Here is a 57,988-nt window from a genome sequence, read left to right on the forward strand (position 1 = left end):
TAAAATAAAATAAAATAAAAATAAAAACACGGGGACACCCCAAACCTCCCAGGCCCATCCAGGATTAGTAACATGGAAGTCGAGCACCGCCGTGTGGCAGAGATCGGTACTGTCAGACCGGCAGTCCACACACAGTAATGTCATCCTGTTCAAGCTGATGGGCGTTGCTACAGTGTCATGCAGAGGCGGTGAATGCATAAACAAACCGCTGAAAATGTTTTGATCTTCCTTGAATTGGAAAGATCCGTACTGTGGCAGCGATAGCCCATCATGCTTTGCGATTTTAATTAATAAAGACGTTGATTTGAAAAAAAAAAAAAAAGAAAAAGGGTGCATCCACACAACAACAACAACAACAACAAAATACGAAGCAAAAAATATTTGTGAACAAAGATGCTCAAACAAAAATGAGACAAGTTCGTTTTAATGCACATTAACCAACAAATAATAGAACTGTAACTTTCACCAGGAGAACACCAATCATGACAAGAGCTTCAGCTGGTTCTGGGAAAAAAAAAAAACCATGATTCCTTGCGAGTAAAAAAATAAATTAGAGAGACAGGGCGCAGCGGCGCTTTTCCCTCTAGCTTTCCCTCTGTTTTAGTTGACATGTAACTTATTTCATCCTGTATACATAGTCTGAGACAAAGGAATAAATAAATAAATAAACACCAATATCTAACTTTGTATGTCCAAAGCGTCCTTTATATAATCTTGACACAACTTCGTCAGCCGATTGGTCCGATGACAGCGGGACTTCAAACTGAACGCTTCAGTGAATTACATATTTCCTGTTCCTCCTCTCTCGCCCTCACTGTCGGCCTCGACTAACCTTTTGATGTCGTCAGACTTTATTATTTTTCTGTCCAGCCGAAGTCTTATACAATCATCAGCGGTATGCAGGCAAGAGCTCCTTCTTAATTGATCAGCAGGCTACATAATGAGGGGTTGAAAAGGTTTATCTTCCAGCAGTGAACCCAGGTGGACCTCTAAATTACAGCCCTCAATGAAACGTGTGACTTCAGCCCCTGTGTGTTAAATTGTACTCCAGCCATCCGACTTCAAATGATTCCTCTGCTCCGTAGTGTCCCGATCATCTTGTTCTTTCATGGTTCAGCAGAACATTAAATCACAGTTTCACAGTGTCCCTGGCAAATTATACAGAAGAGTGAGTGCACCGACCAAATCTGAGCTGTATCACTTTAAATTGGTAAACTTATTATGACAATATTTAGTTTTTTTGAAATGTAGACACTAACCCAAAAGTCCTCCTTTTAAGCACTTTTCTTATTGTCCAACACTTATCCAAAAATACAACTTCAGATTGCACTGAGAAGTTTACCAATTTTATCGGGTTTTTTCACACGTTAAAAGACGAAGTTTCCATCACAGTTAGACTTGAATTAAGCTTGTGTATTATTCTAGTTATGATGTGGTAAATGTTTTTGGGCCTCTTGCCGATGTTTACCCCAGTGGGGTGACTCACTGCAAGTCGCAAGACCTGACAAACCTGTCTGCTCCAAACAAAAGCCAACAAATGATTTCGAAAGAAGAAGTTGAAAGAAGCAGTGACACACAGGCCGGCATATTTGTGTTAATCCTGTTTGGAATGCTGTAATTTGAAACTTTTGTTGTCACATGCTTAAGTAAGCACAGCATGTCAAGATTTAATGTTCTCCGGGTTAATCTGAGACGAGGGGGAGACAAATCTTTTTACCAAGCTGCATCATACGTTGCACGTAAGAATGACCATTAGTCTGCACAGCTGCAGGTTCAGCTCACAAAGATTTAGTCCTGCAGCCACATCCTGCAAATACGCTTCTCCGTCTTGGTCAGCTAATACGGGATGTAATTTTAGATTGCACCCACTGGTCATAAATCTGTCATTTGCCCTTTGCCCTTTGGTTATGAGGATAGGTGGACCGTTCAATAAAATGAACATGGAGTACACAGGAGAGACTTACTACAAGTACTGTTGTACGTTTTCTATAACTCCCGTTCTGATCCTCCCTCCTTTCCCTCCGGGACACTTATTGGGTCATTTTATATTACAAACTTTGCTGTAACTGTTTGTGACCAGTGGCGGAAAGTAACTAAGTACATTTATTCGAGCACTGTACTTCAATACAGTTTTGGGGTTCTTGTACTTCACTTGATTACTTCCATTTGATGCTACTTCATATTGTACTTTCTACTCCAATACTTTTATCTGACAGCTTTGGTTACCGTTAAGACGAAGATTTGACACAATGACAACATGACAAGCTTTTGAAATAGAGCACACTGTTGAAGATTAAACCAGTGCTTTCAAACCTGTTTGTCCTTTGAGGTCAACGTTAGTCGTGGTCACATTGCAGATAGGAATTGTTAACAGCTAAATAAAACACAGATATTTATTTTCCCCCTCTTAACTTCTCACATGCTTTCAATTTAATAAATGTTCAAATGATCCAATATCTTACCAAAACTTTAACAATAATCATCTGACGACAGCTCAGATTTAATCTGCTGTCCCTGTGTATAAAACTGGAAATAAAGTGGTTTAAAATAGCTCCACCTCCAGGAACATGCTGCTTGAACACTCCTGCTGCAATATTAATAATTTAATGATGTCATGTATAACAATATATCAGTCAGAGGGACCAAACCAGGGCCAATATTTTAATACTTTAACAACATTTAGCTGCTTATGTAAAGTAGGATTTTTCAGGCTGTACTTTTACTAGTAATGGAGTATTTATATTGTGATTTTTATTCAAGTATCTGAATATTTTTTCCACGAGTGTGTGGGGATGGACTGTGTATCTGACATCTAATGAGGGAATGTAATTTCTGCAGCTTCCTTATATTCCCCTCTGATGCTGTGCCGCCAGTGCTTCCATGGTACCCTTATTGCTTGTCGGCTATATTTCCCTCTGGGCTGCTCACCAGGCTGTGTTCATTAAAAAAACCCACAAAAAAAAACAACCTCTGCAGGAACTGTTTGTGACAAATTATGACATGATAAAATGAGGTTTTTATCAAGGCTTTTTGATGGTGCAGTTATCTGATGATATCAATAAAAGCTTTTAAATCTGAGACCAGTGGTTGTCCTTACTGCTGGTTGTCTTCTGGTGTGTGATTTCCCTTGGATGAGTCCAACAAGCCTGGGCTATAAATAGACACACTGAGTGTTCTTGGGAAGACCACTGTGTGCGTGTGCGTGCGTGTGCGTGCGTGCGTGTGTGTTTGTGTGTCTTTAAGAATTCAGCAGTAATTCGAGCCCTACAGGGGAGAGCGAGAGTTGGTTGGTTGACACACCACCACCCCACCACCCCTCCTCCTCCCCTCCTCCTCCCCTCCTCCCCTCCTCCTCCCCTCTATCCCTGTAATCGAGCGTCGAGCTGCCCGGATCTGCACCTCTGCAATTATGCACGTTTCGCGTAGGTCGGGATCCTCGGTAAACACAACAGAACCTGGTACTCCAGCTCCCGCAGCCCCTTCGCACCCCCCACAGGTAGTTGTCAGCGCGTGTGTGGAGCTGGAGGCGGGCTGTCTTGTTTATCAAAAATGACTCGACATGGCAGTGGCTTCGACTCCACACGCACGGTTCGGCGAGCGACCCTGGAAACCGTAAGCAGCTGAGGGGAGCGAGGACGCAAATCATCTTAATGAAAGTCATAAGGTAAAGGACCTTTTCTTTTTCATTGACTCTGTTTCCGTACATGTAAGCTGGTGCACAGACGCACGAGCAGGCCAGCGTTATCCCCCAGGAGCTGGCCAGGCAATGCGGCGAGAACTGGCCTTGTGTGTGCCATTGTATGGAGCCGACCCGATTCGTTGCCAGGAAGAACCATCCGAATTCCTCCGTGACCTTGTTGATTGTTGCGTGTTCGCTTCGGGCAGTCGATTCTGCTCACCATCTCGGAGAAAACGTGCGGTGATGCACATGCCGTGAGGTTATTTTCGTAGGGCTATAGGTTGCTCGTTAAAAGGAGGTCCATCCGTGTTACGCAAGTGCGTTTGCCGGTCGTTACAGGAACATATAAGCTGGCAAAAACGGGTCCAGGAAGAACCCCCGTTTCAGGCCTGTTCAGTGGAAATATCGCTTTTCATTTCCCAGAAAAATATCGAGCAGGCCTGTCTTGAAGGCGGACCCACACATGCTACTCTCTATTCCAGTGGTTGACAATAATACATCAGTGGGGGTCTGAAAAACACTGCTCTTCTGACACTATGGACTTTGTTTTAGGTTTACATTCATGTTGTTTTATGACTACAGTAAGCTGTAAGGGAAAATGTCTTCCTTAAAATAATTGGCTGTTGTGATCAGCTGAATTATTTGACTCTTGATTGGTTTTTAGGTTCATCCACCTTCTCGTTTGTCCATCTTGAATTAAGGGTAATAAAATACAGCCCTTTCACAAGTCCACACATTTACCAGGAAGTGTGCAAGCAGCTTTATGTTCCTTCAGAAGACCTGTTTTGTGATTTTTCCTCTCCTGATATAACCACAAACTTTCATTTGAGCTTTTGCAACTCAGTGAGTCTGTGTGCACGTGTAGCCAGCTGCTGTGTTCACCAGGGTGCTTCAGCTGTTTCCTCCCTGTATCCTTAAGTTGACCTTCGTACCCATTTGCCCTTGGCGGCAAGGTCCTGTGTGGCACATGCAGGACACAAACATGCATCTGTGCATGTAAAACACTTCTCTCTGTGAAAGCATGACAGAAGGTGGCTTTACTCTGATATCTCTGGAGTCAAAATCAAAGTGTCCCTCTAATAACAAAAAAACAAACAAAAAAAAGTCTTTCTACCTTGCAGCATGCTACATTAAAGTACTGGTGATCACTGGCCACTAATGCACAACAGGCAGGCAAAAGGAGCGGACTCTGGAATTGGCCTTTCAGTTCCCCGGTGACTTTTTCTTGGCTTCAATGTTTCATTGAAGCTCACTGTTTGTCCTCAAGCGTTTCTTTGCCGTAACGCAGGAACAGAGGCAGGTATAGAATCACCAAGCAGCAGGGACTGAGATATGTTTTTTTTTTGTGTGTGTGTGTGTGCCTGTGCCGGGAGATACTTTGCTCTGTTGCAGGGGAAATGTAAATATGTATTTAAAGTTAACTGACTTGACTTCCTACAAAATGCAGCCCTCGTGTAAACAACTCCATGCACCTCCCGTAAAACAGTTTCCGCTCGCAGTGGCTTCTGTGGTCTTTTCTCACTGACATACATTTACTGGCTTCGAGCCAGAGTGCACGCAGAGCTGCTATATTTGGATCTGTGTTGTCTTATAGAGAGCACTCACTTTTGATCCGAATATAGATGTGACAAATAGATTTTGGGGTCTAACAGTGGCTTTAGGCAATGTAGCACAGGGAGCTGTTACAAGTTATGTTAGCGCAAGGCCTAGATTCTTAACTGAATTATATATAAATATGAAATGGATTTTATTGAGCCATCCTGTGCTAATTACCCTTTATTTCATGTACCAGCACAGGGCAGACCAGTGTGTGTGTGTGTGTGTGTGTGTTTGGGATGATACCGGTCACACTTAATACCCTAATATAGAAAAAGTAACAGAAGTATTAGCCTGTCGTTAAGCTGTGCTTATCCCCACTGAAATAAAAACACTCTGGTCATTTTCTAATTGGACAGTCACATTTCTGGGGAAAAGCTTCAGGGACAGTATGGAGAGTAGGAATAGTTAGAGCATCCAACACCTATTGACTTGTTCACATGGGCATGTCGGTGTTGTTTTAAGGCAGACTTAAGCTATCTGTTAATGTTGACATTGTGATCATTTCTAGTTGTGTCGTCATATCGGGAAGACACTTTTTTTAATCAGTGTTTTAAAACAGACTGGCAGGCATACAATAAATGAAATGGAAATCATGTTATGCTGATGTAAATATAATAGTCAAATGCAGTAAAGCTGCAACAATCAGTTGATTAATTGATGAGTCGATTGAAAGAAAATATATCACCGACTATTTTGATAATTGATTAATCCTTATGATTTTTTTCAAATTATAAAATACTAATCTTCTCCGTTTCCAGTCTGTTAAATGTGAATATCTTTCTGGTTCTGTTAGTCCTGCATGATAATGAAGGATATCTTTTGGTTGGGGGCTATTGGCTGGGTCAAAACGTTACATTTTATGCTCCACTTTTTGCTATGGAAAGATTTTTTCACTATTTTCTGACATTTTAAAGTCTGGGTGATGACCTGCATGTATTGCAACTAAGTGAACAAATTTCCACACCACCAAGCATATTATACGACAGCAGCCAGCCATCTCTTTCATAACAATACAAGCCCCTATCTGATCTCTCTGCAGTCCCTGCCACTCTAAAGGCTAAACATAAGAACCACGCGGCTTTGGTAAACTCTGCTTCTCACAAAAACTAACTTAAAGCTCATGGCAAGGTTTAAGTCAGCCACTACGTCATTAGTAGTATTAGTAGCCCCAGCAACACCCATGTTATGCTGATTCCAAAACCAGTGCATCCAGACAAATTGAGATTCCTTCAGGATTTGCAAGCTGTTGACAATAGTGTAGTACCTACAGCTCCAATTGTGCCAGATACTCACTCCATTTGTGCATTGTTGGTTTCTAACTCCACGCACTACAGTCATTGATCTGTGCTCAGCCATTCCTTTGCAAACATAAATTCATTATCTTTTTGCATTTACATTTAAAGGTAAACAAAACTGTTGAACAGGCCTGGCTCAAGTATTTGTGAGAGTCCAAGTGTATATGCTCTGGTGGCAAAAGGACAACTGGAAGATTAGCGGTTTCCAGGTAGAAGCCTCCTCCTATAGTATGCTCATGAATTGTTGATAGGTTCTTCTTTGAAAAAAGCCTGGATTTATACTGTAATGGACTCTGTTTTACAGGCAGCCACACTTCTGCTCCGCCGACAGCGCAATGGAAAGAACCACTGTGTAAAGCTTTTTAAGATCTGAAGCGTGCACTCCATGCGGCATCGGCCATGGGGCTGCTAGACTATCGTCTGCTTTTTCATCTGCATGTGCATGAGAAGGACGGCTATGTTACAGGCATCCCAGTCCAGAATCTTGGGTCTTCTTACAGCCTTGTTGCGTATTATTGGTCTCGGGTGTCGCCAGAAGTCAGGTTGTCCGAGAACAGGGGTCGCAGTTGGCATCATTTAAAAATCTTCTCCCATAGTCGTAGGTCATGACTGTGTGGTGCCTGTTACCCATGCAGTGTTGCAAATCTTCGAATACCTTATGCTACTCGGCATAGGACACCAACACAACGGTCAAGCTATGAAGTGATGATTCCTTCCAGTTCATGCACATTTTTGAAGTGCTGTGTTCACTCCTCTTCCTTTAAATGATGCTAAGCATACTGATTGCGGGATTACTATTGATATGAGCACAACACAGTTTGGACTTGCTGCAGACATCAATACATAATCCTGATAAAGTTCTCTACACTGTTAATTTGCCTTGTAGACCATCTGATACTAAACATCCTCTGGGCTACACTGAAGGGAATGACAGGAAGTCATCGAGGCCTCAGCATTATCTCACTGTTATCTCAAGCTGCAGGATTATTGGCCCTCACAAGAGCTTATAATCAACTATGAGCAAAGATGGAGCAGTCTACACTGATTCCAGATATGCCTTCAGTGTTGATCAGGATTTTGATCAGTTGTAAAAATTGACTGATCTGACATCTTTGGGAAAACCAACTCAACATCATATGTTGGTTGAAAATCTGTTGGAGGCCATTTTGCTACCGTCCCAAACCACAGATGTTGAATGTGATGCTCATACTATTGGCTGCGGGTGGGAATTCCTGTTATAATGTCATGGCAAAACTGTGCATGAGTTGGGCAGAGAAACTTGTGGTTGCATGAAGGTTGTGCACTAAATCTGGATCTGCCTTGTGACTCTACCCTAATGTTTTGGCCTGTTTGTCCTCATTCCCTGTGAGGCAATGCCTGGAAGCCAGAATATGGGAGTACATGCTCACATATAGTTTCTGATTCTTAACCATACAGAACTGGACATTCTGTGCAAGCCGTCACCAAGTGATTGATGAAGAAAAGAACTCAAGGAAAGGACTACGGTATTCATAAAACAATAGAAAAGAACAATTCAGAAATAACTCATGGACAGGTTTTTTGGGATCACATCCTGTTTGTTATGCTAATTTGTGATGAAAGCCACTGAGCTGGTCAACTCTACAAGAAGAATTCTCAGAGGACCAGCTAACGTGTTGAACAGAAATATGTATTGACATACTTGATTGAGGAGAATCAAAATAACATAGAACTGAACCTTGGCATTCAACTCTGAGCTCCTTCCTCCTTGGCCACAACTAGTAATGTCCCAGAGGTGTTTAGGAGAGGCATCACTCCCATCTTTGAGACTTGGTTAGTCTTGGAACACCTGGCAGCCTCTTTCTATTAGCATAGCCACCCTTGCTTATCAAAGTATTTGCCCCTGCACCCGTTGGCTCCAGTCTTTGTTACAAGTTTGCCAACAGCGACCCGCTGTCCAGCATGTCACAGTGACTACATAAATATCCCTTTCCCGCACAGAGCTTTAGAAACCTAACGATGAGGCAAAATTCCTTCCCACTGACCTCGTAATTTTGAATGGGCTTGTGTCTGTCCTTAAATCTTATCTATGAAATTGTACATATGTTATATGTATAAATAGAATTTACATTGTGCAACATTTAATAGACAAGTGAAACTGTTGTGTAAAAATGTGAAAGTGTTGTGTCCCAAGTTGTGGTTCTTTATTCTGTAGCAGGACTGCAAAGAACATGACTGAATCTACTGGAAACAGCTTTTGGGACCTACATCGAATCGAGCCTTTGCCCCTAGACATGTCCTGCTTTCTCTGTGTGTTGAGGTGATTATCCATAATGTGTGTGAGCGACAGTGACTCGGTGACATTCACAGCCTTTGACAGTGACCGAGGCCAGATTCAGAAGACGAATATTCAGCTCCAACTGTAGCTTTGGGGACATTTTGATAGAGCTGTAAGCAGGACACGTGTGGAAACCAACAGGCTGCATCCGTTTTCTGTTCACAACAGACACACTTCGTTCCCTTCCATTACACTAGGCCATCTGTTGCAAGTGTATGCCACACAATGTAAGTGTGTTATCATGACACGGCTGTGATCATAATAGTAATTTCAATCGTTTATTCATTACATTAGTTTTATTATGCTCTGAAACAAACATGTATCACTCGGTAACGGCGGAGGTACAAACTGTCAGTTTGAAGATAGACTCTGGCCTGCAAAACACTGCAAGAACTTAAGTGTCACTCAGCGTGCAGCTACATTACATGTACTGTAGTTGTAAAGGAGGACACGCTATAATGATTATTCTGATGACAGGCCACTGCTGTGTGTGTGTTTGGGTGGATGGTAAATAGAGCAAAGTCCAGGGTGGGTTAAAAGGACATACTTAGGCTGTAGTTTACCAAGTCTGTATCACGGCTTACTCGAAAGCATACAGTAAATTAATGTGCCTTTTCACACGCTTGTAGTTGTTGTCGAGCTTTTAAGTGGAAGAAGGGTTGTGGTGTGTGTGTGGTCTCAAGAGCTGTGTGTTGAAACCACAATGATCGGTATCAGCACCCACAGCACAACTTAAATACTTCTGTCTTCTGTCTGAGCTGACACACGTCTTCTAAGCTTGTCGTTACAAAATTCATGTTTTCAGCCTGTTAGCTAGTTTTTATTTCAGGTTCTGAGGGCATGAAGAAGGAAAGGAGCAATTTAGATGACTGTTATTATTGTCAAAATGTCATGATGGTTGTTCATTGTCCACACTTCTCTGTTTGAGGTCAGCTCTCCTGCTCTCCTGTTTGAGATGAGTAAGAAAATGACGGGGCCTCTTCTGGCAGGTGTGATTTTTCTGACACATTGCCACCACCTACTGATCTTTTTAGTAACTTTTTTTTTTTTTTTTTTTCCCATCATGAAACACAATAACTTTCCAAGTGTTTCTAACCCTTGCCCTCGTTCTCTCTCTCCTCCCACAGTGGGGTTGGGTGGCCATGGACCCATTCAGCCAGCTTATCTTCACCATCTCGGTGACCAGCTTCCTCACCTTCCAGTGGCTCTTCCACAAAGTCAGCCCCTGGATGTCCATGCGCATCAGCCCGGGCTTCCTTGGCCTCAGTGACAAGCAGCAGGTGGAATGGAACTCAAGGTGACCCAACATGATCATGACAAGTGTGAATATTTCTATCCTTTGTACAGAATAGAGTGTGACACTGCTCTCAGCTCAGGTGCTGGACAGAGGGTTTTTTATTTTATTTTATTTTATTTTTTATTTTGACCTTAAATCCACATATTTCCTGTGACACAAGTGTCTGAGCCACATATGGATGCATCGTGTGGTTTGCAATGCCACTTATTCAAGGTGCCAAGAGCTGTGGAGAAAACACACTGGAATGGCGTTTCTGGTTTTAACCCTTCCTCAGCTGTGTATCTTTGCCAATTTAACCTCATTATTTTGACATTTAGCATGTGATTGACAGTAAAGTAGTTTTTTACAGATTGTAAAGCATACAAATATTGGACTCTTTCATGCAAAATGGTTCCCCTATCTTTTTGTGCTTTCATAGAAAAATATGTTTGCAACCTGCTTTTCATGCCTAACATGCATATTGTGTATGCTATTCACCAAATTTATTGTTGACATTGGATTTGTTGTGACAGACTTTCTGCACAGATCAAATTTGGTGTGTCCAGACACCACCAAACCTTCTGCATGTGTTGCTGTGGTAACAACGTTTGCCTAGCTACGCTGGTGATGACGCAGCTGCTGGAAGCCATCAGACAATTTATCTCGGCATCTGTCCGCGGACTCCTGTTCTCGTTGTCCTCCACAGTGCCAAAATCTCCACTCTCCGATAGCTCTGCTCGTGATGGCACAGATTCTGCTCACTCTGTCACTCTGAAAACGACGTCGTCGTCATCGTGTGCCGCTTTATGAATGATGCAAGAAATCCGATCTGAGCCACCAGAGCATCTGGTCTGAACAAGGCCGTAGACCCTACCGCAGTTATCATGTGAAGCTCATCTATGATCTCACTACTAATATGTATCTTGTGCCCCATGAAAGACTTTTATCTAGCAGTGTTGTAACATCCCCCAGAGTCAAGCAATAACATGTGCTTACTATGTAAACTGATCAACTGTATGTTTTTGTCTTGAGTGAGACAGACAGGCTGCTGCGATCTTGACGCACTGTGACAACGACGGTGAAAGCTGTAGCTTGAAGGCCACTGAATGTCCAACAGGGATCCGGCATGCATTAATCTCATTTTCATTTTCTCTCATGCTCAGTTTATTACTCATGAAAGCACTTGTGAAATTGAAATGGTCACATGGTTTATGAGTAAATGAAAATGAAAATGAATGATTACTGGAGATTGATCCAGGCCATGGGGATCCCTGTTGAGCTGCCTGACTTTACGGATTCTGTTACAGTCAGAGTTGCTGTCATTCTGTCTGACTGTCTGATTGCTGAGAACTGCTGGGCGGTCTCACTGTTTGAATGACTGACTGGGACTGTGTGCGCTGCTCTGCCTGACCCTCCAGCAGTATTTAATCTCTTAGTCTAATTGGTCTGAATCTGTGTGCAGCCCTGACAAGCAATCAGTTGATCCACCATGAGTACTAAAAATTCAGCTTTTTGAACCTCTAAGCAGCTTGAAGGACCTTTTCATGAATAAAGATAAATATATGCCACTCCTTGGGACAATCTTTGACATGTGTGAGCACCTGCCTGTTTTTAAGAAGAGTAGCTCATCATGGCTGGGTGTATTTTGGTTTTCATTTCAGGACGGTGTCCACATTTCACGCACTGTTGGTGGGATTATTCTGTCTCTACATCTTGTTCTTTGATGATGCCGTCAATGAAGACCCAGTCTGGTGAGAGTTTAGCTCTGAATCTTGTGTTTTTTTAACCTTTACCCTCCAAACTTTGGTCAATTTTATACAGAATATCAGATGTTTTCCTCCTATAATACTTGGATAGTTACAGTCAAGCAAAAAAACTTAAAACTGTAAAACTGAAACAATTTGTGATTGGGTTATGCTTAGGGCTGCAACTAATGATTGTTTTCATTATTAATTAATCTGTTGGAATATTTTTCAATTAATCAATTAGCCGTTTGGTCTTTAAAATGTCTGAAACCTATGAAAAATGCCAAGTAGGTGTTTCCCAAAGTCCAGGGCACAGTCTAAAATGTCAATTATCGAACTACTAATCTAATCTAATGAACTAAATTAGCTATTGTTGCAGCCTTAACTATGTTTTAATTACTTTTATTATTTTATTTCAAACACTGATATAGATCTAGCTTTCTGAACAAGAACAATGCTCTTCATCTCAGTTTCCTCTGCAAAGATCAGCTTGTGAGGATGTAGACTTTTTGCCTTGAACGTGTAGCTTCAGTTTTAGTCTCCTAGTCCTTGTCCCCTTTTATATTGCGTATGAAACCAATTGTTCTTGTTTCTAAACACGTTTTTTTTTTTTTTTTTTTTAATTTATGTTTTCCGGGAGTTAGTCTTAACTTGCTGGTGAGCTCGAGCTGCTAAAACCTGCGGGCCACAGTTGTCTTATCAATTGGCTAGAAATAAGAAACCTGCTTGCATTTAATTATGTGTGAAAAAACACACGCACTCTTTCATTGTTACCAAGAATTCTGAATGGTAAAGTTTCCACTTTTATCAATCACGTGCTAAAATGGTAAGTTTCACAGGTGTAGGAGGAACAAGGGTGAATTGGTTCAATTTCTGATTGAATTTAGTGAAATGTTTGCTGTCAGAACTGCGTTTGATGAAAAGTCTGATGGAAAGGTTTTTGCCACCATCAAAATATTTTCCTACACCTCAATGTTGACACAAAGATTTACACACACCACATCAAACCAACTGTGTTCTTTCAACAGGGGAGATCCTACACTGGTGAAGATTAACGTTGCCATCACAACAGGCTACCTCATATCTGGTAAGAGAAACATACAGTTTCCCCAGGTAATGTTTGTCAGACTAAAAGAACGTGCATGTAATTACATGTGATAAACTTGATGTTTAGTAATTCTTTGTATGTTGGAATGGGCCAGACACCAATGTACAGAGTACTGCTGCTGGTCTCCTGACTGGTCCTGGCATCCTTCCATTGGTTGCTTGTTCAGGATAGGGTTCATTATAAGGTTTTACTGTTTGTGTATAAATGCTTAACTGGAACCGCCCAGTCTTATCTGATTGACCTTTAAACCCCCCGCACCTTTCCTTGATTGTTCCGGTCACTGAATCAGCGCTATTCGGATCTCGAAAGCACATTTATTTTCTCTGGCATTTCTAGATAAAACCCAATTTAATTTTGATTACATTTTTTGCTCGTTATGCCGTGCGCATGTATTTTTGTTCTGTTATTTTGCCCCCATATTGCTTTTAATTTCTACTTCATTTGTTTTAATGACAACTTTTGATGGAGGCCGCTTTTGTTGTATTTAAATGTGCTATATAAAAATAATGACTTGGATCACTCACTTTAGTTTCAACACCTGTATGTTTATTATCTGTTGTATGCACTTTCACGGCTGTGTTAACACCAGTGACATGTTCTTTCTCTCTTTCCCCTTTTACTTCTGTTTTTCAGATCTGCTGCTAATATTTTACTATTGGAAGGCGATAGGCGACAAGTTTTTTGTAGTTCACCATCTGGCAGCGTTGTATGCTTACTACTATGTACTGGTGAGTGCCCTATTGTCCAATAGCAGAACGTGCAGGCAAGATGGGAAGGAGACAACCAAGGGTGAACAGCTGTGTCCTGTTAAGCTGGGTGTTTTTAACTAATTCAGCCACCATTCAGTCAGTGTGCGCGACTGTCGCCGTGCGGCCATGAATCTCCCGCAGCTTAGTTAAATACGCAAAAGGCACGGGTCAGCGTGGCTAGTACGAGTGCAAGTGACGAAGCCCAAGCTGTGCAAACACATCGGAAACTTTATTGGACTCACCTTTTTGTCTTTATTGCTTTCAGAAGAAATTTAAAAAAAAAAGCCTCCCAGAAAGTAAAGTGCTCTTGCTGGTTGGTGATTTACAGTACCAAATGCTACATCTGCATCAATGAGACAGTGTGTTCCACCTTCCTGCTAAGATTTGGCATTATTAAAGTGTGTAAGTATTTGAATGTTTGTTGCTTCTCCTGCAGTCGTTAGCTTGCGAGAACGTGGCAGATTTTTTACATTTTATGTTGTGAGGATTTCAGGAAAAACACTGATAATCTTGACGGGTGTTAATGTGGTTTGACGTTTCATTCTGGTTCATCAATTGTTAGAGCTGCATTGTAAAACACTTGTAGTATTTGGTGTGAAGGCTGCATTTAAGTTTTTGTGAATCATTTTATCAGCTGCGGGTATTGAAACGAGGCTCATAATAATTGCACAATTCACCTGAAAAAAGAATTAGTGACTTCATTTTTTTTTTTTTTTTGCTGCATTGCCAGCCTACAGTTGGCTCTTATCCTGATGTGGCGATAGTTCAGTCGATTTAGCATTTATGGGCTGCGCTGTTCACTCTTGGTTCAATCTGAAACCCTCTAGGTCGCTAGGATCTGTTGCATAATTTAAGGACATGAATGACAATGGTATTTTTTGCATGGAATGCTCAGTGATGGTACTGGCTGATGAACCCTCCCCTCGCCTCCCCTCTCACCTTGCCCTTACAGTGTCTGTGCTTTCTGTTTGTTTTACCGCCCCCCTTCCCCATTGTTAATGTTATGCGACTCTGACCTAAGCTGAACTTGTCTCAGTTTAGCAGAGCTGAATGCTGAGCTTAACCACTGTGTGCATGCTGGTAGCTTGGACACGTTCTACACAGACAGGGTTCCTTTCTTGTTACTGTGCATGCCAACAAATGGTATTTAACTTTCTCAATTACTCCCCTGCCTATCTGCAGTACTTTCCACTTGTGTGTTTATTGTTCCAGAGCCTAGTTCTGCCTCCTCTTTCTCTATCTTACACTCCTCCAACCTCAAGATGGCAAAGTCCATCACAAGATAGTTCAAATACCATGTTGAATGTATTCTGTCAGGTCTACTCTGAGTTTGAACCGACTAAAGAAATGCTGTTGTTAATGCTCTTAAAGTCAGTCTTTTGCATTATAATTTATTATAATTACATTTTTAGTTTAAGCACACTTACAGTGAATTCAGTTTGTTTTCCCCACAATAAATGCTCTGTATTTTCCACATAGGTAAAGATGCAAGAACTACATACAGTGTGAATTGATTTGCCTCCAAGTCCACATACTTAATCTATTTTTGGATACAAATACTGTATATCATTTACATGTCTAGGTAATGTACTTTTGTTTTTACTTTACCAATGCCAAATTATTATACAATCTTGGTTACAGCACAATAGATGTTTGATTTCAGCCACATATTTAGTTTAAAAATCAAAATCTTACAACTATTTCAGTCACGGTCTGGATTTATAGATTTGTTTTTCTTTGTTAATGTTACACAAATAATTTTGTCCTTCTTTATTGTAAAATGATCATTTTAATAATAAAGTGATTAAAAAGAAAATTCTGATTTCTGAACAGACTGTAAATCCAGCCTTTCATTTGTAGAAACAGAGCAAGCACCTGTATCTAAAATAGATGAGATGAAGCAGGCCATACTGTTACTGGACACTCGTGACTGTTTTCTCAGACTACATCTGAAGTTCATGTGGGATAGCAGAAGGAATGCTCCACATTAGTCAACTAAGATGGAAAATAAAAAATAATTGTGAGCCACATTATCATAGCTGTATTCCGTTTGCTGTCAAAGTCCCCAAAAGATTGGCCCCACCCCCTGATGTCATTCATTTCATTTTATTTAGTTTTGTACCCAGTCAGATTTGTCATATGTTGTCAGTCTTCTTAGTTAATGTGTTGAGTGTGTTCATGTCAAATACTCAGTAAATTCTGCCAAGAATTGAGAAGTCTAAGGCCTAATGAAATGTACTTAGAGAATACAAATCGGCTTAATGTCATGACCTTGTTGGTACGTTTCTTAATTATTTAGTCATAAATGTCTTGGTCAAGAAAGTGTTTGATGATTTTTTTTTTTTTTTTTTAATCAATTTTTTGAATAGCAGCATCATCTTTTGTGTGTGTTTTAACAGTCACGTATAGCTTAATCCAAAACATGGAGACGTTATAACTGCTGTGTAAATCTTAGATGCATGCTTTCTTCTGTGTTGCAAGTGTTGCTTCTTATTTGCTTCCAACTGTCGTGGCATCTTCTTCTAATATATCTGTGTGTCTCTGTGTCCTTTGCTGACTTTAACATAAATAGCCCCTCTTAAAGCCCTACATGCAAAAACTACCAAGATCAAGTTGGGTTGTGTCATCCCCGTTCATGCAAAAACTACTACAAGGATGGTGTGTCGTTCAGAAAACCAAGAGCAGGTCGTGATCTAGATGGGGACTTCTAAATTCCTGTCTTGTCTGCTGTTATTGCTGTTGTGTTGTACTGAGCAGATATGATGCCCAGTCACAGTATGGACTTACCAGTTCCTAGAGGTACTAGCGTTCTCTTGCTAGGTGGAGGGTTCACATCATATGGTACATAAACTGCAATGCAGATGGTACCCTGTTTGTATCATGTAGTAAGTATGTCTCAATGACCAGCTTCTGTTTCAGCCTTGACGGTAAGTCTTCTCTCACGTGCTGCAAAAGTGAAGCTGTGAGCCCAGTAACCTTGAATTATGTCTTCTTTGTGGGTTTTGTAGTGAAAAACTAATACCGCGATTTTATTTTAGATTTTGACTGATGTTCTGAATTTGTCAGCAGTCAAGAACACAAAGTTCAACTTTAGAACTGTTGAGAGAATTAAGATTCAAATTGCAACTCTGTCTCACGAATGCACTTTTTCAATCAGAACTCATAATTCAAATTTATGTGGTTAATGTCGCAGTTTTCTTATTTTTGCGAGGTGGGACTGATCAACGGTGTTTAAGATTGGGTGTCCTGAAAGCATCATCTTCCTTTTATTTAGCAGCAGCTGAAACCAGCTCAGGATGATCACATACATCAGACAAAGTGGAATTCGGGACCTGTTCTTTTAAACAGTGACATTTAGCAGTTGAACATATTGCTTTTTTTTTTTTTTTTTTTTTTTTTTTACTCTGCATGGCTTTTGGTTGCGCCTTAATCTAGTGACTGGCTGGATGTTTGTATAGTTGTACGTGAATCGTGTGCTGTGTTGATATGTGCCCAATATCTTTTCAATGTTGAGATGTTACTCGGATGAATTCCCTCGTATGTTTGAGTAATGTTTTTCTGTTTTGTGAGTGAAAAGACAAAATATTTAGAGACTGCTCCTGTTGCGTGCATAGAGCCATGAAGTGCATGGAGTATAGAAACTATACTCTTCATGAGTAAGTACTCCCAAGTTTCTTCTTCGCTTCAAAATCAGCACTTATATTACATGTGCTTCTGTGAGCAGTGGTCCGAGTGTGTCTGCGATTTCCCCGTGGACATGACCAGAGTGTGCACATCAAATTTGATGTCCAAAAAAAAAAATTGAAATTGGCAACAGAGACCCTTGAAATGCTTCAGGAAACCTACAGCAATGAAGTAGTGAGCCTGGAGAGGGGTTTTGAGTATCATTCGCATTCTCAAAGGGTAGAACGTCACTGTCCAAAACCAAAAATTGTGCATCAGACCAGGCACGCAACCATTTTTTTTTTTTAAATTTTTTTTTTTTGAGTTGTGCACCGTGAATTTGTTCCCCAGGGTCAGACTGTTGACACCGAGTTCTACTGTATCATACTGAGGCGTCTGTGGAAATGACCTGAACTATGGTGCGATTGCACTTGGATTCTCCAACATGACAATGCGCCCGCTCCCCACCACCACTACTACTCCCTGCTACTTCTTTCTTTTCCCCAATATTTTGTCACAAACTTTAATGTCTGATGTGCCAGACCAGTGCTCACAAAAGCATGTGAAACTCGGGTGCTGATTTTGATCAAGCGACGAAACCTTCAGTACTCAAGAAAGCTATAGCTTCTCTGTGCATCGTGCAAGTTATGATGCTGCGCACTGTTCGCGCACCACAGGAGCAGCCACGGAACCTTCGGATCCACCCTCTTTTTTTTTTTTTTTTTTTTTTTTTTTTTTTTTTAAGGGGTATCTGATCAAGATTTTCTAATTAACTATGATATTTAATAATGTTGTTTTAGGCAAAACCCTGTATTGCCTCATTAAAAGCAATGCCAATGTTGCCTGTTTAATCTGTTTGTCCATTGCTTTCCCGTGGAGGTACTGGCCAGATTGACGTTTAGATTTGTGATTCCCAGAGGACAATTCATTCATTTGTAATTTTTTTTTTACCTTACAAATGATCTCACAATTCCAAAGTTGGATTTCCATGATATTTGCTGTCGATATTCAGTCTCCAGAGGATAAATCCTGAAGATTTTGTTGACCAGTGTCACCTGTGAAGGATGAATTATTTTCCATTTGAATCTTTTATTTTGTACATCACCAGTTTTTTATGCATCCTCCATAGTAAAGGAGATTCTGGTCACAATAAATGAAGAGAATGATGAACGCAGGGGAATTAGAGACGACGGTCTAATTTTGGCCTGAAAAACTGAAGGTATAATCTTGTGCCCTGAAGGAGGAGATCTTTTGTTAGATCTGTCAGATAGGTCTAAATTTGGTTAAGGGCTTCAAATGATTTTAGGCCTGAGTTCCTCCTACCCTGAAATGATTTCTTACCTTTTTGAACTACATAATTAAATATGAATTATAGAGGTTACGATTTGATCAAATATTTGCTTTCATGGGAGACCTAACTGTTGCTTTTCCTCTCTGATGCTGATAAGAAATGGTGTTTGTGTGGAGCAGGTGGTTCATGCCTGCTGATCCAAATGACTCGATGTGTGTTTTTTTGTCCCTTTCATGTTTCCTTGTCTTCCTGTTTTTTACCTCATTTTTCCAGGGCCAAGGAATGTTGCCTTATTTTGCTAACTTCCGTCTGCTTGCTGAGTTTTCTACACCATGTGTGAACCAGCGGTATGTACTGGCTTACTAATGACAATTAAGTGTTGAGTCTTAACTTTGACGTGAGTGGGTTTACATCAGTATAGTACATATATTTGTTACTGTGGGAAATAAATTTAGCCTATTCTACAGCTCAGTCAAATTAAGATCAGGTGATTGACTCAATCCCAGTCAAGGATATGCCACCTCTTCACCCTATGAATTTCTTAAATTGCTTTGGCCGCATGATTAGGATTATCCTCCTGCTTAATGATGAAATATCCTCTTTTTTAGAATTCTCCAGTTTCATACACTGAAATGCCCAAGACACAGTTGGTAGACAAATGTTCTCCCCCACAGTAACAGTTTCATATTGATTTAAATCTACTCATATTAAAGCTGAGATACTTTAAGGTATTATCTGTAATTTCAAATTGAAAGTGCTGAAGCAGGGCCCAAAGAACAGGAGGAGTGCAAGTGCTAAAATACAACCCCGTTTCCAAAAAAGTTGGGATGATGTGTAACATTTAAATAAAAACAACGTGATCATTTGCAAATCATTTAAACCCATGTTTAACTGAAAATAGACCAAAGACAAGTCATGTTGAAACTGATAAATATTGTGTTTTTGAAAGTATTTGCTTATTTTAAATTTAATTCCAGCAACATGTTTCAAAAAACATCCATGGTAGAGTTTTAACCTGCATTTGTTGATGCAGCGATCAACTGTGTTCACAGACAATGGTTTTCGGAAGTGTTTCTGAACCCATGCAGGGATTTCCACTGTAGAATCATCTGTTTTATAATGCGGTGCTGCCTGAGGGCCCGAAGATCACGGCCATCCAATATTGGGTTTCTGCCTTGTCCTTTGCGTAGAGAGATTTCTCCAGATGATGAAATCCCCAAATTCGTTGCAATTTTACATTAAGGAACATTATTTATAAATTACTGCTCTTTTTGCCCAAACAGTCTGCTGAGGAACTCTGCCCCTCTGGGATGCTCTTTTTATACCCATCATGTTACTGATCTGTTACTTAACCTTATTCGCTGTGAGATGTTCCACTAGGGTTTGTTGACCCTGTGCCACATTTTTTGAAATGCATTACTGGCATCAAAAAAAAAAAAAAGTATATATTTTTCATAAAACAATGAAGTTTCTCTGTTTCGACATTTGATATGTTGTCTTTTTGGAAATGGGGTTGTACTTAAGGTCTGGACTGCACGTCAGAGGTTGTTTTAATTACTAGACATTTTTATAACCTGAAGGTGAATTGCAAACTGCATTTTCTCTCCCTGTTCACCTGGTGCGTTGAGATTATTTGGCATTTTTTCCAAATAAATTTTCAATCATTTATTTTGAAGTCATTCCTAACTTCCCTAAATGTCTTTCTTACTTATAGTAAAGTGTCAGGTTATTTGTGATTGCCTTCAACATTTCCCTGTGTACATCTTTATTCTGCTAGACACTATTTTCTTTGTTTCAGCTGGTTCTTTGAGGTACTAGGTTATCCCAAGTCCTCCCGGCCCAACATGGCGAATGGCGTTGCCATGGCAGTAGTCTTTTTCATGGTCCGCATCGCAGTCATGCCCGTCTACTACAGTCGCATGTGTGCAGTCTATGGGACTGAGGCCTTCTACTTGGTGGCCTGGGGTGGCCGTGTAGCCTGGATCTGCTCCAGTATATGCTTGGACATCATGAACATTATGTGGATGCACAAGATTGCCCGTGGCTGCTACAAGGTGCTGCGCTCGGCAAGCCAGAGCAAAGCTGGCACACCTCAGGAGAACGGGAAGACTGATTAAGGGAACCAGAGTGTCTGTGGTGAGGAAATACCACAACAGAGACAAAATGACAACTCTCAGTGCAATGTCAAGTTGCAGTTTGGACCTTTACATGTCTGGCTGCTTCAGCAGCAGCGTACGCAGGACTTGACATTACAGGACCGAATGTAGAGGGAAATAGAGAAATCTTTTTTTCTTTTTCGGAAAGTACGCACAGTCACTGAGATGTACTGATGGACCATTTAACTGGCCATCCCTAAGCCATGAAATGACCTCTCAGCAATATTCTGTGCATGGCCAATTATTTTTCCTCTTGAACAATTTACCACTAAAAAGAGGTCATCCTGGGACAAACGGACTGTTAGCCCAAACACAAATTGTCAAAAAGTTTACTGTTCTTTACATACTTAGTGCTCAGAAAAATACTTTTGTTTGTTTTTGTATTAATACTGCTGCCTGAGTTGCAGAATCAAAATGAGGAAATATGAGTTCATGTTGATGATGAAGATGTGAGGGAACCTCCAAAACAGTTAGCGACTCCACAGTGATAGTCAGTGCCATAAAATCATTGTCAGATGCCTGTTGAGGGAGACTTGATTGAGAAACAATTGGATTAGATTAAGTACAATCAAAGAGAAGAAGTATGAATTGTATCACTCACACACTGCCATTCAATTAAGAGGTTAATTTTAAAAGCCAGCCTTTTAGGAAGTTTTATTGGAATATCATAAATCATGGTTGCATCTGCATGGTTATTTTGAACAATGTAGGACTGAACAGGCATCAGTACTCTGTATGTAGTTTATTTCTTTTGTCTCGGTCAAGGCAAATGGGTTTTTAACGGTACAAATAATGAGAGAACTCTTAATAAACAAACAGCAGACTGATGTAAAGAGTACCTTAGAAATGCTAAAAGGGAAACTGAATGTCAATGGCTGTGTTTGTACACGGACATTAAGCAATTCTAGGACGTAAATTTTAAATACTGCGGCTTGATCTGATTTTTCTTTAATCCACATGATTTGTGATATATACCTAATATATCACAAATTGGGGGTAAAAGGTATCACGGTTAAACAAAAGTATGTTGTTGACACTTTTTGTTGCCATTATATTTATTTCACACTGAGGGGAAATGTTTAAAAGAGAAGAGTATATAGTTTTAAATCTTTATCAAGGGGTTTGATGGGAGATGTTGGCAGGATTCTGACACACTTCTAGTTTGCATTTCTATAAAATTCACACTTCCTGTTTATGATACCTTTTTAGGCACAAACTTTTAATTTTATTACTTGATGTTTGCCAACAAGCTGCATGCCACAATGTGGATTTTCCACAAAGACATTAGGAACTTTTAGCGAGCAAATTCAATTCAGCGCGTGAGCTGAGCAGGTTTTTCTTGCAGGTTTTAGGTTAATGTAAAATCAACGACGATAATCAGTATTTCAGATGGTAAGTTCTGTATATGTCAAAACAATTTTTAAATTGTTTTTCAGGATTGTGATACAAATAGCTTTTGCCTCAAGTTACACATCATTTTCATATTTTTTCATGGAATGAAACAAGGATTGTGTTTTCTTTTTAGTGGACATTAATACACAGGAAAGTTGTGAAAAAACACGTTTTAATAGTTTTCTTAGATTCATTCTTTTAAGAAAACAGTTTCATGTGACTCATCCTACTACACAAACACAGGAATCTAGTTCAAAGTTTTGTCATTTGTGAAACAAAAAAAGTTCAAATTCACTGATAATTTACGATACATACTTGAATATTCATTGTAGATGTATCTTTACATGAGCTGTACATCAAACGCTTTCTGTCAACTGTTTGGTGACACAAACAGGGATTGTTAGTTTTTTAAGTATGCCTTGCTATTCTCAGCATTTGATTTTGTTGCCTTTTTAAAATACATGTCTGATTGCACAGTGAATATTTTGTTACACCCAACTCCTCAAAACACTGAAAAGGTGTGTTGTTTTTCAGTGATTTCACTTGTGTGTTTTTCATGTCTGACGCCTGCCTAATGTGATTGTTTTGCCTTCGTAATATAGTTTCAGATGTAAAACAGAGGCTTGTTGAAGCTGGTTGCTTCAGTGCTTTTGCTTTTTGTTTTGTTATGCTTTTACTTTATGTAAAAGTTGAAGACTTTCTGTATTTGTTCCCGTGCTACAGCCATTACTGTTACTGCTCCATGGTGAAAACATACATCAGCTGATGCTGGTTTTTTTTTTTATTATTGTTTTTTTTTCTCAAAAACTTGATTTTCATAAGTGTGACAAATTGCAACCATGATCCACTGGTTCAGATTGATTCTATTACCATCATCTCTGCATGCTGTGACCAGTCACAATATGACAGGGGTCAGTTTAGTTTGGCATGTTGCCACGGTGTGAAAGACTCGACAGGATGGGGTGTCTGCCAATATGTCACTGGAATTAAATGGAAATCATGTTTTGGGAGAGCAGCAGGTCTGGTAGAATCAGAGGAGTTTGCAAGCTCATGCATGGTCAATATGGTCTTCTTCATGCACCCTCTATAACTGCATGTGGTATTGCATGGGGATTGCACTGTTAACAAAATAGCATCTACATTTGCTAGACACGTTTTTTTTTTCTAAGTACATGTATATAATGTTTACTTAAACGTTATTCTTGTACTGTGCCACATAATGTAATCCACAGATGATGATAATAATGTGATGACAACATCGTAAAGCAGATATTTTGTATAATATCCAGCACAGAAGTAATCAGTAAGGGAATACTTGAATACTAATCAGCACAGTTTATAACAATCTGGGCAGTGCAAATAAAAATGTATCTTATGAGCATCTTGCATTATATGTGTACCATTGTCTTTAATTTATTAATCCAAGAGAAACTGGCACAAAACAAAGCGGTTGCCACGGTTACGGAGAGCCTTGTGTTGCTGTCAGCTTGTTAAACTGGTCTTGGTGTTTCCCAATGTTGTTTGGGGGGGATCTGTGAGTAGGTGGAGTGTCTAGTGACATTCTATGAATGTACTGGAGATGAGAGAATATTTGTCACTTACATTTTCATTTATTCTTGACAATAAATACCAAATTAACTGCTGTGAAGTGTCTCGTTCAGTAAATAACATTTGTGGCACCTAAATGAACCCATAATATCTTTAATATGGGTCACATCATGCAGCAAAGAACATGATCAAAACCATTAGCACAGGCTGGACCTTTATTGTCTGCTGTAATTTTACTCACATTGTGCTGTTAAAAAAAATGTATGTAAATATTTTCTAAGTAACAATTGCATTGCATGGTTGGATTCAAGTTTTTAAAGACATATTTGAAGGAATCTAAATGTTGACAAATAATGCCAAGCATTTTAAAGCGCATATTGTTACGCCCCCCCCCCTCCCTTTCTGTTTGCTGTGGCTCAAGTGGCCTCTTCCTGTCTGAGCTTGCAGTCAGGGAGGGCTGTTAAGGTAAAGTGGTGGCACCCGTGTAGGCCTCCACCACTGCTACAAATACCAGCCTTGTTTCATTGCGTCTCTCGCCTAGGCTCCACATCTCCTGGTTTGGTTTGGTCGACTTCACCTTTCACCTTTAACGCTGGCATACACATTTGTCACCCATCCATGCGTTATCTTCACATCTCTCTTTTTTTTTTTTTTAATATAATTTAACTTTGTTAATTTTAAATAAAACTCGCCATTGGCATTTCAACCCGTCTCGTCTCCCCTCCTCTTTGTTGAGCCAGTTTGTGATAAGTGGGGGCTCATCCGCTCGTCCGGTAAATTAAGAGTAAATGAATGTGATCTTAATGTGGCCTTTTGTGGTGACTTGGCCCGGATTAAATTGGTGTATTTCTAACCTCTGCCAGTCAGTGGCTAGTGTCTTGGTTTGCCTTGCAGGAGTGTAGGTTAATGAGTTGTTTTGGATGACGACATCAGTAGAACACATGATTTGTTGTTTGTTCACCCACTTTTTGAGAAGGGGAAATGTCAAGTTATGTTCCTCTTTTGTGTAGTTTTTAGGAGAGTTTGCTAACTGGTTCCCTTTGTGTTAGTTGTGTATTTGTCTGGTTTTTTTTGTGTTGTCTGTTCGAACAGGAGTGCTTTTCCCCTGTTAGGTATGGCAGCGGGTTCCTCTATGGGGCTCGTGGTGTTTCAATTAGGTGGCAACGAAGGTGGGTAGAGTCATTGGCTCGGGAGCACCTCCGTTGCTGTGAGAGGGTCATCAGCTTTCTAGTTGCTTTCTTCACACTGCTGGTTTGGCATGCGTAAATACCCCCATCACTAACTGCACGAAGACTAGGGGTGGTTCTCCTGTTCACTTTTACCCCAGGTTTGGTGTTTCCCAAGTGTTCTATTGAAGGTTTGTGGAGAAGTGTTTCCCTGCTTGGTTGTGAGGATGGCTTTACTTTTAGCGAGATGTGTTCAGAGTTGATGACCACGAGGCCTCGGGGCAGTAATCCTCCATGGTAACTGGTTATAATCCACTGCCTGCTTCCCAGATTTGACGACTTTGATCGAGATACTTTCCTTCCTTTTTAAGTATACTGCAGATCCAGAGACTGGTCAGATTCAGACAGTATAATGCTGTTGGAGTGAGTTTGTTGTTCACTTTCAAATAATGTGGTGTGTCTGAGTTGGAAGTTTGGTCTAGTAACTTGGGTATAAGCGTCAGTACTCCTGCTCTGGGCTTCTGTGTGAGCTTGGTTTCCTCTTTGTCAGGTCATGGGATGTTTTGGTTGGCTAGAGAGCCATTTGTTTAGAGGAACCTTTGGGTTAGCCACTTTGGTTTGATGCTCAGGTTTAATTCTAGATTTGTTTGGTGGCTGGAATTTGGTCCAAGCAGAGTGTGGTCATTGGGTTTACCAGCCACGTGTGGTGTTGAATACTTGTGATGAGCTTGGGTGCTCATTCTGGATCGACAGTTTGATAGGTAATAGGAAAATTGGAGGTTGAACTTGATTCTGTTGACCATACTCCCTGTCGTGTTTCTTCAAAGATCTCCCCTCCTAGTTGTCACAAGTGTTGAGCTGGAGACAGCAGTGATAACACCATGTTATAACATTGTTTTTGTTTTATTGTTTTTCTTAGTTTATTTAGTTTAACATCATAAAAAAAAAAAAATCCCATTAAAGTTTTTGTCCCCAACAGACTTTGGGCTGCAAGGCATAGTGTTCGTGTGTAATTTTGGTGCTGTGCTGAGTAAAGCATGAAAAAGTAATGCAATATTAATCTAATTTTAATTTAGTCAGTGAATGTATTTGTAGGTTTGTAGGTGACAAAAGTTGTCTCAGTTACTTGTCAAGTACAACATTTTGTCAGGAATAGGACCAACAACTGTTCTGTCTCCCTTCCTGTTCACCTTATACACCACTGACTTCCAGTACAACTCAGAGTCCTGCCATCTGCAGAAGTTCTCTGATGACTCTGCAGTGGTCGGGTGTATAAGGGATGGACGGGAGGACGAGTACAGGGCAGTAGTGGAGGACTTTGTGGTGTTGGTGGGAAGAAATCACCTGCTCCTGAACGCGGCCAAGACCAGAGAGATGGTGGTCGACTTCAGGAGGAAGACGACGGCTCCACAACCGCTGAGAGTTCTGGGAGAGGAGGTGGACATGGTGGAGGAGTACAAGTACCTCGGTGTCTCCATGACAACAGACTGAACTGGAAGACCAACATCAACGCTGTCTACAAGAAGGGGATGAGTCGACTCTTTTTCTTGAGGAAACTTCGATCCTTCAATGTGTGCAGCAAGATGTTGGAGATGTTCTACCAGTCTGTTGTGGCCAGTGCATTGTACTTCGCTGGGGTCTGCTGGGGGAGAGAGGTAGAGGGGAAGGGGAGAGGGAGAGAGAAGGGGAGGGGGGGAGCAGCATTGGAGCCGGTGACACCAACAGACTTAACAAACTGGTGAAGAAGGCCGGCTCCATCATCGGCTACAATCTGGATAGTCTGGAAAAGGTGGTGGAGAGGAGGACGCTGAACAAACTATTATCCATATTGGATAATCCTGTCCACCCTCTCCACCACCTGCTGCAGGGACAGCGGAGCACTTTCTCCAAAAGACTCCTCCAGCTCCGCTGTCACAAGGACAGATACAGGAGATCATTCCTGCCCACTGCAATAAGACTGTACAATAACTCACCTCTGGCAAAATCCATCACACAACAATAACACTGTTGACTGTGTTTCTTGGTTGTTTGTATATAATATATATAGATATATACTGTACTGTATATACTGTGCATTTTATATTTTATATTTTTTTTACTGCTATTTTATTGCTTTTCTATTGTTCTATTGTTATCGTATTGCTTCTGTATGCTGCTGTAGTGAAAAAAATTTCCCCTCGGGGATTAATAAAGTAACTACCTAACCTACCTAACCTAACCTTGATGCTCTCAACTATCAGATAATGTATTGCATTAACCAGTAGAGGACAGTGTTGGACTGTCTTTCTATTCCCTCTAACCTCAGTTGGTGTGTAATCATTGCCTCCTGCAGTGTTTTGTTATACAAGCATCACATTTGATCAAATTTGTCTTTTTCCATTCCTGCACACTATCAATGTTTCAAGAGGGCACGCATTTAAGGTCTTTGGCTTAAAGCTCACGGGTGAAACTAAACTAGAGAGAGAGAAATTGATGAAGTAAGTCCTGGTTCAAGAAGTAAATATTTTCATGTGAAGAACTGAGAAAGAGATGTTGATTATTTATTTATTATTATTTTTGGGGACATTGCCAATTTTTTTTTTTTTTTACTAACAAACTGTCTGCCAATGACTGACTACTGACATGACTGAGGTGCAGATTTCTAAGCTTCAAGGAGGCCAGGAGTTTTTGTTCCATCCAGATTTCTGATATAGCAGTCTCACTGGGAACTTTTTGATTTTGGATTAGGCTAAAATCAGCAACAATTCAAGCATGCAATCAATCCATCTGCACTTCTCAAACTGCTCTGTTACCTTTGTTTACTGGGAACCACTATTTTATATGTCCATCTCCTACTGGACTTACCTGGATAAAAAAAGAAGCATAAATACTCAGAGATGGAATCTTCCTTCCTAAACCTTGTACTTTTACAAGGTAAAATCAGTTGTTATGGAGGAAGACAATGTCCACAAAATCAAGGCACGGTAATAAACAAAAGATAAAAATGTCTGTGTTATAATGATTTCAGCAAGCTTTGAAGACATGTGTAATTTTATGTAGGTTGACAAAACCAAAGTCATATTTTCCCCTTCATAATGTACTTAAAAAGTACCAACCTGTTTTTTTTTTCTTTTTCTTGTGATTAACAGGCATCTAACTTTAGGAATCACTGTAACATAATTTATGACAAACAGCGTAAGAGTGTCCAAGCTGTTGCAATCATTAAAGTACAATACATTTTGCACCAATTTATTCTATTTAACTGTATGCAGTGTCTGGTTAGTTTAGAAAAACTTTTTAGTGAGAGTGTATTTATTCCAGGAAAAAAGACATGACTTTGCCCGCCAGCCTCCACAAAGTGATCAAAGTTCAGGGTCACAATCCTATAAAGCTAAGTGAACTGCCAGAATCAGCAGCTAAGAAATTAGATGACTCCATTTAGGAATGGGAGATCAAGCAGGTGATATCAATGCTCAAAAATAATAAAAGCCCAGGAGCAGATGGCTATATTAATGAATTTTATAAAAACCTTTAAAGATATGTTATCACCACTGTTGCTAAAAGCATACCACCATGCATTAGAATCTAAAACTATGGCACCGTCTTGGACTGAGGCAACTATAGTGGTAATTCATAAAGAAGGTAAAGACCCCACAGAGTGCCAGTCCTATAGACCAATATCACTGCTGAACGGGGATATGCCCATTCTAAAAGCAATCTTAGCTAGAAGAGTCAATCATATAATCACTGAAATCATCCATCCTGATCAGACGGGATTCATCACTGGAAAATACTATGGCGATAACTTACGACGCTTATTAAACATAATATCCCATCAAAAAGAAGAGAAATCAGGAGCAATCATTATGTCCCTAGATGTTTAAAAAGCATTTGACCGGGTATCATGGCAATATTTACTCTAAACACTAAAACGGTTCAAATCTGGCACCAACTTTTTAAATTGGATACAAACATTCTATTCATCACCACAAGCAAATTGTTAAAGTTAATGGATATAGATCACAAAGAGTCACATTGGAGTGCGGCTGCAGACACTGCTGCTCTTTATCACCCCTGCTGTTCGCAGTTAGTATAGAACCCTTGGACCGGCTCATCAGAAATTATAACAAAATCAAAGGAACTGTAATACATCACTGTCAGGGCATATCCTCATTCAACCTCTGCTTTCTGGCTGAGAAACATGTTTCTCCTCAAGGTTCCCTTGTCTACATGTGGACAAGTCCACACATGATGCACGCGCACGCACACAAAATGTTTACCTTGGATTGAGTGGAAATTTCAACTCGGAAATTGATCGAGTAGGGTAAGATAAGTAGGTCATGGTTCACGTTGCCACACATCCTTCCAAGAAAAAAGAAAGGACAAAAATCATATGCATGTGATAATGAAGTATATAAAACACCCAGAGCGGCCCAACATCGGCTTTCCAGTGATAATGCCATAAAGCCATAATAAATTCTTGGTAACTAAAGCAGATAAGAGAAGTTATTTAAGATCTAATATCACACCATACTTACACATTTCCATCTTCCTGCAGGGACTATTTGATCTCATATTTGATGAAAGAAATCCAATTTTTACTTCACTGCGCTACACTCAGAAAAACGATCAAACCCTACATGTGACTGGCAATTAAAAAAAACAAAAAACATTGGTAGGTTAAATGAGGTCACAGAAGTCAAAGGTGCATTGAGGTAAACATTTAAACAGCAATTGGCCAACAACTTTCAGGGGATCAAGTTTTCACTATAGTCGATCATATTGAACGAACTTTGTAAAAGGTCTCAACTGTTTTATTTTTGTTAGATTTTTCGTATCTAAAAAAAACAAAAACGAATAAACAAAACCGCATGTAGGTATTCAGAGGAGTATCTACCTGTTGCCACCTGCATATTTTTTTTTATGCAGGTGGCATTCTGCTAATCTGGGCGGCCAGATTTCTCTGAATTCCCCACAGAGGACTGTCCTGCACAAACAGATAAGATAATGAGTCTTTTGGCAACCCACCCCCAAGTAAGGCGACAGCTTTAAAAGGAGTGGTTGCCATGTGGTACAGCACAACAGTATTTACTCCGACACCTCTGCGCGTTGTTCTCTGCACTGTCAGCAAACATGTCCGTGGACTTCTGTAAGAACGCGAAGGAGAGACCGGAGCCTGTTAAGGCAGAAGTTAAAGGTAGGTCGACTATTAAGCAATTCAATTGCCAACAAATGCACTGACTATAATGGCATCTCTTGAAGGTTTTGTGGTTTCTTTGCAAACAGGGACAATTCCCAGCTGGCTGCGAGGCACACTGCTGCGCAATGGTCCCGGGATCTTCTCTGTAGGGGACACCTCCTACGACCACTGGTTTGATGGGATGGCTTTCATGAACAGCTTCCACTTTAAAGATGGTTGGGTTTTTTTCTACCTTTTTTTTGTCTTTACAGTTGTTGATCTGTGACTTTAAGCAACCAAAACCCATAAAATGTGAAGTACACATAAAAATACGTCTTCTTTTTCTCTCAGGTGAAATGACCCACAGAAGCAGATTCCTTAGAAGTGACACCTATAAAGCTAACATGGATGCAAACAGAATAGTTGTGTCTGAAATGGGGACAATGGCCTATCCAGACCCAAGCAAGAACTTCATTTTCAAGTAAGCATACTTTTAATTATTTTCAAATCTGTATGTATTTAGGTATGTACGCATGTATGTATTTGTTCATAAAATAATAATAGTAGTAGTATTTTCATTTCTTCATTAGCATCTGCAATACTTTTGGCACCCAATGCTTTAACAGTTCCATAGTTTCCAATGTCCCCATTGCTGTAATAGTGCAAACATACAAATTTTCTACAACATCTGCAAAACACAAATGCAGGGTTACGGTTTTGTAACAGTGATGGTAATGATTGAAATGCACGTGACAAAAACTTTTGGAATCTGTAATGCGATCATAATCAGTGTTTTGTGTTGGAGCACCACCCCTTCCATTTTGCCTTCCTGCTGCTGATTTGTTGTTGCGATGCAATGCAGGACTCTCATTAAGTCTCTTTCTTACTGTAAAGTATTAACTCCTTATTAGGAAGAAAAAATAAGAGGACGATTTTTTATTTATTTTGCATTTCTAGAATAAATTGGAAACAGTAAAGTAAAAATGTGAAGAATACAATTGAATGTTGACAAAAAGTCAAAATACCATTTCAAGAGTAAAGTTAGAATTTGGAGGAAAATGTCAAGAATAAAGTCAATATGTCAAAAATAAAGTTGAAATGATGAGAATGAAGTCAAAATACCATTTCAAGAATAAAGTTGAAATGTTGATAACAAAGTCGGAATGTGGAGAATAAAGTTGAAATCCCATTTTGAGATTGGTATTTCATTTTGTTCCCATTATGTGTCCTGCATACGCAATAACACTTTGTAATACAGTCTGAAGTCATTTCTGAAACAAAATCCTCTTACTTTTCAGGGCGATTACCTTTCTCAACCACACAGTGCCCGACTTCACTGACAATGGCGCCAGCAATTTCATCAAGTATGGAAATGACTATTATGCCACATCCGAAACCAACTACATCCGCAAGATTGATCCTGTGACTCTGGAAACTCAGGACAAGGTATCACCTTGGGATCTGGTTGATTGTTAACACACAGCTAAGTAAAGAGTGAGTTCAGAGCTCATGCACTTCTGAACTGTTTCACACAGGTGGACTACCTGAAGTACCTACCTGTAAACTTGGCTTCCTCCCATCCGCACTACGACAGGGAAGGCAATGCTTACAACATTGGAACTTCAGTGGCAGAGAAGGGCAAGACTAAATACATACTGTTCAAAGTCCCCGCTGTTGCAGAGAAAGGTATAAACACCTCATAACTTTGTCCTCACACCGCAGTGCTCACTTGTCCAATCAGCTTTGAACAACTTGCAGAATGTTAAGTTACAACACAAAATTAGGAAAATGGAAGTTGGGACAAGAAGAACCAGACGGAGAACAATTGTTGGTTTTACATGTTAATCTAAGCTTGTCTGTGATCATGAAATGATAAACAGTTTTTCCACTGACTTATAATTACACAGTCACTCATTTGTCATATGCATCACTATGGTATCATACCTTGAAACTCAACAGTAGCACAGCAACATGCTAAACATATACATGTTTGCACCTATATTTAATATCATTTCTATTGTTTGTTTGTGTCTTGGGACTTTTTATTTTCGACTTTCAGACAAAGGCAGGAATGTCCCTGCACTGAAGAATGTTGAGGTGATCTGCTCGGTTCCCTGCCGCTCCCTCCTCACGCCCAGCTACTACCACAGCTTTGGCATGACAGACAACTACATCATCTTCATCGAGCAGCCCTTCAAGCTGGACATCCTCAAGATGGCCACTGCCTACATGAGGGGCGTCAACTGGGCAAGCTGCCTCAAGCTATGCCCTGAAGAAAATGTAAGGAGTCAATGCAGTTTTGTTTATAGACTGTATAAAACCTTGGTGGAATGGGATCGACTTGATATCGAAATCTTTAACATGATCGTCTTTATAAAATTTTCTTCATCAGACTCTGATCCACCTGATAGACAGACGGACCGGCAAAGAGGCTGAGACAAAGTACTACACTGAAGCAATGGTCGTCTACCATCACGTGAACGCTTTTGAGGAAGACGGTCACGTGGTGTTCGATGTCATCGCCTACAATGATAACAGCCTTTATGACATGTTCTACCTGAGCAAGCTGAGGGGAAAAGCCGGACACCCTGACAACAGCTACTCCAAACCAAGTTACAGAAGATTTGCACTTCCCGTTCAATCAGACAAGGTGGGGCTATTGAAAAAAAAAAAAGTCAAATGAATTTCACCCTGTAATTTTAAAAAGACTCCTTGCAAAACTTAAGTTTGACTTTTCAACTGGGTTTTGCAGGGCGTTGCAGTGGGGGAGAACCTGGTGAAACTCAAGTTTACAACCGCCAGTGCTGTGAAGGAGAAGGAGGGCAAGCTCACGTGCCAAGCAGAGGTTCTCTGTGAAGGTAAAACCAATACCACTCAAAGAAACACTTAAAGCAAATGAAGCATTTATTGTTCAACTAGTATGTCGTGCATTATGTATTTAAGACTAGTTGATTTGCTCATACAAGTACAAAAACTGTGATTTTACCTCCGTCAGGTTTTGAACTACCCAGAATCAATTACACCGTCAACGGCAAGAGGCACCAGTTTGTCTACGGGAACTGCGTGGAGGAATCTGCACTGGCAAAAAAGGTTACATTTTCTATTGTTTTTAATTTGATTATTGCTGAACAAAACTGGTGGGAACGTCCGTAATTCAGATTTCTTATAGTCCGTAATGCATTTTTTTCGACAAGAGAGACCTGAAATTTGCACTTTAAATGTATTGCTTGTGGGACATGGATTCTTCCTGGCAGCATTGTTTTACAGGAGTGGAAAGCAAATGGCAGCACTGAGAATTATCAGCTGGCACAACAGGAAGTAGAACAAAACTGTGATGAAATGTAAATTACCAATTGCCCCGACATAAGACCAAGTCCCTACATTACTCCATTGGGCACACTTGTACAAGCCACGTCAAGGTACCAGGAACAATGGAAAGAAGGCTTCAAAGTAGAGTTGAGGGGCATGATTTCTGCACAGAGGAAGGTACAAAAGGAAATATCTTGGTTTAGACAATTAGATATTTATACTAATTTCCTTTGACGTAGAATTCCAAAAGCATAAAGAGACTTGTCCTTGGTTTTAATGGTGTTTAAATATGGGTTTTACAGACTATAAAACATTAAGAAAGGCAGGAAGAAGAAAAGGAATAACTTTAAGCAATGGTATGATGAAAATTTGTGACCATGCCAACAAATACATTTTTCTTCACTGAAATATGTAAGGTAATTAATTTCCTTCATACCCAAAAGGAAAAAACATTGTACATGAAAATATGAAGGCCACCTCATTCAAAATCAGTGCTGCACTTATCTTGATATAATTTGACCATGTTAACCGCAGTAAAAACTTTTTTTGAGAACATTTGCATGCATTAATTGTACCACTGTCAAGTGTATAACTATAATTACACAGGATTTATTGCAGGGCGTTTGTATATGACTGAGATATGGATTATACAAATGTTCCTATTTTGCAGGATTTCAACACCATAAACATTGTCTGAGTCAATGAGACACAGGTCCAGATCACATCATGTCTAGGGCTTCCTTTGAGAAAAGAAAGACCCTTGTACAGTTGTTCAATTCATTTTTTCAAATGATAATTAACTGAATAAAGTTTTCAGCAGATCTCAGTAAAGCTAACACCTTTAGCTTGTTCTGAGCCAGAAAAAAACTTGTTTTACAAGAAAAATATTGACTTTCATACATCCTAACATACACCATAATGTGCCCCCTTTTCAGATGGCTTTTTCTTGCACTTCCCCTTTTTGTTGTAACATTCAGGAACACAAATAATGTTGAAATATGCTCAAATATGCTGAAAAGGCACATCTGCAGTCATATGAAAGAAGAAAAGATATTTTTGCATATCTTTTCACTCGTGATCATGAGTTTTTTGCAGTATAAGCAGACGAAGCTTTTTGTTTCAGTCAGTAAGAGCAACATTGCCACAGTAACACAACAACATGATTTTACAGGGCGACTTGCTATTCTCTAACACTCGGTCATCTTGGCGGCATGCTGATGTATCTCCTGGAAAAAGTGATACATTTTCTAAGGATCACTGAGTCTCTGACGTCAACCAATCTAATACCAAGAGTTGCAGGTTACTTCTCGTACATAGATGGTACTAAGTCTATTTTACAATCTTATAGCTCTTTTCTCAGAACAAAGTACTGCACGGGCACTGATAAGCTATTCATGCAAGGTTGTGTGTACACTGTGTACATAACACTACAGTGTTTACTGCTTATTAGATGCTTAACTCCAGTTTTTAATGCTTCGCTGCCAGCTAAATGAACTAAAAAGTGTGTGTTTAATTATTTGTCCTGATCTGTTCATTCACTTTAGATTGCAAAGTTTGACACGGAAACCAAGGAAATGATTTATTGGAGCGATGACAACTGCTGGCCATCAGAGGCAGTGTTCATCCCCAGGCCCAATGGAGAGTCAGAGGATGATGGTGAGCTTACATAACATATCACTGTGTGTGTGTGTGTGTGTGTGTGTGTGTGTGTGTGTGTGTGTGTGTGTGTGTGTGTGTGTGTGTGTGTGTGTGTGTGTGTGTGTGTGTGGTACCATATATCACAGAGAGTGCAAGTGGATAGGAATATGGGTTTAAAATGCTAAGATATATATGATAAGTGAAATTTAGGTGAAGCTAAATTCAAAACTAAAAAGATGCAATAACCTATTTCTCTGCTCTTGCAGGCGTGGTCCTAACATCAATCATCCACTCCGACCCAAGCCAGTCTAGTTTCATTCTGATTCTTGATGGCAAAACATTCAAGGAAGTGGCTCGAGCATACGTGAATGTTGAGCTCAACAAGGATATGCACGGATTATTTATCCCACAAGAGAACTAATCATTAAAACATTAAAAGACACAACAAAAGCGTGGTGATGAGGTTGTCAAGGACTATCTAATCTCTTCTATTCTATTTTTTCTTGTTATGTTAAAATGCTGATTTATTGATTTTGTGTGGATTAAAATGTCACTTAAGAACATGTATGTATACTATACTGTATTGCTGTTAACTAGTTTATTATCACTTATTCTACTTGTGCTTATCCTTTTCAATTAAAAACTAAAAATGTAAAACTCTGAGGTGTACTCTAAATCCAACCAACACTCCAAATTCAGGAGGAGTCACAGTGAGCAGTGAGTTGTGTTTTTACATACACAACGCACACTTAGATTCATCCACCTGTTATCAAAGCCCCTGAACAAGTAGATCCTCGAGTGTGTGGTGTCGCCTGGCTCTTAGGATCGTAATCCAATACAAATTAACGAAGGAGCAAAGTCCATTCAGTTGCCTGCAGGGCTTCCTTGTGTGAGTACGGTTGTTGTGTTTCAAGTTAAAGAAAACTTTGAGCTTCATCTGTACATTCCTATTACTCACATAACTAACAATAGTTACTGTTTGATTACAGAGACCTAATTTAACACTTTCTGTTCCATCACAGATACTTTATCAGGTAATCTGTTGCATCAACTACAGCATAAATACAGTATCAACCAAACTGTATAGGTTTAGTAATACTCATTAAGATTCATAATCACAATTTGACAGTCAACACGTTTTCTTCAGTCCTGTTTGTCCATGCTCTTTCCTGCCACACACACCTCACCTGCTCCCTTTTGCTCAATTAGCCCCAGCTGCATTAACTTGCCCACCTCGCCAGCCAGTATTTTAACGCCTTCCTTCAAATCACTCATTGCAGAATTTATTACCAGCATGTCAGAAAGCCAGCAAGCCAAAGTCATATCTACCTTGTGTGATTCCTTGTGATTTGGACTTTTCTTTTCCCTTGTGGTGATCCCTATTGCCTCGATGCTGTTTTCAAGCTTGTAAGTAAAGTATTTTTGTTTCCCTCCTTTTATGTCATCATTGTGTTGTGCTTTTGGGCCCTTCCCCTTGCTCTATAATGTGTTAATCACAATCACAATTCTTTGCAATACAATACCAATACCAATCCCATCACATGGGCCAACAATCAAAGTATCTGTTCCATCACACAGACATAAAACCTACAGTACAGGGCATCACAATGACTTATACATTATGTACTGTGTCACAGTGCTTTATCTTATATTCTTTACAAAAGAGAACTGATCAGCTGTTTGGCTTTTCTGCTGCTGAATAATATATATTCATCTGACCACCAGAGGGAGATAATGACTTTCCTTATTCCGTTTCCATATTCTGTGGGCGGTGCAACATTAATGGTTTTGTCTTGACGCCGTTCATCCAGTCATTTTCATCAGTTTGAAATTTAATTGCACATTAAAACTAACAAAATTGACAAAATGAGTTATGAGGGTATTATAGCCTCAGTTAACACGGTGACAAAACTTATGAATGAACTGGCAAAATGACAGAAAATGACAATGTGGAAAATACAACAGGTGCTTGGGTGCTCTCGTTCAACTATGTTAACAGTGTCTGTCATTAAATCACACCTGACTGAATGCACAAATTATTCTTGACCTGTAAATACACTGTATTTAAACTGAATTTCAGATTTTGTATATTTTCTTTTTTTCAAAACAAGATAAATGAAACAAATAGAATGATGAAAATAATTAGATAAGTTTTATACAGCATGAATTCAATAAAGACATGAGTGCATATCCACATATTTAATTGCTATAACAAAACAAGGCAATATACAAGTGTAGTATTAAAAGGGGTGATTCTTTCACTAAGAAAAGGATGACTGGAAAGAAAAAAAATACTTGCAAAGTTCACAGGCAGCCTGTACAATCCCAACAACACTCATTCTAATAGACATCTACAGGGTTATGATACACACATACAGCACACACCTCCAATAAATAATAATAAACCATCAATACACACTAGTGTAACCGAGTACTATCAGTTTTAGTGCAAGTTTTCTAATCTCAAGTAGCAAATCATTTTTTGTGTCAATAGCCACTGTAAACCAAAGACATTTTAAACACACACATTTGGATATGATGTTTTGATCTACTGTAGGGTAACAAGGAAACAGTATAATACGGTAATGTGTGTGTAGACACCTGGTAGTTACAAAAAACAAATCTATCTATCTCCATTGCCAACAAAAACTAGACCGACAACTTCCCCATGGACCAATAACAGAATATGAGAGGGTTGATTCAAAAGGATTGATTATACTTTGAAATGAAGCAAAACCTAGTTATGATGTATAGTGAGGGTAAAACCTCACTTTAAAAAAAATGTATCCCAAAAGTATTAGTGACTGTTTCAATACAATAGCTGCAAGAATAAAAGTCAATCTCAAAATTGATATTTGATGTGATGCAAAAAGTTAATTCTGTGATGGTAAAATCATAAGTAAGTTGCATTTCAAAATACTGAATATCATAAAATAATATATGTCATTTACTATATTTTAAACATACAGAGCTCAAAGAAAAGACAGTTTACTTATCAGATTGCAGATTGCCTTGGCAATACAACAGATTGAAAATGTTGCGTTTGCAGAGGGAAACTTGCATTATCTAGTAGACTTACACACAGGGTGCAACTGTGAGGCCTGGCAGTGGGCATAAAAACAACGGGTTAATATTTACTTGACCTCAAAGTTATGAGCAAAAAAAAAGCATAGCAAGATACAAGGAAATCAGCCCCTGAAACAGAACACAGCTACTCTTTTGATGAGCTTTTCGCCTTAATGTTGTTCCTAACTTTAACATATGTATGCCCTGTGATTAAACCTGATTTGGACTGGGCCTTTTTTGAGCAATTAAATGCATGACTGCCTGTAACTTTTTTTTTTACCCACATTTCTTTAATCAGTAGTGGCTGAGACATTACACAAAATACAGAACCACACTTCCTTGGTGTATTTAGTGTGACACTGAAAATACTGGAGTACAGTTGTGAGATGATTTACATCAAGCCCCCTGCTGTATAAGAACCAAACTAGATCCATGGCCCAAAGTAAACAAATATGCAGAAAAATATTGACAGAGATGGGAAAGGGAGCACTGATAGAGAAAGTACGTATGGACAGGCGTTGATACAAAAAGAGCAGAGGAAGAGTAGGTGTCCAGTCACTGTCCTCGGCTCCCTGGAAATGTTTCAGCCCCATCAGTGGTGATTGATTCAAGCCGTAAGGGGGGGAGGGAAGACGACATTTTAATTCTGTGGCAACACTTAAGCCTGCCCCAAAAACCTTGAATGGCCTCTTTACCTTTCTCTTCTTTCTACTCATGACCACCGGCATTCAAAACATGGCTTGTTTTGGTTGTTGACGTCCAGTCTCATATCGGCAGCCATGAAGGAAGGGCAGCGAGGAAAGGAGGCTTTTTAAGGAAGTTGGAACACACCCAACTGCAAGGGGGAAGACTGCACTGCAGTTGCCATAGTGATGACGTCCTAATAGCGGGATGGTGGCAGTAGAGGACTTTGCTGTGTATATTCATAGTCATTAGGTGCGACTGGCCACTCAGAGGCTCAGCATTCAGGGACAACAGACAAAAAGAAGTGTCTGTTTGAGTCCATAAATGTCCGATGCCCCTCGCCATCAGCTGCCCTTAGCTTGAGTCTCCTCCTCTTTAGCAGGAGAGTCTTGGCTTTTCTCATTGTCATCTTCCTCATCACCTGACAGACAGTGAGAAAGAGGAACAGAGAGAGACAGACAGCCAGTGTCATGCATAAGTTACTACTTGTTAAGTCAGTGGAGTCAGTCGAATAAGCAAGTAAGTCAGCATTAAAACGGCAAGACCAGAAGTCACCAAAGAATTGTCTCATCGCGTGCACAGTGGACCAAACAGGGACACAAAGTAAACTGAGGATTTCTACTGACATGTCCAAAACACTCAGACCCATGCATGGAACTTTTGGAAGATAAACAGAATTAAGCTACATACTATATTTTATATTCAAAACAAATTCCTTCCAGACACATTTTAAGACTAAAACAAAAATTACTGTTTGGAATAATAACTTCAGTCTTAAAATTAAATCTCTTCCCTCCCCATCTTTGAAAAACCCTGAATCTCTAACTGACCACAAGTACAGAAAACACCATATGCATATTATCTTACCACAGACAAAATGCACCAGACTAAGTTCTCCAAGAGTCAGCAATTAAGTTGTAGGATGAGTTATTCATAGCGTCCTGTGCAGCTGATGCAAATGATAAAGCTGGTCAGTCAAATCAAGCTATACACAGCGCAATGGACACATTTAAGATTATATTAATATGCAAATATTTTTCATTTCAAATCTTTAACTACAAAAGACATGTCTTTTATTTGTCTGAGAAGGTCATTCACAGAGGATGTACACTGGAGGCTCAATGTTTGCACTTTCAACTTTTTTTTTTATTATTATTTTTTTTTAATACAAATCCCTATATAAAGAAATTAAAAGTGTGGGCTTTGGTGTCCCCTGGATGTAGAATCCAAAAAACACAATGCACTGGGCACTGTCAGTACACACCCCATACTCTGATGAACCCAGGAATTTCAAGCCATAATATATCAATTTCTCTTCTTAATCCCACTGAATTATTCCAAGTAGTTGATGCAAGTCCCTATTTATTGGTTGATTGTAGCTACTGTGAAAATTCGTGCCACATGTACCATTTACCCCATGATGTTTCTCACCTGACTTGTTGAGTGCCAGACTCTGTGACAGGTCAGTGGGTCCCTGCACCCCAGGGTCTGCTGGGATTTCATAGATGGCATTCCTGCGGCCGGATCGGCGAGAAGCGATGAAGTCCTCATATGTCGCCTCCACATCCGTCATCGCTGACACACCTCACCATAGCATGACTTGGCACACGCAGCAAAGGCAGCAGTAGCACACACCTAGCGCAAGCACCAGTGGACACAGACAATAAGATAAATGAAAATGCACAAAATTACTACTTAAATTTTGAGAATTTCAGAGGCTCATCCTGAGTAGCTTTGCCTCATGGACGCATCAACAGTTTACGTTGTCAAGAAGAAAGTGATACAGTGGGCTACCCATGCACTCATTCAATACAAACCTTCCTCCTCTTATCTTATGACATAATCCCTGTTTAATCTATTGTAATCTTGGTCAAGGGTACAGGCGACACAGTGACAAAGAGGAGACAAATTCTGAGGAAGGAACACTGAGGAGTGGAGTGGAAACAGTAATGAGGGTGCTGCTGAACCGATGCAGTACAACAACCAAACATGCACACTCAAAGAGGTAATTATGGCACAAAGGAGGAAAGAACTGGCATCCCACTTGGAGTAAACATGGAGCACGATGGGAGCCGTGTTGCCATGGAGATTTAGGTTAAACCCCTCTGTTGACATTCTTGTGCCCTGTATCAGTCTGCCTGGGTGAGGCTGCCCTTCAGGACTGAGCACGTTCAGGCTTTGTTGTCCCATTTCCACCCCATTGAAATCATTCAGAGGTTGTTTACGGTACCAATTTTGAATATCTATTTGCTTCTGAGATTTAAAATTCCAGAAAGTAAATCAGGCTTTTCTGATGCATTATTGGTTTTGATTTTACTCCAACTTTAACTCTAAATTCATGGTCTTTAACTAATAGAAAATTTATAAAAATGACCTCAGCTCACGCATCCATTTGTGGCTATTTCCAGAACTGTACCAGCTGTGATTGACCATGGCTATTTTTAGATGCCTCCTCTGTCATCATCTGAGCACACTCCCACTCAGCTGTCATTCTCAAAATGGTGTCAAGATGGGCAGGACCCAACTCAATATTTTCCATGTAGAGTTTTTGGACTGAACACCAGAGACATACAATTCTCCAACATGAAAAGAGAGAATTAGTGCACTGAGTAGTGCTCAAACATTCAAACACTGATGCTGAGTCAGTGATGATGAGCTACTGCTGGTTTTAAGAGCTGCATAACAAAAACTATATATAACCCGAGTTGTCCTTAACTGGACAGCACTGTTGATAAAATAGTTATAATAATAAAACACATAATATTGAAATGGTATTTAAATGTTATGTCCATTAATGTCTTAAATTTGCGCAATAATAATGGAGACCTAACCAACATAAGTGAATTCATTTGTTCCTGCAGGTGGATGGAGATATTTCAAACTGAAGAGGTGTTTTTATTTGTGGTTAAATGTGACAGAAAATCCCTGGCATGTTTCTTATGCTCATAGTCCATAAAATATTAACTGACAGTTTACATAATTTAGCCACTGTTTCACCCCTGAAGTAGAACATCAGTAGTTCAGTTCAGCTGTGTTTGTCTGTTTGTGTGTGTGTGTGTGTGTGTGTGTGTGTGTGTGTGTGTGTGTGTGTGTGTGTGTGTGTGTGTGTGTGTGTGTGTGTGTGTGTGTGTGTGTCTCCTGCTCTTGCATGCTGTTGATGTCCTTGTGGCTTTACTCCCAAGTGGGAACTACAGAGCTCAGCTGGCCTGAACACCAATATATCTAGCACAGACTCCAAACAAATGATCACTGAAATCACTGAATAATACAACAGCCCTTCTCTGTCACACACTAAAACACAAAGCAATTGGCTGTTGCTGCTTTGCAACCATTCCATTTGTTGTGCTGCCAAACAGACAATTAGCAGTGATTGTGGCACTGATGAAGGGAGTACAGGAATGGAGTCCCAGAAAAGAAACTCATGCCAGAGTTATTAGAGGTGGCCTGAGCTTAAGTGGGGCCATGTCCAACACTCTCTTTTTCTCTCATGCACACATAAACAACATGACACCATACTCTTGCAGTGCCACGTAGAAAAGTAAACATTTTAAAAAAAATCATTTACCGCTATGTCAGTACTCGTTCAAGAGGAGCTTACCAAGTGTTGCAGAGGGCTATTTCTATGGCCCATTTGCGGGATTAAGTTATGTTCTGTCACAATTCCACTGAAAAGCTTCATGTGAGTATCGTCTCAGTATAAATGATGCCTCCAAAAATGTAAGAGCCAAGTGGAGGCACTACAGTGCACCATAGTCGCGCGCACTGGGGTCCTATAAAATAAAGCGCTTGCTTCGCAAAGACCTCCAACCTTTACCTGTACGCGTGCCTTTAACAGTGCAGAAGGACAGACAAGCTCAAAGGGATTTCAATACTATATCCACAGCCATATATCTTTCTCCGATGACAAAGACCTCCACAGAGCTAAGTCAGTGCCAGTAAACGCAGCCTGCATGACATTAACGTTACACATGCAATTACGATGAATGCACACTGTGAGCCTGCAGTTATTTATTATACTCATCAGTTCGGTACCTGTTTGGACTAAAAGGCTTCCGAGTAGTCGCAGGGGTCAATCACATCAGCTTGAATCTTGCCACCTCGGTATTCCCTATTGCGCTCATGAAAGAAGATTTTCCCAACGTCAAGCCAATATCAGAATAAAACTACTTCCGGGATCAAATTTCAAAATAATGCCCTTGTTTGTGGGGTGATAAGAGTGTCACCGTCAGGGCTTTTGCATGTAACTTTGTGTAACACCGGCCAAGTTACCTGCCCTTCGAATTTCGTTGGTTGTTTGTGTGCTTGTTTGTTTAAGATGTAATGATATAAAACAGATTACTGTGCTCACACCTACACTCATTCAATATATTTATCAGCAAGAATTATTTAGCAATATGTAATGCCAAATGTATGGTAAATTTTCATATAGAGTAGGCTATAAGTAGAGAGCAATTGATTGCATATTTTCATGACATCTCAAGAAGTGTAAAAGAAGTTTGGATTTTCCTTTAAGTTGAAACGCAAAGGTCAGATTAAAAAAACAAAACACTGCTTGTATAGGCCTAACCTAGGGTGGTTAGAGAGAGTGTGTGAGAGTAAGTCTACTTATTTTATTTGAGAACCTGAATTATCCCACCGTGGGAACCTGCCTCCTATCTGGGGACAAAAAGTAAGTCCCCACACCGTAAACTATAACATTTTAGGGTAAAGGCTTCAAGGTTTATCGTTACGTTTACAGCTTGTGGTTGGGGTAATGCTTCGGGTCAGACAAGTGAGGGTTAGTCGTCCCAAAAAATAAAAGTCAATGTGTGCATGAGTGTGTGAGAGAGGGAGAGGTGGTGGGGGAACTCCACAGAGAGAGCCAGTGTGAGAACAGTGATCTTGTTGTTCGGAAAGCAAATACAGCCATTCAAAAACGTGTTGGTCTCATAGCATCTGCCTATGAATTACTCCATTCAGTTGACACATGTTCACAATATGGGAAACTGGGAGCTGCCGAGTGTTTGCTCTGGACAAGTGTTTGAACTAACAAGGGCAGCAAGGGAGCCTAAGAGCACACTAGTTTCATTGTTTAGGAGTTATAATGAGAGTCATCTCTAAATGAGATCTGTCAGACAAGGCTAAAATGCAAAGTAAACCCGCCTATTTTGGATTGTACAACTTTGTGTTTAAAAAAACCAAACAGTGCACAGACATATTTTCAGACCTAATTATAATATTTGTAGACTACTATCATACCTTAATGTCTTGTCCCCCTAAAAGAATTCAGCTTTTTACATAATTCTTCTGTCAAAACTAAAATTGATTGATATAATTGATGTAGTAACGTCAGGGCCACTGCAACACCTGAATTTATCACATTATAATGAAAATTAGGTTTGTGGGGAAAACATTTGTATCCCCACTGACTGATATCCAAACCGTTACAAAAATGATGAGCTATTTTAATGTCCTAGGGAATAATACAGAGAATATGAGAACAAAGGTTACCTCCCACGCCCCACCTGCTGTCCAGAGTACATACTACATGCCCTCAAAACATGCAGTAACCACCAATGAAATACTCGGATGTTACAAAGCCAGTTGCTATTGGTAGCCAAAGATCAGTCATTTATTTTCAACCACAGCCAACGAAAACCAGTCGTCGCGTGTGTCTGAATAATCGTATAATGTCCAATGCATTGATCAAATGAAAAGAAGAGCCATTACATATATAGCAAAAAAAAAATAAAATAAATAATAATAATAATATATATATATATATATATATATATATATATCATAGGAAGCGTAACTAAAGAGGTAAACAAATTAAGATATAATTCATGGAAGAATTCACGTGACACAATCCACTCGTATCATAGACAGAAAGTAGAGAAGCTATGCACGCGTGCCATTACCATAAAAAAATAATAATAATAAAAAATAATAAAAAAACAACAACGTACAAAGATCCTAAATCTGACTTCATTCGTTATTTCATGTCATTTCCCAGCAGGTCGAACCACAAATCACAAGTTTGAGCGAAGCCGGAAGTGAGCGGGGGTGAATCCTCTCGTTCTCCTGGATGCGTGTGTCCGTGTAACAACAGCAGAAGCATCAGACGAGGGAACACCTCATGATGGAAGAATTTGAAGGTAAGCGAAATTGCCTTCCAGGTATTTGTTTTAGCTGTTCAAACGTCAAGTCCCCCCCCTCAGTCTCTCCGTTATTATCCCTCAAAGTTTACGTTTCTGCAGGTTTTGTTCGCGACCTCTTTTTGTGTGTGTGTGTGTGTGTGTGTGTGTGTGTGTGTGTGTGTGTGTGTGTGTTTTGTTTGTTTGGGCTGCAGCCTGAGTAATGCTCGTAGGGCCAAAGATGAAGCTAGCTGCTGACTCTCTGAACGGGTGTCATCCCCAGCTACAGGAGCTAGCCTCTTTTCTTTTTTTTCTTTCTTTTTTTTTTAAGCATACCGCTAACTATTGAACCTCCAAATGAATGAAACAAACCGACCTATCGAAAGGAACACGAGTGAATTGATAAGCACCTACTGCTCCACTGACGAATACTACAAACGACGGTTTTACATCTGTCTTGTTAGTCTGATCTTAGCTGCCTCCAGCCATTTTATAGCATTTTGAAATAATTGACAGACTCCGTGTGGTGTTCACTGACAATAAAGGCAACAGGAAGACATTGTGTTTGTATCATTGTGACGACAACAATTCCCCCAAAAATATCTAAATGAGCGCGAAACTAAATATTTACAATGTATCAAATACGAAGAGGGTGATGAGACAGGTACCCATTGGCCATTTTATCTCGTGGTTGAAAGGTCACATCTGATCCATTTCTCTTCTCCCACTTTGCATTTCACTGCAATCAGAATCCAATCTGTTATTCTTGCAGATAGTGAAGCGTCTGCTGCTGAGGATCTGGCTCAGTGCAACTCCTGCAAAAGATGGTTCTTCCCCAAAGTCCTGGTAAAAATAAACACTCTTTGTCATGTAATCAACAGAAGAAAAGTATGGCATTGTAGGATCAGACACATTTTGAAGATGATGTTGTGAGTTTTGTTCAGGTAAACTTTTAGAATTAATGTAATTTATCTACAAATAAGGATTTGTGTGTGTGTGTGTGTGTGTGTGTGTGTGTGTGTGTGTGTGTGTGTTTTGATGAAGGTCGCCTGGATGACCACATTTCCCACAGCTGTTAAAGCTGACAGGCTATCAGCTGTTTGAATAGTAATGTGTCTTTATGATTGACCCATTGCTGCGTAAAATGTTTTTATTTTGTGATTGTCCATATCGTAGCGATGCACATAGATGAAGACTATTATGATGCATATCTAATTACGGCCGCCGTATTTGTCGTTATCATTACTTTGTTTACATGTTTACATGACTAAAATATAATATAGACTGTACAACATCAAAGCTGCAATAATTTCAGTATGTTATTGGAGCATGTTGTGTCCTGGTAATGCAAACTGTGCTCTTGTGGAAGCACTCAGTTTCATTAGTGGATATCAGCTGCATTAACCCATGATGTATTAGTGTTATTATGTGTGTAGGAATATATGCTTGTATCCACAGCAGGAAGACTTGAGGAGGTTTGAACAATTGGAAAAAGCAGTAGGCAGTAGGTTACTGATGTCATTATTGTTACACAAACAACTTTGTGCTTTATTGTGAAGAAATGTTTGCTTTTTTACATGTTCAGTCATAGAAATTATGCTGCCTCTTTCTAAAACCACCTTTTTGAAATATGATTGAAGTGCGTGATTAAAAAAAGAAAAGAAATAAATCCCAGATGATGCCAGATGTTTTCAGAACACAGAGAAACAGGGGGGGGGGGGGGGGGGGGGGGGGGGGGGGGGGGGGGGGGGGGGGGGGGGGGGGGGGGGGGGTATTTTGTGCATATTTTTTCTCTCCCTACAGGATAAGCATGCCAAAATCTGCAAAAAATCAACTACTAAGAAGAGAAAGGTTTTTGACTCTAGCAGACAAAGAGCTGAAGGAACAGACATCTCCCCACTCAAACCCATCAAACCAAAGGTAAGCGTTGGCCTGAGTAAAGAGATGGAACACAAAATTCCCAGCAGAGGTCAGTGTGATTATCAGTAGGAAGAAACCATTTAAAAAAGTTTATGTCCTCACCATAGTGGCATCATGTCTACATGGTGCCGAGACAGGACAAACGACAACAATGCACATGTCAGTCTGTTGGAAATTTTTGCTTCTTTTCCAAAACATTGTTGTCATTAAATTGAATTAAATAAAAATGACAAATCTGGTGCTAATCTTTTCAATATTTCAACCCACCATAAATATTTCTATCACAAGAAGTAGAGAAAAACAATGTTTTGGATAAAATATTTGATATCGCAAGTTGGCTGTAAAGTTTTCTACCACACAGCTCAAACTGCTGCCATATTCATAGCCTTGGATCATGTGATCATACCAATCAGCAGATCCCAGAGGACAATCAGCTGTTAGAATCTGCCCAACATTATGATCTGTACTGTGGTGAACAACTCCTAGTCTGATGATTCTGTTATATCTGAGTCTTGGCTGCTCCATTCAGTGTTTTGTGTTGACAGTTTATTTTCAAATGTAAACCACTTTCAATTGTATTTCAGTCACAAAGTTCAGCTGCAACTGAGAAAGTAAGTTGATTTGTTTTGTGTTCATTTGCCCTTCCTTTCCACATACATGATTTTTAGCAGCACAGATAATCTGTCAAAGTCCAGGAGACTTTCATTGTTTCTGCCTTTTTTCAATACTGACTTTCTCACTTTGCAACATTGGTTTTGAATAGTCTGGAGGCGTTTCAGCTCTTTTTGTTGGTATTAATGGGTCCATCCTTTATTTATACCTGCTTTATCCTAAACAGGGTCATGGGGGGAGGAGGGGGGGGGTTGGGTTGGGAGACCCTACCCTGCGGGCAATTTGTAGAATCACCAGTTGACAAGGTGCATGTTTTTTGGCTGGTGGGAGGAAGCCGGAGTACCCGGAGAGAACGCAGGCACAGGGAGAACATTCAAACTCCACACAGTAAGGGCCAGGCCCGGATTCGAACCCAGAACTTTTTCCCTGTGAGGCGACAATGCTAACCATTGCACCCTGTGTTACACAAACACTGAACACTGGTATTAATTTAAAAAGAAAAAAATCAGTGGTGTCTTTTTTTTCCTACCTCTAGTCTTCAACTGGCCAAATGTATCAGATTACATTTTCTCTTTCTTTTACCATGACCGTGTTAATGTTATCTTTTCTGGCTGGACTCGTGCACTCTCTGCACCCTTCCTCTTGGATTACTCTTTGGCTACTCACCTTAACTACCTACCTACCTACCTACCTACCTACCTACCTAAAACTACAGAGCTCTGTTGTCCTGGCTTCAACTAACTGCTCCACACTCGCTCTGTCCTCCCACTGGGATAACAATATTTTCAGCTCTTTGATATGAACAGGACAAACCTACAGTCATTACATCATTCTCTCTGTATCTGATCGTTGCCAGTTTGGAAGGCTTTGAAGAATGAGAAATGTACTGTTAAAGGTGCAGGCAATAAAGGATTTTTTCTTTTCTTTCTCAAAGTCATCTATGTTTGTCCGACAAGTACGCTTAATGAACTTGAAGGCTGTAACCATATAGTAGGAAGCAGGAAGTCAGCGGGGCTATCATGTTGCCACAGGAGCAGCTCAGATGATGCTCGGTGAACTACTTCCGTCAGTAATCATCAGCTTTGAACAAGACCCGGATTGTCATCATGGACGTTATTTTTGTTGTTGTTTTTAGTAAGTGGGAAACATGAGTGCTGCATTCAGTAAAATCATGGCGTCAACTAAAGGACACCCTGAGAACGCAGACTTCTGGGACTTTTTTTGCAGACAATTTACATTTTGATGTAAAAACATTGTTAGTTGCATGATATGTGTGTGTTTCATTTCCAGTCCCACAAATTAGTTTAAGGAAGTGGGAAGTGCTGCATAAACACTGCTTGATGTATTAGGGTTGAGCAAGTACATGTGTATCCCAGAGGATTACTGGGACCTGTGAATATGGATTGTGATGTGGAGTTATAGTAGTTTTATAATGGTTTCTGTTTTTTCATTATTGAAATATACTACCATCTACTGGAGTTTAAGATGTATGGCATGTTGTACGCCAAATGTCCTACATTGTGGTGAAAAATAGTGAGAAAAATAATCTGGATCAATCACGTGATTCGGATCCGCTCTAAAATGTACTGGCTTCTTCCTTCTATAAGGACTGCTGCACCCTTTCACCAAGTTTCATGAAAATCAGGCTGGTTGGTTTTCTGACAGACAAACTAAACTAAAAACATAACCACTGTCGTCGAGGGAATTACAGTAATTTTCAGGATCCGATAAGAGACTGCAATTCTCAAGTTGCAACCGGCCTCTTGACTTTACGGAGGCATAGTAAGATTTCTTAGTTGGAACTATAAACTGTATCTATAAAAACAAAGTGGTGTAATGGAGCAGCTCTTCTGTGGTGTTGTTGTCCTGCTAGGCAGAACCCCCGAAGAAGCAGTCCAACTGGCGCAAGAAACATGACGACTTCATCGCCACCATCCGAGCTGCTAAAGCCGTCACTCAGGTCCTGAAGGATGGGGGACCGTTACCCCCTCCTCCTCCTCCTACTTATGACCCAGGTAGCGTCATAGTGAGTTAAATTAAGCAAGAAACAAATGAGTGACAGTAAAAATGATTACCGTGTTCATGATTCATTTCTAGACTTCTAGTCGCGATCATTCTTTTTGGACGAGGTAAAGTAGGTGAAGCTAAGAAACATAACTGACTCGGTTGTAAATATTGGCTGAAACTGGAAAGAAAAGTTCAAGTCACGTCTTTGTCATACGACTGTATCTGTCTCCATCTACATGATTTATGTTACCATCGCTGATTTACAAACGATACAGGGATATTTTCCCACGGCCTCTTTTGTCCTTAGATTACATCCAGTGCCCTTGCTGTCAGCGGCGGTTCAACGAGAGTGCAGCTGACAGACACATCAAGTTCTGCCAGGAGCAGCATGCCCGCATGCCCAACAAGAGCAAGTTAGGGGATGTCAAGAAACCTGCTGGACGCCCGCAGGGCGTGCAGACGGCAATGGTGACTGTATGTGCACCTGAACAAACTGTTTGTCTTTTTGCTGTAAAATAACATGCTTGTCCAGTTATTTGGTGTATAATGTTTTGAACCACAAAACATGCACTGCCAGATATAGTTGGATGGAGGAAGTATTTCTGACCAAAGTAGGTTTACGGGAACTATAATGACTGAATTGAATGTTTATCTGTGAATAGCTTTGCCTCTGCTCTTGCAAGGCAATTCTCAGTTCTGTGTTATTGACAATTATTTGCAAGTCAGAAGTGTTGTTCATAAATCTCTAACATTTCCTTGTCTTTTATTGCCACGGTGATACTCCTACTCTGCAGCAGACATAGCATTACCAGTCACTTAGCAACAACTATGGCACATGATTGGGGGAGTTAATTTGGTAGCCAATAAAAATAGCAGAGTGTAAACCATTTTGGTTGAAAGCTTTGATTTCCCCTTATAACAAGAAAACCCTGGCCATTGATCATGATGTCGCCCAGGTTACCCAGTGAGAAACATTTTCATATTTGTTGCAAAATTTTTGCTCCTCCGTTTTTTAAAAGAACAAAATATTTTTGTAGCTTTGAGATTTTCTTCTCGAGGCCAGATTAAAACATGCCGGTAGAGCCGAGCTATCACACAGTCACAGCGCACAGCAAACAGTGACACACATATACAACCGCTAACCATTCTGCAGGTATGGTTTTATCTCCACTATGGTCTCCCCTTGGTCAACAAGATTACAACATACTGTGGTGATACGCGACCTTTGTGTTCACTGTGTCTCTGAGCAGAATGAGGATGTTTGTGCTTCACACCTCTGTAGCTGATGTTTTGTATCATGTTTTTGACTCCTTCAGCAGAAGCCTCCTGCTTCCGGAAAGAAGACCAGCTCTCCTGCTGTGTCAACCATCCCTTCAGCCTTCTCTCGTTTACCTCAGAGATCAGGCGTCGGACAGCCCACCGGTAAGACAGCACTGCTGCACCCCTCAATCATCACACAGTGTTACTGGATGTTCACACCTGACAGCTGTGTGTATTTCTGACCAATTTTCAAATAAAATGACAAGCCCAACTTTCATTGCATGAAGTAAAGTGTTACACATGACCTCATTGTTCTCTCTCACCCTCCCTTTCACTCGAGGAATCCCATCTACGAAGGCGTCTCCTGCTGGTTCAGTGAAGAGTAATCCCTCCGGCCTCACAAGCCCACCGTCAGGGTCAGTGCACATATACAGATGTGTTTTCAGTAGTGTAAGCTAGCCCAGGCACGTAAAAGGAAATTGACGTTTGTTGTTGATGTCTAAAGGGTATCTTAACTTTCACTGTGAATACAGTCATGTCTATTCAAGCATTTTTGCTTTTTGGAAGTCATTGTGCATGTTTCTTTTTATGTCTCTCACTGGGGTCAGAATATAAAAACACGAGCTGAAAAGAAAGTGAGGCTGCCTGTAAATAGGTTGAATCTCATTTCCCTTTTTCCCTTTTATGTCCTCACCATAGTGGCATCATGTCTACATAGTGCTGAGACAGGACAGTTTAATCACAGTCACTCAAAACAGAAGATGATTGAAACTTCCTAACTTCACTTTGCTATGTGTGTACATGCTTGAAGAAAGATGGAATTTCCTTAAATTAAATTTCATAGTTATGCTGACCTTGTCTCAAATTAAATAATGTCCTGTATATTCATTTATTTTGTGCTTTTTGCTAAGAACATTTTATTAACACTGTCCTGATGGCCTTATAAAAGTGATTGTAGCAGGTCAGTACCATTTCAAATGCATGTTTGGAACTTGAGATCTGTCTTCACAAACCCAGCCATCGAAGTAGTTTGACTCCTGCTTGTCTCTGCTCTCTGTTTGCTCTGATCCCTCTGTCAGTGTCGGAAGTAAGACCAGAGCGGGGTGCTCGGGCTACAGCTCTGCGAGGAACACTCAGTCTGGAATAGGACTCAACAAGAACAAAGTTGACACCTACATATCAAGGTGAATTAACTCGGTGATCGAGCAAGTCAACTTGAATAACTTGCTAACCTCTTCCGACCTCTTGTGGTTTTATGGTGCGTTGCCCACAGCTCAGAGACTTCATAAAATGTATCGGATTAGATTTTGATTTAGTTTTTCAGGTTTCCCCAGTTAGAGCTGATACGTCTGTGCATATTCCAGCAAAACTAAACAAAGGAAAGTTTACAGCTTGCATAATCAAATGAATAATGATAGCCATACATCTCCATGTTCTGTTAACTGAGGGGATAGCAATAATTGGAGGGCCCATATTATCACATTAAAGTGAAATGTGTGATTGTACAGTTTACTATTAAACTGACATGCGTACTGCTGTACTAGTGCTAAAACTACTACTGTGTTTGCCCACAAGACTAAAACATTTACTTCATGCATTCTACGGGATTTGAAGTTCTATTCTGTTTGTATGTTTTTTCACTGCTCACCTTACAAAGACTCAAATGATAATCAAAAATGTTTTAGGGTTATCTTAAATTCCCTAAAATATCTAAACCGCCTTGCACTCAAATATTACTGATGACAAATTCGTGTGAACTTCCTGCTTTTGTCATCTTTTTCTCAGGAATGATGTCGATGGCGGGAATGAAGTTGGCAACAGTGGAATAAAGAGCAAGTTCTGTTACGCCTGTGGTACCAAGTATCCTGTTGAATCTGCCAAATTCTGCTGCGAGTGTGGGGTCAGGAGGATGTGTATCTGATGGAGGTCAGAGGAAAAACTAAACAGAGGAACGTAGGGATGCACCGGTACTCAAGTTAGTATCAGAAAGTTTCACCAAAGCTAATAACAACAATAATTTAAAAGAAATTCGTGTCCGTCTTTATTTTCGCACATGGGTCTAGTTTCCCGACAGCAAAGTGGTTTTAAATACCCAACAAATGTATGGGCTGTGTGCAGTCCTGCTGAGTATTACATGCATTCTGAACTGTACAGTACAAAGCCTGTGTTTTAATTGCACAAATTGAATAACCATAACCTCCAGTAAACGATGCCTTTATTTTCTAGGATTCAATTTGACCAGAGGCTGATGGATCTCAGTGGTGGAATGACCTGCTTTACAGTTATGTTGAACTGTGAAGGTTCATGATGTTACTGCTTGATATCGGTCATACAGGAACAACCCATGCAACTTTTTTTTAATTATCCTCCCTCCTACTGCTGGATTTGCTCACAACAATTGCACTGCTTTTTTTTTTTTTTTTTTTTTGATAGTAGATTACTGCCGTGAAACTAGCCACCATAGAGGGATGACAAATTTGTAAACGGATAAGAAAAATAAATGTTTCCAGTTGAGATAAAGCGAGGCAGACTGAACACTAATTCAGTATTGAAAGTCTTTTGGTGCATCTCCAGAAGAGAGTAGAGGAGAGATGAGTCAGAGTAGGTACAGGCTAATTAGTGGGTTGTAAAATGTGAAAAAGGAGGGAAAGGATGAATGTTGGGGGACTCGTTAGAGGCGAGTTATTGCCCTTATATCTCAGTCCCTGGTCAACATTTACCTAAAATGTATTCCTTAATCCCATCTGTCGACGGTTCCTTTTAAAAATAATATGTTCCTAATGAAGTGCAATATGATTGACTACTAAAGAAAGCAAATGTGGTTTTCAAAAGAAAATTATTTGGATTTTTTTTTGATCTCATCACATTGTTTTGACAGGCACCAGTCCAAAAATAAACCAGCAGTTAGAAGGAGAGTGCCCCACTCAAGGTCACTTTTCAGGCAAAAATTCTTCGACTATTATCTTTATAAACAAATGTAGCATTAGGTCAGAACCTTTTAGTTCCCTCTCGTTTTCTACAGCAAAGTGAGTTATTTATTTTCTTATTCCCTTTCATTTTTACTGAATGACTGCATATTTTCTTTAATGCTCTACAGAATTAAAATGTTTTTATTTGGATTTGTAGGAAACCTAAATGCAATTGAATGTGTTGCAGTTGCTATTTTTCCTCTACAATGTTTCCATTGAGTCAGTATTCAGGATCAAAAGTACAGCAACACTCCTGTCCTGGCTGATCCCTCTGCTATGACCCCGTAGGTTTTAATTTACAGGTGGGAGACCTGTCCTTCAGGTGCATTGGTCAGTTAAGTGACAAGAAATGTTTAAATAGACTGGATGGGTGTGTTTCCCTGTACTGATTACAACAGTTGTTAGACTGGATACGGTTGTGCACTTAATGCCATGTATATCCACCATCAATAAACTTCTATGAAGACAGCTGTGATCCAGTTGCATCTGTCAAAGAGAGCGGAAATGGAGGAAGTCCAGTGCTGTTATATTGTAGTTCATTGAGAGTAAAAACACATGCCTTAAATTAGTTTTTGATATAAATATATTTGGAATACATATGCCATGCCATACAAAATATTAGTTGTTTTTTTAGGTAAAAAAATATATATACGTGTGTGTGTGTGTACATATATATAAATACATATATATATATATCTATATATATATAGATATATATGTGTATGTGTACACCTACATACATACATACACATTTTATAGACAGAAATGAGCTACATGATAACGTAATGTATGGCACCTGACAGGAAGAGAAAAAAAACCCTGCTACACCGAAAGTAGTAGCTGGAACTACAAAGAAAGTCTGCGTTCTTTGTTTTTCCCTTACAGAAAAAAAAAAAAAAGTTTCCCATGTTTTCTACATGGGATCACATGTATGACAGGTTTACCACATGTTGCAACATGTGATAACATGGGGAAAATCTTTACTACATGTTCCAAAGCCACACATTCCCCAAAGGTAAAAGTCACACGTGTATGTGGTGACGTGATCACATGAGTTTTTGCGCTTGTGAAATTCATAATTTTTTCTGGAACGGTTTGCATTTCTTATGCCACACCCAACAAATGTCACATTTCCAAATGAGTCAAAACAACAAATCCTGCAGTTAAGTGCCCTGATCCTTTATGCTACAATGCAGTTTTTGATGTGTTTCCATCAGCTAAACTCAGCCATCTGTGACAGAATGTGCATTTGATAGATCAATCACACTCAATGATTAATCAATGCAATGTCATCCAGGCGAGTACCAATGACTTGACATGCAGCCTAAAACAACTACCCGGACAGGAACAAATACACAAAAAAAACAGGGGAGCTTAAGATAACCGAGATAACTGATGGACCAGGGCTATTCCTTCTAATCCAAAGTGAAAGCAAAACAAAATTTGAGCACGTTAATATTTCCTGTTAATGCTTCAGCAGCTATCGCTAAGTGCGCTATGTATACTAAGTAAATGTCACAGCATATTCTTTACAATCTAATTACTCAGAAAAAAAATAAATCTCTTTAGCTGCACCTTCAAGTCATCTTTGGAAATGCTTCCATTTCTAACCCGACATCAATCATCAAAAAGGTTTTTTGTGCTTCGTGTCATGCACCATACATGCAGTCCATCAGACATTCCGTTGAATTCTGCATATTAGCAGGTACATCCAGTAAACAGCTGACCAGCAAAGTATGAGAGTCGACCCTGCGCTTGAGTTTGGTCTCACTGATCCTTTAAGAGAATATTCAGGATCTCGTAGCATCGAGTCATGGAAGACAGAATTGCCTTAGCTTTGCAGACTTTTTTGGTCTCCCTCCTGTTTTTTTTCGGCTTGTTCCTTTTTTGACTTGTTACTGTCCTCTTCCTCTTCAACGTCACGTTGGGGTCTTTAGTCTGGTCAGGAAACACAAACATATGCTGATTAGTATGCTGCTTGGCTTAATATGTTGTGTTTAAATATGCTATACAAACAAACTTGACTAAATCCTATTTACTGGTTCTTTAAAAGAAGCTCTTAAAGCAATCATGTTCCAATGTGAGCAGTTATGATAAACCGGACCTGGTTTACGCTGCAGTATGACTCAAGACTTCAACAATGAGCCTGAATCATCAAATCTGATTCTGATGGTTGTCTTACACTCTTAAAGCCGAAGTATAGGTGAACAGCAAAAAAAAACTGATCAAGGAGTAAAGAGTGTGATTTCCCATTACATTTTGAGAAAAGGCCATTTATCAGGTATCTAAATCTATGTGACTTGGAAATACACCTCACAACCTGAAGTAGTTGTAGGAGTTTGGCTTTGCCTGGCACCAAGGGAAGTAGTTTAAGAAGCAAATGATGTTTGGATACACTCAACAGCCACGTAACCTATCTGTGAGTCACCCACTCTCTGGCAGAAGGAAATACTACAGCCTGCCAACATTCCACTGGATTTTGTTAAGTAAATATTTCACCTCTCAGGCAAAAAAAAAACCACACCAAAAAAACGATTCCTGTTGCTGCCCCTTTCATCAGAAAAGTGCAACATGAAATTGAATTCATTAAGAAGTTACCATACATCTAAATTTGTTCACTTTTTAACCAGGTAACATGATAAGACTTACCGGTTTCTCAAGACAAGGGCAACGTATTGAGGTCAGGACAGACGTGGTCAGTCTCTCTGCGTGGGAAAGTCTTAAATTCTTCATTCTGCAGGTTAGTATTTGCAAGGTGTTCACAATAGTCTGCAAAATAAAGGTACGTTAGTCCTTTGCAACATTTCAATAATACAGAGTGTAGCCTCCGTGACCGCAAAAACTGAGATCTCTGTTATGCTACGCTAGGTGTACGGCTTTAAACAAATCCATTGGAAAAATGGGATGGTATCTCGTCTCCTGGTGGTTTGATTGTTAATGTCATTTCAAGCAATCCCCTGACATTTATAGGACTGTGACATCGAGCTTTTTGGAACAGCCCAACCCTATTAGCTTTAGAGTGAGTTCCTTTCATCAGTTCCTTTGCAAAGAAGCTGTGGAGATGGAGTTGCTCTTGCATATAGTTAAGCATGTAAATGTAAAATGAAAAGCTGTGGCAGGATCTCTGTTTTTATGGTCACAGTGTACATTTTTTTTTTTTATATTTCAAGCACTAAAGTATTACTCACTGTGCTGTCTGAAGTGCAGCTGAGTGGCATGTGTACCAGTTCTGGGCAGGATGAGTTTTGCAACAAGGTTGTGATACTTTCCCTCTTGAAAGAATGAGATCATGAAGACGGTTAATATTAGTGTCATGACTGAAAGACCAAGTATTAACAGGGGAACTCGTGTTTGTCTTGTATTTTTTGATTTTCAATAACATGTTTGAGGAATCATTTAGAAATATTTTATTGTTTCAACTGGTTGTATCAAAAATTTCGATGAAAAAAAAAAAGAAGGGTTGACACTGAATTCCTGCAAATGTATTTCTCACTTCACTTCTGACTGGCTGCACCTTAAATTATCAAAAATGAAGTCAAATTATCCACAGAATGTGAAGAAATGGCTGCATTCACATGTCAAAAGACGCCCATGTGCTGTGTTACAGACATTTTCTGAATTTGGCATCCTAACCAGCCAGCCCCGGCCCGTCCCTTTTCGTCATCCCGCTTTGTACCACACAATCTAAAAGCAGGTCACTGCAGTGTCCAGTTTGCCCTCAGTCCAATATGAGAGGAGGAAAAAGCATATTCAAACCTCTTATTGTTATCATTGGCATTGCTTTCCACTTTACAAGAGCTCAAAGGGAATAAAGGAATGACGTTTGATGCTGAACTCGTAATGTTTCTTTTAGACTGGAGAGTAAACTGCAATTAATGCTAAAAGTGGCTATGTACCAATAGCTTTTAATGGCAGCTAATTGTATAACATCGTGGAGGTACTGGTTATAGGACATACTGGGTTAATAAACCCAAGTGAACCTTTAAAAAAAAAAAATCCATTATGCTTTTATCAGCAGTATCTGTGTTTTTATCAGGCAGTCTCTGTGATCGTCATTAAAGGCACATGAGGGCGGGTTGCATGCGGTCTATTCCCAGATATTACGTCCCAGGCTGAATGCGATAAACTCAATTAGCTTGTCATCTGCCTTCTTCCAAACTGAAGCACTTTTATGAGGCAAATAAACGGGGCGTACTGACTGTTTGTACAATTCAAAACTCGACTTTGGTACGTACTGACTGTTTGGACAATTCAAAACTCGACCT

General features: G+C 39.9%; 3 protein-coding genes across 7 annotated transcripts; all 3 read left to right on the plus strand.

The window, feature by feature from the left end:
* Positions 1-3,367: 3,367 nt before the first annotated feature.
* tlcd4a (TLC domain containing 4a) lies at positions 3,368-23,913 on the plus strand. Of its 2 annotated transcripts, XM_069716960.1 has the most exons (7): positions 3,368-3,664; positions 10,018-10,187; positions 11,828-11,917; positions 12,940-12,998; positions 13,653-13,747; positions 18,996-19,069; positions 20,521-23,913. In XM_069716960.1, the coding sequence occupies exons 2-7, from the start codon at positions 10,033-10,035 to the stop codon at positions 20,837-20,839; spliced, it is 792 nt and encodes a 263-aa protein (XP_069573061.1). In that variant the 5' UTR covers positions 3,368-3,664; positions 10,018-10,032; the 3' UTR covers positions 20,840-23,913. The 2 variants fall into 2 exon arrangements, with proteins under 2 accessions (XP_069573061.1, XP_069573062.1); XM_069716961.1 differs by lacking the exon at positions 11,828-11,917.
* A 6,183-nt stretch (positions 23,914-30,096) lies between these two features.
* On the plus strand, positions 30,097-35,970 carry bco1 (beta-carotene oxygenase 1). Its single transcript, XM_069716946.1, has 11 exons — positions 30,097-30,160; positions 30,250-30,378; positions 30,494-30,623; positions 31,441-31,588; positions 31,678-31,828; positions 32,202-32,422; positions 32,535-32,792; positions 32,895-33,000; positions 33,138-33,232; positions 34,996-35,107; positions 35,356-35,970. The coding sequence occupies exons 1-11, from the start codon at positions 30,097-30,099 to the stop codon at positions 35,508-35,510; spliced, it is 1,569 nt and encodes a 522-aa protein (XP_069573047.1). The 3' UTR covers positions 35,511-35,970.
* An 8,900-nt stretch (positions 35,971-44,870) lies between these two features.
* On the plus strand, positions 44,871-54,191 carry zc2hc1a (zinc finger, C2HC-type containing 1A). Of its 4 annotated transcripts, XR_011311747.1 has the most exons (11): positions 44,871-44,976; positions 45,728-45,801; positions 46,759-46,875; positions 47,460-47,486; positions 49,361-49,502; positions 49,802-49,968; positions 50,811-50,916; positions 51,095-51,170; positions 51,834-51,938; positions 52,540-52,729; positions 52,981-54,191. XR_011311747.1 is itself a non-coding variant. In XM_069716952.1 (10 exons), exons 1-10 carry the CDS (start codon positions 44,958-44,960, stop codon positions 52,673-52,675), a joined length of 969 nt encoding a protein of 322 aa, XP_069573053.1. In that variant the 5' UTR covers positions 44,871-44,957; the 3' UTR covers positions 52,676-54,191. The 4 variants fall into 4 exon arrangements, 3 of the variants coding, with proteins under 3 accessions (XP_069573053.1, XP_069573054.1, XP_069573055.1); XM_069716952.1 differs by having other exon boundaries at positions 52,540-54,191; XM_069716953.1 differs by having other exon boundaries at positions 50,814-50,916; positions 52,540-54,191.
* Positions 54,192-57,988: the final 3,797 nt, after the last annotated feature.

The sequence above is a fragment of the Brachyistius frenatus genome, unplaced genomic scaffold (assembly GCF_029030835.1).
Source record: "Brachyistius frenatus isolate BFR_SWC_R1_liver_20210118 unplaced genomic scaffold, ASM2903083v1 Contig_165, whole genome shotgun sequence".
Taxonomy (NCBI): Eukaryota; Metazoa; Chordata; class Actinopteri; family Embiotocidae; genus Brachyistius; species Brachyistius frenatus.

Excerpts from the sequence above, each read along its gene's own strand:
- tlcd4a (XM_069716960.1), top strand. The coding sequence starts at position 10,033 with ATGGACCCATTCAGCCAGCTTATCTTCACCATCTCGGTGACCAGCTTC. Across the intron at positions 10,188-11,827 it reads CAGGTGGAATGGAACTCAAG|GACGGTGTCCACATTTCACG; the intron begins GTGACCCAACAT and ends TTTTCATTTCAG. Across the intron at positions 11,918-12,939 it reads GTCAATGAAGACCCAGTCTG|GGGAGATCCTACACTGGTGA; the intron begins GTGAGAGTTTAG and ends TTCTTTCAACAG.
- bco1 (XM_069716946.1), top strand. The coding sequence starts at position 30,097 with ATGTCCGTGGACTTCTGTAAGAACGCGAAGGAGAGACCGGAGCCTGTT. Across the intron at positions 31,829-32,201 it reads CCCCGCTGTTGCAGAGAAAG|ACAAAGGCAGGAATGTCCCT; the intron begins GTATAAACACCT and ends TTCGACTTTCAG. Across the intron at positions 32,793-32,894 it reads TTCCCGTTCAATCAGACAAG|GGCGTTGCAGTGGGGGAGAA; the intron begins GTGGGGCTATTG and ends TGGGTTTTGCAG.
- zc2hc1a (XM_069716952.1), top strand. Across the intron at positions 47,487-49,360 it reads GTTCAGCTGCAACTGAGAAA|GCAGAACCCCCGAAGAAGCA; the intron begins GTAAGTTGATTT and ends TTGTCCTGCTAG. Across the intron at positions 49,503-49,801 it reads TCCTCCTACTTATGACCCAG|ATTACATCCAGTGCCCTTGC; the intron begins GTAGCGTCATAG and ends TTTTGTCCTTAG.